This window comes from Triturus cristatus, chromosome 3_1 (assembly GCF_964204655.1).
Source record: "Triturus cristatus chromosome 3_1, aTriCri1.1, whole genome shotgun sequence".
Classification (NCBI taxonomy): domain Eukaryota; kingdom Metazoa; phylum Chordata; class Amphibia; order Caudata; family Salamandridae; genus Triturus; species Triturus cristatus.
In genome coordinates, this window is record NC_140583.1 from 973,473,773 (window position 1) to 973,545,861 (window position 72,089).

Genomic DNA, 72,089 nt, shown 5'->3' on the forward strand with positions numbered 1-72,089 from the left:
AAATGTGACAAAGGCTGGACACTTCGTAATGATGCCCAGTTGGTTTGCAAACAACGTTTGCCTTGTGAATTACCAAATTCCTACCTAATGTTTTTAAAGCCAAAGTTTTAGGAAGATAATTCAGCCTCTGAGGAACTTATTATTATAATTTAATAGGATTACCATTGAACAATTTATATAAAAAACAGTTCAAAATTACCATTTGGCCTTAAGGAAAGGTATATGTTTCACTTATGGACTTTTTCTTACACATTGACTTGGTGTATATTTTAAAGCGACAACATTTACAGTTTTTATAAATTTTACTTATAAAATTTTGTTAGCAGTATGTATTTTATATATGTTTGATTTGTAATTTCTGGTATTTTACTGATTAATAGATTCTTGGTTTTTTTTAAACAATCTTTTTGATTGGTTTTTTTTGCCCGCTGTTATGTGATTAGTACGATTGAAATCACTATTTCTAGTGAAATTCAATATATTCTGAGAACAGCAAAAAAGGTAAACAAATTACTTTGTTTAAATTATGCTGTGTTGTTAAAAATGTATTATTACATGTTATAACTATTTTTTCTTTTCTTTCACAGATCCTAATTCTAAAATAAGCAATTTACCCAAATTTACATTACAAAAAACATCTGAGAAAAATGTGTACCATTTTTTATTTCTATTACTGTGAAGGTAAGTTTAACTAAGTATTAATATGCACAATGGGCAGATCTGCAAGAAGCTACAAAGTTTGAATACGTTTTTCAAAACACGCTGTTTATATCTATGTAGTTTTGGAATGTCCCTGTCATAGGATATCATGTGACCTGCAAAAAACAGATTTGATTGGTTCATAATATTTCCCATTGTACCTATTGAAGGACCGCAATGATTTCAATCATTCTTCTTTGAGCATCTTTGCAGACAAAACTCTGTGCTTACCTCCTATCATTCCCAAGTAATTTTCCAAACAGAAATATGTCACTTTTTGTAACATAGTTATAGCGCAAGACACTCTTTCATATTTACAAAGAGAGGAAAAGGCACTCTGTGTACCTTTTCTTCTCCATGTAAATACGACCATATCATACACACCACTTTGCGTGGAAAGGGCGTTCTATAAGTGTTGCTGTGCGTGATTGCACAGAATACTCATAGAACAAGACACATCTCCAGATTTATCAAAAATCATAAATCTGGACATGTGTGTGAATGCTGCACCATTCTCCAATTGGTGTAGCAAGGCACAACAAGGAGAATTGTTTTCATTTCTCCTCATTTTTTAACCTTCAATACATGCTAAAATGCTCAGCATACATTGAAGGAGAAAAATGCCTTTACTGATTGTTTTTGTGCAGGAAGGTGTGTCTTCCTGCACAAAAACAAACTCCACATGACACAGATATCCTTGCACCATGGTGCAAGGGTGCCTGTGTCACCACATGGCTACAGTTTAAGCAGCCATGCAGAGAGAAGCATAGACTTGCAACATATTTATGTAGATATGTTGCATCTCTGTGATTCGGAAGTACCACAGCACACTACAGTTAAAGAGGTTACTGTGTGATGCTGCAGCACTTTCTCATGGTTCTGCACTTATACATTCACCATACACTACTAATGCATTTGTTCTATCAATTATGCACTACACATACATTCATCTACACTTTCACATACTAACATACAAATATAGCTCTTTTTTAAACCAGAAAAGTTAGTTCTTACAAGAACTTTTGTTTTCTTCTTTTTTCTTTTATATTATTTTTTTTGGTTTTCTGAACAATTTTTAATTTTTTTGGTTTTTCTGGAAAAAAGGAAAAAACAGAACTGGAGGAACAAAACAATGAACTTCAGGGGAAAAAAAAGAAAAAAAAAACTAACAATGTTGGTTTTCTTGCATCCTGCAAATTAAGTCAATAGATTGTTCTCCATAGCATAGGACTGCATTACACTTCAAGCAGTGGACTTTCAGTGTGGCAAACTGAGGACGGATGTCCAGATGTTGCTCAGATGGATCCGTGCGAGAAGTACTTGGATGTGATGTTTGTGTCAGGTTTATAGGATGCATAGTTTTAAAATGTTTCTTCATGTTGGCTGTACCACATGAGTACTTCTTTGCTGGATCTCCACGCGACAGCACTCTCTGACATATTTTGCATGTCACTTTGGTGGCATTTGTCTTGGTTTGTCCCTCTGGAAAAGTAAAAAATTTCCAGACAACAGATGAATATCTTTCTGGGCGTGGGGGTTCAGCCAAAAATTAATCTTCTGATGAATGTTCAGATAATGGTGATGCCTGCTGCCATGAAGCCATTGTTTCTCAATAAAAATTTTAACTAAGTGTCCACTTAGCCAGAAAAAGGTTCTTCAAAGAACAGACATGCTCCTCCAAAGAAGGTCTAAGAAGAATGATTGAAATGGGTGGGGTCTTTCAATAGTTAGAGTAGGAAGTCTAATGAGCCAATCAAATCTCAGGTCACATGGGATCCGCGCACCCTGCGCATAGGCAGCACGCACCGAGTGCGAATTCGCGAAATTGCATTTAAAGGTAATATAGGCTGTTTAAAAGTAAAAATATATTAATTTTATGAGTAGCTTAGATTATGTCTTCCCTTAATATTTATATGAAATACATATATATATATGTTTTTGACATTTAAAATATTTCGCGGGATTCGCGCACCCACCGCGTCAAACATGTATATGACGTTTCGAGGAAGTGCGCGAGCGTCGCGTTACGTATTTCGTATGTGTCGCGTATGCGCCTGGAGTCGCGTACCGGTCGCATAGCAATCGCGCACGTAAATACGTACCCAACGCATACCCTACGCGGATCCTACACAACAATCATAAAATGGCGACTATGTTCCACGCAGGAATCGAGAAAGGTACGCATTGGGTGCGCGACTCCAAAAAATAATTGAAGAAAAAAATATATTAACAATATAGTTTAAAAAATATTTAAAAAATTAATAAAAAAATAGAGTTAAAACATTTTTACAAATATTTTCAAAAAATATTTCATTAAAACCATGTAATATTTATTAATTAAAAAAAACATTAAAAAATAATGAAAAACAGTATAAAAACATAAATAAAGCAATTGATTCACTGAAAAATAAAGATTTAGAAATCCTATGAAATAAATTCAGTAAAAAAACATAGTTTAGAGATAAGTTATAGATAGCAATTAGCATTTAAAAAACCTTTGAAATTCACTGAAAAAACCATAGGTTTCAGACACGTTATAGTTAGGAATTAGCATTTAAAAAACCATAGAAATTCACTGAAAAAACCATAGGTTTCAGGGGCGTTATAGTTAGCTGGACATTTCCCTCATACAAAACCAGTGAAATTCCCCCGTTATAGTTAGTTCAGCTAACTATAACTCGCGCCCCCGCAATGCACTGCTGATGAAGTCACATACTACATCACTCATGACATGGTCAGTGACATCACTGATGACATCTTTAATGACATCACTGATGACAACACTGCTGACATCATCCAGTGTCTGTGTGTTTCTGTAAAGTTTAAATATGTGTATTATATCTTGGGAAAGGCATAATGAAGAATGAGTGGGTGTATAAGTGTGTGAATGGATGATTTTGTAGGTGCGTGACTGACTCTATAAGTGAGTGATTAAATGTATCTTACTGAATGCATGGGTTAGTGACTAAACTGTGTGAATGTCTATATCAGTCTGTCTGCTGGTGTGTAAGCGACTGCATGGGTTTGCAAATAGCTACATGATTGTCTATATGATTGTCTATATGGGATATAGATCGGTTGTCTGAGTATTCTGTATGGGTACCTGAGTGTTTGTGTGCGTGGAGTATGTGTGACTCTGTGCATAGATATGTGAGTGGGTGATTCACTGGGTGCATGGTTTCAAGAGTGCATCTGTGATGGACTGTATGCGTGGGTGAGTGTGTGTATGGTTGTGTTAGTGAGTGAATGTATATTTCAGTGGTACATGTGTGATTTGCTACACATGTGTGAAAGGCAGTATATATGTGTGTTGGAGTACATAAATGGCTATAAGTGAGAGTGGCTGATTATGAGAGTGGCTGTATGGATGAGTGTATGCTTGTATCATTGATTGTATAAGAGCATAAGAATGTGCTAGTATTTGTATGAGTAATTGAGCTAGTGTGTGTATAACTGTATAGGTGAGTAAATGGCAGTGTGATTAATTATTTGCATGACTGACTAGGTGTGTATGTACCTCTATGGATGAGTGGCGGTGTGTGAGTGTCTATATAGGTGTATGAGTGCATATGATAGTCCTGTAGTGAGTGACCATAAGTATTAGTGACTGTATGGGTGAGTGAGTGGATGGGTGTGTAGACCTAAGAATCAGTGAGTGGGTATGTACTTATTGGTGTTGGAGTGTCTATGGTTTTGAAAATGGCAGTATGTAATTTAGAGTGGGTGTATCAAAGGTTATATTAGGGTGTGAGAAGATGCATCAAATTATCACATGGAGGATGTCATCAGTGATGTCATCAGTGATCTCATTTGAGATGTCATCAGTGATGTCATCAGTGATGTCACTGACCATGTCATGAGTGATGTAATATGTGACGTCATCAGCAGTGCATTGCGGGGGCACGAGTTATAGTTAGCTGAACTAACTATAACGGGGGAATTTCACTGGTTTTGTATGAGGGAAATGTCCATCTAACTATAACGCCCCTGAAACCTATGGTTTTTTCAGTGAATTTCTATATTTATATATATATGTTTTCAAAAGTCACTGTGAGCAGCCGCTCACCCTCCTAACGACGCCGGTGCCAGCAGCGGACACAGTACCGCTAATTATATTTCCACAAGGAAGTAGCCATTCAAGAGTAACGAATAACTTCCAGAGGCACACCAAAGGACGAGTCCAATAAAGATTTATTGTCTCAAAAACCAAACAGTAGGACGCGTTTCGGCGAAGCCTTTGTCAAGTGAGTTACCTGTGCCTAATTACCCTTAGAAATAGGGGTTATGGTTTGTAGACAGTGAGAAAATACTATCGATATGTCGGCACTTTTTGAAAAACAAATGAATTGAAAACACAATGCACAAAGTTTCTTCATAATTAAGAAAAAAACAAATATATAAAAAATACAGATGTATAATGAATACAGTCTCCTATAATTACACCCAATAAATAGGGCGTTATGCAAAGAGTGTTCAATATCAATAAGGTTTTTAGCGTGAGGCAAGTGCCGTTTTTCTGAATGGTCACCTAATGACATTTCATTGTTACAAGTTGGCTAAACCTTATAACTAGGCATAGAGAAGTACAATGTGAATGTAAAAACGTGTTCTCCAATCGTGCCGTACCTATTATATATGATGGTCACTTTTATGAATACATAAAATACAATCAAATCATAAACACATGATTAGCCTGTAAATGACGGGTAATGTACCCAACTATTCCATAGTGCCAATGTATATACTAGATCATATACAAAATAATGTACAAATGGTAAGGCACCCAGCATTCATGTCCTAAAATACGGACCATCAAGGACCCTCATCGTAGTTGTCAGTTCGGGCGTAGGTGTGTTTCTGTTTGTGATACAAATGTGTAAATAAACAGTGATTCTACGGTGTGTGAATAACAAGAAAATTAATAAAAAATTATGAACAAAATTCTCAAGGGGAGAGAGAAGGTTGTGACTCGGGGTTAGGCTGAATATTATTTAATCATAATATACATGCTACCTACACTAATCCTAGTGTGGTATGCCGGGGTTCTGGGTTGAATCCTAATTATCTGTCATTTATACTACAGAATCCCTTACCCAACGATTGGACACAATAACTGAACAGCCCCTACTATAAAATGTGATAAAGTGAACTAAAACAGCAAAAGCTGAAAAGTATTCTGGAAGATAAGGAAGGCGGAAGTCTTTCAGAGTATCAAATATGGCCAATATGCGTTGCCAATTCCTCCCCATAATTCATACCATTCGGGATTTTCGTATTTAAATCTATGATATACTTAGATTCTGTAATTCGTAACAATTTTTCCCGATCTCCCCTTCTGGGGTGTGGTAGAATTCTGTCAATGCCATAGAATTTGAGTAAATCTGCGTTGCCCTGATGTTTCTCTTGGAAGTGTCTTGCGACCGGGTAATTCAGATCAGCATTGGTGACAGCCCTCATGTGTTGTAGCACCCATGTTTTTAGTTGTAATTTCGTACTACCCACATAGTTTAAGCCGCAGGGGCATTCCAGGACATAAATGCTGAAGTCACTGGTACATGTTATGAATTTGTTGATTTCTTTTTTCTTTCTTTTATCCTGCCCTATAAAATAGCTGTCTCGATTTACACTATGTTTACAGGCTTTACAGGAGTTACACTTCTTGAAGCCCCTAGCCCTTCCTAACCAAGTGGTAGTGTTGGATGTTTGCTGGTAACTGTGGACCAAATGGTCTCGAAGTGATTTAGATTTTCTATAGGTTATTGCAGGTGCTTTCCCCACATTCTGACCAATTACGGGATCCATCTCTATAAGTCCCCAATGTTTTCTCATGATGTTCCTTAACTGATTGGACCTTCCATTAAAGGTAGTAATTAGTCTGGGTGCCCTGCTGCTGTCTGTGGATCTCTTTATGGTTGAAAAGAGTGCTTCATTGCGGGAAATGGCTTTGACTTTTTTGTTGGCAGCTTCAATGGTCTTATATGTATAACCCCTTTGTCTAAATCTTTCTGTCATGGTGTGTTGTTCTTTTTCAAAATTATTGTTGGTGCTGCAATTCCTTCGAGCCCGAAGGAATTCACCATAGGGGATACTGTTTTTTAAAGGGACAGGATGGTTACTTCCGGCATGGAGTAAAGTATTTCCAGCCGTTTCTTTACGGAAAAGATTCATGGTCATTTTACCTCCCTCAATGGTGATTGCGACGTCCAGAAACTCTCAATCAGAACGGCTGATGGACTGCGTGAATTTCAGATTTAGATCATTTTTCCCAAGTTCGTGTATGAACTCCAATGCCAGATCCACGGGGCCATCCCATATCAGGAACAGGTCATCAATATACCTAATCCAGATAGGGATGTGCTCGGTGTACCTGTCATTAGCCTCCACCCAGACTACACCCTCCTCCCACCAGCCAAGGAAAAGATTCGCCAGACTGGGGGCAAAGCAGGTACCCATCGCGGTCCCTGCCTTCTGACTGTATAAGGTCTTATCAAAGAGAAAAATATTTTCATTTAAGCAGTAAAGCATCATGGTTCTTAGCATTTGTGTATGATCCCATAGGGAGATGTGTCTTTCCTTCAGGAAGTACATACATGCTTCTACTCCCTTTGTTTGTTCAATGCAAGTGTATAGTGAACATACGTCTAATGCTATCATGTGATAGTTGTCTTCCCATGTGATATCGTGAACGCGACGTAGGAAATCTGCACTATCGCGGCAATAGGATCTTAATCTGGTAACATAAGGTGACAGGAAAAAGTCCAGGAAAATTGAGGTGTTTTCTAGCAGTCCTCAATTGGAGGATACTATTGGCCTCCCTGGTGGTGTAGTGGGATGTTTATGTATTTTGGGGAGTAGATAGAAACATGGGATTCGTGGACTATCCGTTTTCAAAAATAGGTATTCCGCTTTGTCCAGCATCCCCATCTCCCACCAACCCTTCAGTAAATCGTGATATTTCTGGATAGATATCCTGTATGTGTCCCAGCTGATCTCTTCATAACAGGAAATATCACTTAGTTGCCTTAATGCTTCCTGGTTATATTGTTCCATATCCATAATGATGACAATACCACCCTTATCTGAGCGTTTTATAATTATGCTTTCATCATCCATTAAAGTCTTTAGAGCATTTCTTTGGGACATGGATAAATTGTCATATTTCGATATTGGATATTGTTCCCTCATTGTATTGATTTCCTGTATCATTACATTGTTAAAGGCTTCAATGTTATCATATGGAGCATTCGGATTAAAGGTTGATTTCGGTCTCATCCCCGTGTGATAAGTGGCATCTGGCTGAAAGCCCAAAGTCATCAATGTTCTGCTTTTTTCTCTGGGGGAAAAATCATTCATGTCCTCCTCCTTTCGGTGTAACTCTAACAGGAGATTGGCATCTTCCAGATTTAAATTTGATGCTTCTTCCGTAAGATTACATCCAAGTCTCGGCATCTTTGTTTTTATAGCAGTCTTGTATAGTTTCATCAGTTTAAGCTTGCGTACGTATAGAAATAAATCAATACGTGTGGAGACAAAATCCATATCGCTATTGGGGGAAAATGATAAACCTAGTTGTAATAACGATTTTTCGTGCTTAGTGATTTCTCTGGAAGACAAGTTAATAACTGATAGATTTGTGATACCAGTGGAAACTGCTGCGGTACTGGCAGAGAAAGTTCTACCACCTCTTCTGCTTCTCATTCATCGTTTTTTCTGAGTGTTCCTCTTCCTCTTCCTCTTCTTGCTCCTCTGCCTCTTCCCCTCTTTCCTTGTGGTTTCTCTTCTTGTTCCTTCTTCTGTTTCAGGATTTGAAATTCGTGGAGGAAAGTAAGGGGCCTTGCGCCTAAAGGGATGCTTCAGGCTTCCGTATCAGAGCTGAGTTCAGAGCTTGAGTCAGTTGACACAATCGTCTGTTCCCTTTGTCTTTGAATAACGTGTAGATTTCTTTGAGCCCAGTCAAATCTTTTAGCATATGTTAGAATGTGACCTTCAGCGTAATCTTTCTTATCCCTCAAAAATTTGCGTTGTTTTTTTGCTTTTATAGCGTCTTCATAATTTTTCAGTTTGGTTTCCAACTGTTTTTCAAAGTCCGCGACTGTTTTGTCGTTCTTGACTTTGCTCAGTTCCTGTCTTAGTTCCCCCAGTTCCTTTCTGGTATTGTCCAAATCAATTTGAGCATATTTGACCAACATTTCCAGCATGCCCCTGCATGTTTTGGCCATAAATGTAGCCCACTCCTTCAATAAATCTGGGTTTGGATTTTCGTATGTGGGAATAATCGTAATTCGAAGCCCCCGCGGTACTCTGTTAACTTCAATATAATTCGTTAGCGAAGTGATTTCCCACCATTTATTAATCTCTATTTTGGTTAGTTTCTCCAAGAGAAATAGTTTCTGTTTTAATGATGGTTCCGTCGCGGTACCCCCACTATTGGGTATCAGTTCAATTTGTTCTGTTCCCAGGTTCTCATCGAAGAGTGAGAGAGCTTCCACCTTCCTCGTTGTCTCCCACTCACTCATATTAGTATAAAACACAACGTAGTTGTTGACGTGTCCTTAGACGCCCTCGCTTAAATCATAGCATGGGCGTTGCGTCTGCTCCTCATTTCTTTATAATACATGTGTAATTTCGAATGGCAGCTGCTGCACTGGGGAGGCAAGGCTGTTGGCACTATCAAAGAAAACCCCCACCCTCCGGTGCGATCTTCCGATACGTCCCCCAGTCAGCCCCCAGTGCCCGCTTACCCTGCTTGTCACACAATGTAGATTCGGAGCGGCGGGAACAGCTTCTGGAAATGTTTTCAAAAGTCACTTATATATATATATATATTATCTACTGGCGGTCGCCAGTAGATAGTTATAGTTAGGACCTATTTTCCATAGGAAATCCGCAACATTCTATTTGGAATAACGTTGCCGCCGATTGACGAATCTTCGCAAATATTTACAAACTTTTGGCCAGCTCCGCTCCTACCCTGAAAGTTTTGTGGTGATTCGTCAAGCGGGGGCCGAGAAAAAAGGGGGGTCCCAAAACGCGTTTTCCCCATGCAATTTCTCATAGGATCTGTTGTCGCAGCTACAGCCCGAACTGCTGAACGGAATTACACCAAATTTGGCAGAGAGGTAGTCCTCAGTTCAGACTCGTGCCTTTTGCTTAAATAGTGTAAATCCGTTCAGTAGTTCCTGAGAAAACTAGAGTTAAAAGTACATAAATATCTATGGCCGGGGAGGATCCGAGGACCCTACCCGCACCGTAAGCGCACCCTCCCCGAACCAAGCGCGCACCCTCCCGATCGCGCGCTGAATGCTAATTGGCTGCTAACACTCTGAATCAGGAAGTGTTGGCAGCCATCTTGTGCCTCGGTAGAACCGAGATCAGCACTGGAGGTAGGCTGGGGGCAGTAAAGCTGAGCCTCTATTAGATTGAACAGTAATGTTGCTAGTACTGCACATATTATTTAGGAGAACACATTTTGAAGATACAACAAAAAGTGTCAAAGGCTGTTTTTTTGCTTGAATTAACTATATTTAATAGGGTTTCTTAAGAAGTTTTGAACCTTCCTATTGCCAAAGCAATTTTTTAAAACAGGGAATCAAAAATTGGAAACAACGAAGCGCGGACTCCCTGTGTGGGGGGGGCTCGAGCCCCCCCCGCATGCCCCGGGGACCGCCACCTCCCCGGGGCATTTAAAAAACCTTTGAAATTCACTGAAAAAATCAAAGGTTTCAGGGGCGTTATAGTTAGGAATTGGCATTTAAAAAACCTTAGAAATTCACTAAAAAAACCATAGGTTTCAGGGGCTTTATAGTTAGCTGGACATTTCCCTTGTACAAAACCCTAGAAATTCCCCTGTTATAGTTAGTTCAGCTAACTATAACTCGCGCCCCCGCAATGCACTGCTGATGACGTCACATATTACATCACTCATGACATGGTCAGTGACATCACTGATGACATCACTGATGACATCTCAAATTACATCACTGATGACATCACTGATGACATCATCCAGTGAGTGTGTAGTTTTCTTAAAAGTTTAAATATGTTTTATATATTTATAGTGAAAGGCCTATGGAAGAATGAGTGGGTGTATAAGTGTGTGAATGGGTGATTTTCTAGGTGCGTAACTGACTCTATAAGTGAGTCATTAAATGTATCTTACTGCAGACTAGCGACTAAACTGTGTGAATGTCTGTATGTGTCTGTGTGTTGGTGTATAAGTGGCTGCATGGTTTTGTGAATAGCTATATGAGTGTCTATATGGGTTATTGATTGGTTGTCTGAGTATCTGTATGGGTGCCTGAGTGTTTGTGTGGGTAGGGTGTGTGTGACTCTGTGCATAGATGTGTGAGTGGGTGATTCTATGGTGCATGGTTTTAAGAGTGCAACTGTGATGGACTGTATGGATGGGTGAGTGTATGTATGAGTGTGTTAGTGGTTGAATGTATATCTCAGGTGTAACTACATATGTGAAACACAGTGTATATGTGTGTAAGAGTATATAACTATCTATATGTGAGAGTTTGTGATTGAGGGAGTGCCTGTATGGATGAGTGTGTGCTTGTATTAGTATTGTATAAGAGTGTCAGAATTTGTTGGTATTTTTATGAGTAAGTGAACTTGAGTGTGTTTAACTGTATAGGTGAGTAAATTGGACTGTGTTTAATTATTTGCACAACTGACTAGGTGTGTCAGTACCTCAATGGATGATTGGCGGTGTGTTAGTGTCTATATAGGTGTATAAATGCATATGATAGACTTGTACGGAGTGACTGTGAGTATGAGTGACTGTACAGGTGAGTGAGTGGAGGTGTATGTAGACCTAAGAGTCAATGAGTGGGTATGTAGTCATTGGTATTAGAGTATCTATGGTCTTCAAAATGGCCATCTGAAATTTTGAGTCGGTGTATCAAAGGTTATATTAGGGTGTGAGAAGATGCACTAATTTATCACATGGATGACGTCATCAGTGATGTCATCAGTGATGTCATTTGAGATGTCATCAGTGATGTCATCAGTGATGTCACTGACCATGTCATGAGTGATGTAATATGTGACGTCATCAGCAGTGCATTGCGGGGGCGCGAGTTATAGTTAGCTGAACTAACTATAACAGGGGAATTTCTAGGGTTTTGTACGAGGGAAATGTCCAGCTAACTATAACGCCCCTGAAACCTATGTTTTTTTTTGTGAATTTCTAAGGTTTTTTAAATGCCAATTCCTAACTATAACGCCCCTGAAACCTTTGGTTTTTTCAGTGAATATTATCTACTGGCGGTCGCCAGTAGATAGTTATAGTTAGGATCGTGTTTCCATAGGAAATCTCAAAATTCTATTTTGAATATCTTTGGCGCCGGTTGACGAATCCTCGCGAATTTTGCAAAACTAATGGGGCGCTCCGCTCAGCTCCTACCCTGAAAGTCTCGGGGTGATTCGTCAAGGGGGGGGCGAGAAAAAAGGGGGGTCTCAAAACGCGTTTTCCCCATGCATTTTTCCATAGGACCTTTAGTCGAAGGTACAGCCCGAACGGCTGAACAGAATTACTTGAAATTTGGCAGAGAGGTAGTCCTCAGGTCAGGGAAGTGCCTTTTGCAGGTCTGGTGTCAATCTGTTCAGTATTTCCTGAGAAAATAGCATTTAAAAGCATATAAATATCTATACGCGCGCACTGTGCGCGCATGGTGCCGTGCGCAAGCGAAATTCTGATTGGTTGATAGATGTCAGTAAACATTCGAATCGGTCGAAATCAGGAAGTGTCGGCCGCCATTTTGTCTGTCGCACTGAAAAGGAAAGGTGGAAAAAAGGTGGAAAACGTGAAAAGGGTACAGGGAAGAGAGTTCCTGACCCCCTAGCCTTTGTCAGGGGGTCACAGAAGGACCCCCAAGGGTGAAAAAAACATTTTATTATTTTTGAAAAAAATCGCGGGGTGCGCGCACGGTGCTTGAAGCGCACCGTGCGCCCAAACGCGCGCGCACGGTGCGCGCACGGTGTACAACCTTGAAAAAAAAATTATTAATAAATACATAACTTAGCATTTAAAAAACCGTACAAATTCACTTAAAAAACCATAGGTTTCACATACGTTATAGTTAGGAATTAGCATTTAAAAAACCTTGCAAATTCACTTAAAAAACCATAGGTTTCACACATGTTATAGTTAGCTGGACATTTCACTCGTAAAAAACCAATGAAATTCCCCCGTTATAGTTAGTTCAGATAACTATAACTCGCGCAACCGCTACTCTATCACAAGGATGATGTCATCAGTGATGTCATGAGTGATGCCACTGACCATGTCATGAGTGATGTAATATGTGACTCATGAGCAGTGGATTTCGGGCGTACGGCGTCGGGGGATAGTTCTACAGTGGAAAGTGAATCTGAAATGGGGGCACGCAACAAAACAAGGACAAACCCCCGCAGACACTCACTTACTGATGAAGTTGATTTTTTATGTTTGGAACGCCTACAATCATTAAGACCAAGGAAGCAGCAAAACAGTGGAAATCGGGGAAAAACAAAAAACGAAGAGAGAGAAGAAAGGCCAACCGGAGAAGGAACAAACAAAAAACAATTGAGGAAACAACCGAAGAAATATTGGAAGAAATAGGATGTCCTAACTCAACTGAAACAAGCGAAACAACGGTAATCAATCTAACGGACCTAACTCTTAACAGGGCGGAAACACAACTACTGGCCCTAGGACTCTCTTTTTGCCCTGAAAGTTCCTTCAATTATGCCAAATCCCGAATTGACATTTACAAAAGCGTCAGGAAATTGAAATTAATGAAATTCCATGAACAATCTAACAAATCAGCGGTTGGGGCAAACTTGATTACTCAAACATTTATAGCAAAACCGCTAGATGGAAATGAGACGACGATGGACTCACAAGAGTTAGTAGATACTCTTTATGATTTACAACAAGAAAATGATCTAACTAGTCTAACTAGTCAAGCAGCCATAACAAACTCATCACAACAAAATACAGAACGGGCAGGTAAATGTCAAACTCCCTTCAAGCCACCGTCAAAATTTTATCCTTTAACCATCAAGGATACAATTGACAGCTTCCAAGAGCAGGTAATTGCTGATTTGAAGAATCTCAACAAATTAACCTGCAAGGCAAAGCAAACCAGGAGAAAAAATATCAAAGAACTGCAATACCACCAACTAATGAGAAAAATCAAAAACACCAAGGAAATAGTAATTCGCAATGCAGACAAAGGCGGTAACGTGGTTTTATTAAAAAGAGAAAATTACCTGAAAGAAGCCATGAACCACTTAAACGACAAATCTTGCTACGCGACAAGTAATAGAGCAACGTGGAACTCACTAAACTCAATATACCGAGTGAAACTAATGGCCTGGCGAGAGATGGGATTGTTAACAACTGAAGAATACAAATATCTGTGGACTCAAAAACCAGTTATCCCCATTCTGTACTTCATACCTAAAATACATAAAGATAAAATCAACCCGCCGGGGAGGCCAATAATATCGGCATGCAATAGTATATTTGAAAAAACATCTAAATATGTAGATTTCTTTTTACAAGACTTTGTTCAGAACCTGGCTTCATACATTAAAGACACGGGCGATTTTCTAATGAAAATAAGGGACCTTGAATGGCATGAAAACTTTCTTTTGATTGCGTTGGATGTAACCTCACTGTACACATCAATCAAACACAATGATGGACTACGAGCATTGAAATATTACTTAGCCAGAAGAGGAACCACCTATGCTGAGCATAATCAAATGCTGATCAACATGGTTGAACTATGCCTGACTAATAATATATTTATGTTCCAGGACGCGTTATATCAACAATTACGCGGGGTGGCAATGGGTACAAGCTTCTCCCCCAGCTATGCATGTTTACACATGGGCTGGTGGGAGGAGCTTGTACTCATGACCAAATATCATGATATCTTTAAAAACAATATTCAATGTTGGTTTAGGTTCATTGATGACCTGTTTGTGGTATGGAAGGGAACAGAACAAGGTGCAAGGGAATTCATTGACCAACTTAATATCAATGACCTTAACCTAGAATTTACTTCCAATATCAGTAAAACGGGGGTGATATTTCTTGATGTGGAGGTGTACATAGAACAAGGGAGGGTAGAAACAAAACTGCATAGAAAACCAACGGCAGGAAATTCAATCCTGCATGCAAGCAGCTCCCATCCCAAGCACCTCATCCAAAGCATCCCTTATGGGGAAATACTACGAATAAAACGTATCTGTAGTGAAAGTGGATCCCTAAAAATAGCACACCAGGAATGTATCAACCGCTTTAAGTTGCGAGGTTACAGCAACAAATGCCTAGAGAAAGCCCTTACCAAATGTAACCAGGTTGATAGAGATATGCTGATCTGTCCAACCCCTAAACAAAATGCCTCTGACGATGAATTAACTGACAACTTTAGATTTATCTTTCAATATAATCGTCAAGAGCGAGCAGTAAGGAAAATACTCAACAGAAATTGGTACCTTTTAAAACAGGACCCCATAATTGGTGAAAAGATCCCCAAACGACCAGCTATCACATATAGACGAGGAGTATCTATGAAAGATATGTTGGTGGAAAATGACCCATGTGGGGTGGGAGCCAAGGGATCTTGGCTGTCACAACGACGGGGATTCTTTAAATGCAAGGTTTGTAAGGCCTGCGAATACGGAGTCTCCACAACAAATTATACTACACCTTTTGGGGGCCCTAATAAGGAAATTACCAAATCATTGAATTGTAAAACTGACCATGTAATATATGTTTTGGAGTGTACATGCAAATTAAGGTACATTGGGAGTACCATTCTCCCGGGGCACAAGAGAATACTCCAACATATACGTGCAATCAAAAATCATGACCAGGCGTATCCAGTGGCGCGTCATTTCCAAGCAAAACATGAGGGTAACCCAAAAGATTTAAGTTACTTCCTCATTGACTCTGTCCCTAAAAACAAAAGAGGGGGCGACAGAGAGAGAACATTCAGAATATTAGAAATGTACTACATTTTAAATCTTGACAGTAAACACCCACATGGACTAAATAGCTCGGAGGAGCTACACGCCAGTCTATAATTGTCACACTTATGTCAAGGGATCTAACTCCACCATTTACATATTTACATTTATTTTTATATTTTACAAAAATGTGTTTTCCTTGCTGAAACCTGATTTTAATTTGGGGTTGATAATTAGACTAACCTGTACTGATTGCCTGCATTTTCTTTAAGTTCCAGCAGTATTTTACTATTTATATATCGGCCGATATTATAGTAACTACTGAGCTACTATTATTTCTAAAACTTGCTTCCCTTCTCTCTTATATATATTTTTATATATTCTACAAGCACTTGTCACTTTTTTTAGTAGTTTTAAATTTAAGCACATTTTGCACAACAATTTAAATATTAATTAAGACACAAAAAAATGAATAAATCAGTTAAAATTACAAAAATAATTTTAGTGTGATGAGCTATACCTGGGGTGATTTCACAGTGGGCAACCTGATCTGTCTTTTCTTAGTCTTTCGAGTTTATGACCATTAAATGTAGGGAACCATTGCTCTCAATAGGTCAGCTTCAACCAGTTAATGGTGGTCATGACAGACAGAACGAATTTTAGGATTGTATTTGTAATAAATAGTGCAGTAATATACAAATCATGTACTCAGAATTTTATACATTTGTGTGATTTTTATGCATTTATATATATTTATATATTTATATATTTATATATTTATACAGGATTTTATCTTGGTCATTGTGACATGGGTAATGTTTTTATAAATTTATAGACTACTCTATTTATTTATGTATTTATATATTTATTTCCATTAATGAGATATGATCTGTTTAAACATGACACGGTGAGCACAAATATAATCATTTTGATATTTAAATCTGTATAAGGTGATATTAGAATATCTATACCACTGGGAAAGAACTAATATGGAAAAGACATATGGTAAAAGTTAAACCAAACAGACTGTGAATAAAGTTTCGATGTTTTATTTTAAAAAAACTGTTGAAACACACTATGCCCTACCCCCTTTAAAAGTGCAACACAATTGGTGGTTCAGCGTCATGTGATCAAGTCCCCAAGCAGGGACGAAACGCGTAAAGGCTGCTACTTTGTGGATGTAACCCAAAGGACATTAAATACTATCGGTATCAAAGGATTGTGGTCCGTGCTCTTTTTCCGTGGCTGGTGGCAGAATCGCGGAGTGGAAGAGTGCTCGAGGATATATATATATATATATATATATTCACTTAAAAAACCATAGGTTTCACACAAGTTATAGTTAGCTGTACATTTCACTCGTAAAAAACCAATGAAATTCCACGTTATAGTTAGATCAGGTAACTATAACTTGCGCGCCCACAATAAACTGCTGATGACGTCACATATTACATCACTTATGACATGGTCAGTGACATCACTCATGACATCAATGATGACATCTGAAATGACACATTGTGCATTGCGGTCGCGCAAGTTATAGTTACCTGATCTAACTATAACGTGGAATTTCATTGGTTTTTTACGAGTGAAATGTACAGCTAACTATAACTTGTGTGAAACCTATGGTTTTTTAAGTGAATTTGCAAGGTTTTTTAAATGCTAATTCCTAACTATAACGTGTGTGAAACCTATGGTTTTTTCAGTGAATTTGTACGGTTTTTTAAATGCTAAGTTATGTATTTATTTTTAATTTTTGCGCGCACGGTGCGCTTCGCGCACCGTGCGCGCGCTGTGGGCACTCGGTGCGCTTCTGGCACCGAGCGCCCACGTTGCGCATTTCGTACCGTGCACGCCTCGCCATTTTTTACAAAAAATCAATTGTTTTTTTCTCCCTTGGGGGTCCTTAGATTTATATATTAAATGTGACTGTTAATTCTTTTTTTTTTAATTTTTTTTTACCGTACGCGTATGGTAAGCTTACCGTACGCGCACTCCGCGATTTTTTTTTAAAAATTATTAAATTTATTTTTCATACTTTTTGGTCCTTCGTGAACCCCCTGACGAACGCTAGGGGGTCTGCAACTCTCTTCGTTGCCCCCTTTTCATGTTATCAACCTTTGTTTTTCAGTGCGAGAGACAGAAAATGGCGGCAGATACTTTCTGATTTCGACCGATTGGAATGTTTACAGTCATGTAACCACCAATCAGAATTGAGCTCGCGCACGGCACCGTACGCGTACGGTAAGCTTACCGTAAGCGCACGGAGCGCGCTTACAGATATATATATTGATTTAAATGCTATTTTCTCAGGACCTACTGAACAGATTTACACCAGACCTGCAAAAGGCACATCCCTGACCTGAGGACTACCTCTCTGCCCAATTTCAAGTAATTCTGTTCAGCCGTTCGGGCTGTAGCTCGGACTAAAGGTCCTACGGGAAAATGCATGGGGAAAATGCATTTTGGGACCCCCCTTTTTTCTCAGCCCCCGCTTGACGAATCCCCCCGAGACTTTCAGGGTAGGAGCGGAGCGTAGCGCCCCATTAGTTTTGAAAAATTCGCGAGGATTCGTCAACCGGCGCCAAAGTTATTCCAAATAGAATTTTGCGGATTTCCTATGGCAACACGGTCCTAACTATAACTATCTACTGGCGACCGCCAGTAGATTATATATATATTATCTACTGGCGGTCGCCAGTAGATAGTTATAGTTAGGACCGTGTTTCCATAGGAAATCCGCAACATTCTATTTGGAATAACTTTGGCGCCGGTTGACGAATCCTCGCGAAAGTTTCAAAATAGGTGGGGCGCTCTGCTCCGCTCCTACCCTGAAAGTCTCGGGGGGATTCGTCAAGGGGGGGCTGTGAAAAAAGGGGGGTCCCAAAACACGTTTTCCCCATGCAATTTTCCATAGGGACCTTTAGTCCAAGGTACAGCCCGAACGGCTGAACAGAATTACTTGAAATTTGGCAGAGAGGTAGTCCTCAGGTCAGGGATGTGCCTTTTGCAGGTCTGGTGTCAATCTGTTCAGTAGTTCCTGAGAAAATCAAAAGTAAAATCATATATATATGTGGGAGGAGCCTAACCACACATATCATCCTGAGATCTGATTGGCTGTCAGCACTTCATCCAAGAAGTGTTGCCAGCCATCTTGGGACCAATATACATGATAACACCTCATTAAAAAGCATTGCAGTTAATAGAAGGTTTTTAAGACTTTAGTTACATTATAAATCATTTGTTGATGGTACCATACTCATTTTAGGAATTGTGGTATGTTCTAAGGTGATTTCACCATGTGAAAAAGCCTTCTGCTGGGATATCATGATTGAGAGAAAAATATGTTCTCATGCTTTTCCCACAGAGGTTTGGAAGGTGATCTATAAGCTAAACTGAGAGCTTATTTTCTGTAAATTCACATTATCTTTCTCAGTCTTGTGAGAATGAAGTCTGACATTCTCAGTAAAACATGTACATCCAACAAGGGCAGAGACGTTCAGTTGATTCCTTTGTGTTCTACTGCAGCTTCCCAGAGTGTTCCAAAGAACAACTAGAGCGCTAACAGTCCTACTTATGATAAACGTATGGCACACCTGAAGCCATCTTGCTTGGATTAAAGTGGTAACTCTTAAAACATTTAATTTAAAAAGGAACAAAATGAGGGGTTTCATTTTTCCATAAAAAGTATGATTAGTGCTGCAGAAAGAAAAATTAGGGCACATTTTGAGGGACTTCTCAAATCCTCTTCTATTTCATTAAAAAATTCTGACATGCAGACTGAAACATGCACTTTCAATACCAGCAGCAGTTTTCCCTGGTGAGCAGTAGCTTTACTACAGTGATCTAATGAGCAAAAAGAGTGCTAACATTCTGAATTTATGGCAAATGTGTGACACATCTGAATGCCTTTGGAATCAAAGTAAAAAACTGAAAGTATTTCCCACTGAGGAGACTGCAGTAAATGAGGAAATTAGGAAACTTCATAACAAATAAGTCTGCCAAGATGGCCACCAGAGACAAAAGAGCCCAAATGTAGCCCAAATATCACCCAGATGTAGCCCAAGTATAGCCCAATGACAGAATGTCCCAGAGTGTTCTTAAAAACAACTAGAGCGCTTACTGTCTTCATTATGACAAAAGTATGGCACACCTGAAGCCATCTTGATTGGAATAAACTGGTAACACTTAAAACATTTAACTTAAAAAGGAACACAATGAGGGGGTTCATTTTGCCATAGAAATTATGATTAATGCTGAAGAAAGAAAATGAGGGCACATTTTGAGTGACTTCTCAAATCCTCTTCTATTTCATAAATAAATTCTGACATGCAGACTGAAACATGCACTTTTAATACCAGGAGCAGACTTCCATGGTGAACAGTAGTTTTACTACAGTGATCTAATGAGCAACTAGAGTGCTAACATTCAGAATTTATGGCAAATGTGTGACATATCTGAATACCTTCATGATGGAATCAAAGTAAAAAACTGAAAGCATTTCCTACTGAGGAGACTGCAGTACATGAGGAAATTAGGAAACTTCATAACAAATAAATCTCCCAAGATGGCCACCGGAGACAAAAGAGCCCAAATGTACCCCAAAATCACCCAGATGTAGCCCAAATATAGCCCAATGACAGAAGTGTGCAAAACACTTATTATTTTGTGTTTTTGCAGTGTTATATAGTGCAGACTTGTCAGGTATTGGAGTGCTTTACATGAGCATTGGTTACATCACACAAGAACAAATTCATTTTGGTTGTAGACATGGGGAGACTAAGTGATTTGACCAGAATCACAGAATGTCGAGCTGAAGCAGAAACTCCAACCTGGTTCCCCAGTTGCAAAGTCTGCAGTTCTGGAAGTAACACCACATCCTCTCCCCTAAGTGTAACATTTAATCAAGTGGTCAACTGGATAAAAAAACATAAAGGTAACAAATAATTTAAAAGTGCTTTCTCGCTATTTGAAAACTCAGAAAATATGTCCTTATTTTAGTCTTTTAGAGCACTAACCATAATTTTGATGCCAATAAGACCCTCTCATATATGTAATTTCTAAAGGAAATGCTCTAGGTATTACAGTTTTGATTACATCAAGATGACGTCAGGCGTTCCACACTTTTGTAATAAATATAGAATGTTAGCAATCTAGTTGTTCATTAGGATACAGTTGAGAGGCAGAGGCCAGGGGCACGGACTCTGAAAATTGAAGGCAGGTAGGAGGGTGCAAAGGCAACAATTTAACCACACTGAGCAGTCAGGAAGGGCCGTGGCAGCACAACAGACTATGGAGGGCAGTGGGAAGGGGGGCAGGGGCAACAAACCAACAATACAGGTCTTGCAAGAGAGGCTGTGGCAATTTAATAGACCATTGTGGGCAGAAGGAAGAGGCAATGGTAGTACAACCATACATGCCAACAGACCCGATTCAGCCAGGAAACGTCCAATGTTTTTAAGCTCAAATGGGCTTTATTTTATCTGTCTCCTGTCTACAATCTCCTCTTTTTCAATGTAACTCAAAGGGGTAAATCAATACCCCAGTTTTTTTTCAAAATCTCCCTCTTACCAAGTTCAAAATGTTCGCAAGTATGGTACATTGGATCATGGAAGGAAATGGGGTAGGGACATGGACTTGGATAACAGAGGACAGGAGGGACATGGAGAGGTGCACCAAACTGACCCTGCAGGGCAGGCATCAGGGTTTGCAGCAGCACAATACACCACACAGGGCATGCGGGACGGGAGGGCAGTACAACAATCCATAGAAAGCAAGAGGGAGGGGACAGGACCATGCACATGGACAACAGAGAACAGAGGGGCAAGAGGCAGGACCATAATGGACAGACAGGAGAGAAAGCTGCAGCATAACATACCATAAAGGGCAGGAGGGATGGATCAGGGGCATTACAATGGAACAGACAAGCCAGGAGGGAGGGAGTAGGGGTCTGCACATGTAAACAGAGGGCTGGGGGCAAGGGGGAAGGGCAGGAGCAGCAAGATGGCCATGGATGTCAGGCAGGATGGGCACTAGAAGCAAGACACACCATGAAGAGCAACAGTGAGACTGTGATGGCATACACACAGACCATGGAGGGAAGGTGGGAGGGGTTCAGGGGCAGCTAACTGACCACACAGGGAAGGTGGGAAGGGCCATGGCAGCACAGAAGACCATGCATGGCAAGTGGGAGGGTTAGTGGTAGCACAATGGCTATGATGGGCAAGAAGTAGGGTGCAGGGGCATGCACAAAGGACGATGGAGGATCGAAGGGAGGGTCAGGACCTGTGCACAGACAAGAAAGTATGGGGGAAGGGGCCTCACAACAGACTGCACAGGGCAGGCAGGAGGAGCAGTTGCAGCACAACAGACCAGGGAGGGCAGAAGGGTGTGGCAGTACAATGGACCATGTAGGACAGGAGGAATAGGATAGGGGCATGGCATGTGGACAGGCAGGGTGGAGGTGGCAGGGACAGTTTACAGTCATCTGACAATGCTAGGCAGGTGGGAGGAGAGTGGCAGCTCAACAGAACACTCAGAGTAGATAGGAGTGGCAGGTCCATGGAACATGGTGGGCAAAAAGGATGGAGCAGGGGCATGCACAAAGACATCGGAGGGCAGGGGGAAGGAGAATAGGGACAGCAAGCTAAGCACAGAGTTTAAGCAGGAGGTCAATGATGGGGCATAGAATTGGGCAATGGAGGGCAGGAGGAGTGGACTGGTACATCATACTAAATTGAGGGCAGTGGCAGCACATCAGACCATGCATGGCAGGAGGTAGGAGGCTAGTCCATGGATTCACACAACAGAGGATAGGGAGGAGGGGGATGGGGCAGCAAGCTAACTGGTCAGAGAAGGCGGGTATTAGGAACTTTATTGTTTTTAAAACGTGTGTCTGTGCGAACTACTTAAAATATGAACAAGTATGCAGCATAATCTCACTTTTATTCAGGAAGAAGAGGACGTTTGTGACTGTGACTCGGGGATCACTTGGCAGAAACACCCCCTGACCCTCCACCCCCTATCGCAAAATGTAATGCCCGTGAAAAGGGTAGGTGAACACAGTGTTATATAGAACATAGTCCTGAGAGCACGATTGAGAATGAAAACTAGATATAGTGTATGGTATAAACTATGCACCAAAAAGTGTGATATAAGATGAACCGGGAGTGAAATATAATATGCAATACATTGTGCGCAATGACAGATTCATTGGAGAGCGCGAGATAGCACAGGCACTAGCGCGTGCTATGCGATATGCGCCTTGGAGTGTAATATGCACAGGGCAGTGTTGTGTAACCTAACTAGTCTCTAAAGTTGTAATATAAAATATGTGCTGGGGAGTGTAACGTTGCATATGCACTGTGACAAAGATATGGATCCCAGATTGTAATATGTATGGCATAGCACTGTGCGTTATAACATAGGCATCGAGGAAGGCACGTTAGATGGGGCAATATAACCCGTGCGAAGACAAGTGTGGCATGACATATTCACGGGGTGGTGTTACAGTGCACATGGGCTAGAGAGTGTCATAGCATATGCACTAGCTAGTGGAATACAACACAGAGGTGTGTGGCACTCAGCAGGCAATGGTGGGTGTAACACAGCATTGGGCTCTGCCAGGAGCGCGCTGTGACTCTCAAGTGATGTTCGTCCCCTTTCCAGAGAGTAAAATAAAAAGTATTACACATCCGGCAGTGGATGTGTGTTTTATTAACCGTGAGGGGGCTTTCTTGCATAGTTTTGGTTGAATTTTTGTCGAATCCCCTTTGAATGGCTTGGTGTGCATGTGTATTAAATGTGCCCGTCAATAGCTACCCATGTTTGTATAAATAAACGACAAGGGTGTCTACCGGGATTAGGCACGGTAGGGCATCAGACATGTCAGAGCTTCACTAGTGGTGTAAATACATTCCACGTGGATTCATTGTATGCATAGTCGCATTTTAATGAATATCATGCAAATCGTCATGGTGATAGGTACGTACGGTTTGTCCAGCATGTCCTAGGTGTGTCTATAAATATATATTTTTTAAAAATAATAAAAAACAGTGGCCGGCTCTGGGGATTGGGGTCAAAAAAATATAATTAGGAGACAGGCCCTGGGGGATGGGGTCATCAGGGCCAATAAATTAGAATAAGAAGGGGAACCACACAGCCCCCCTTTTTAAAAAATTAAAATAAATAAAAGACTGGCATCGTGCCGGAGGCCACGCCCCCTCCTTGCAGCACTCTGCAAACGCGCCCCCTGGTGAGTTGTAAGTTGGGGAATTAATTCCTCTTCAATACTGAGGGTCCCTGAGGGCCAACTAGCCCAACAGGCATCTCCAGTATGCACCAGGGAGCTGCGCTGCAGACAGGTGTTCTGAGGCCAAGCCCCTTTTTACATCTCTCTGCAACGCAGCTCTGTGGCGCTTACTGGAGGTACCTAGTGGTCTAGTTTGACCCTAGGGACCCTTAGGATTCAAGGGGACTTAATTTCTCAACTTAGAACAGCCACAGGGCGCGTTTCACAGTGGTGAAGGGAGGGGACGGGGCCTGAGGTGACGTGTGCAAACACGCACTATGGCACGTTTTAAATTGGGGATATAATTTTCCTTCAATACTGAGGGCTCCTGGGGGCTAACTAGCCCACCAAGTGCTTCCAGTAAGCGCCACTGAGCTGCATTGCAGAGAGGTGGTCCAGGCCGTGCCACTTTTTACACCTCTCTGCAACGCAGCTCTGTGGAACTTACTGGAGGTACCTAGTGGGCTAGTTGGACCCTAGGGACCCTCAGGATTCAAATGAACTTAATCTCCCAACTAAAAACGGACACAGGGTGTGTTTACACAGTGGTGAAGGGAGGGGACGGGGCCTGAGTTAATGTGTGCAAAAACACCCTGTGGCCTGTTTTAAGAGGTAGTTTTAATCCCCCTGCCCTATTATATACTAGGGGCTTACAGAGGAGGTCATGCTAATCACAGGGGGACCCCAACGCATAATGTTCCCTAGTGTATGTAGGTGTTTTCACTGTATTCTAAGTGTCTTTTAACATAGCACTGGCTCTAGGACTGGTTAGTCAGACTCAGTTACCCCCAGTATCTGTCTGAAAAAGTTGAGGGTACAGGATGATTTTGCAACAAGGCTTCTTTCTGCTCTTCTTTTTGTTCTTTCTGCATGTTATCCTTCTTTCTGCACTTTTCTTCATCTTTGAGGACTTCTGTTGCTTCTTTCTGCACTTCTTTTTTTTCTTTCTGTGCATTTTTTCTTCTTTCTTCACATGTCCTATCTCTGTAGGTATAGTTAGAAATTAGCATTTAAAAAACCTTTGAAATTCACAGAAAAAACCATAGGTTTCAGGCACGTTATAGTTAGGAATTAGCATTTAAAAAACCTCAGAAATTCACTGAAAAAACCATAGGTTTCAGGGGTGTTATAGTTAGCTGGACTTTTCACTTCTACAAAACCATTGAAATTCCCCCGTTATAGTTAGTTCAGCTAACTATAACTCGCGCGCCTGCAATGCACTGCTGATGACGTCGCATATTACATCACTCATGACATGGTCAGTGACATCACTCATGACATCACTGATGACATCACTGATGACATCATCCTTGTGATAGAGTGGCAGACCTCCTCTCACCCTAATATAACCTTTGATACACACATTCAAAAATAGAGACTAAACTTTTCAAAACAATGGGCATACCAATACCAGTTACAACAACCTCTTCAGTAATTCTAAGATCCACATACACATCCACTCATTCACCAACAGTCCTATACAGTCACTCATACATGTATTCACTCATCATATGTACTCATACACCTATACATCCTGTTACACAATGCCACTCATCCATAGAGTTACTCACACACATAGTCACTCATGCTAATAAAGAATCAAACATACATTTATTTGCATATACAGTTATACACACACCACCACACTTACTCCTACGGAAACTTACACATACTTAGTCTTTTAAACAATCACTTATAGAAACACATACTTATTCATACAGGAACTCTTTCAATCTCTCACTCTCACATATACTCACTTATATACACCAATAGTCACATGTACTAGTTTAAAACATATGTAGTTACTCATAAAGACACTATTGAGACAGTCATTCACTCACTAACACACCCATACACACACTCATCCACCCATACAGTCCTGCACACATGCTGTCTTCAACACATACAAAGAGTGAGTCACTCATTCATGCACCTATGCACTACGTAATACCCCCCACCGAACCATGCAGACACTCAGACTGATACTCAAAAAACCAACTAATAACCTATATAGATACCCATGTAGCTACTCACCAACCCATGCAGCCACTTATACACAAAGTGAGAGACTGATACAGATATTTACATATTTAAACATTACTCGCTAAGCCATGTATTCACTATGATACACTTAATCAGTCAGTTACACAATCAATTTTTCAAAAACAAATCATCCATTTAGACACTTATATACCCATTTATTCTTCTATCGGCCTTGAGATATACATATATAAAACATATTTAATTTTCAGAAAAACACACATTCACTGGATGATGTCATCAGTGATGTCATGAGTGATGTCATGAGTGATGTCACTGACCATGTCATGAGTGATGTAATATGTGACGTCATGTGATCAAGGCTCCACGGAGACGAAACGTTATGACGACAGCCTCATGAATTAATTAAATTAAGCACTTTACGAAAGGTCCGTGTCAGCGAGTGTTTTTGGAGTTACGGATGTCTACTACGTCTTCCATGCACCAGCGATTTCTGGATATATATATATATATATATATATATATATATATATATATATATATATATATACGTATGAGAGAGAGAGAGAGAGAAAGTGAGAGAAAGAGAGAGAATGAGAGAAAAAGAGAGAGAGCAAGAGAGAGAAAATTGGTGCACTTCCATTGAATGCTGAAAAAAGTACTACTATAAAGTAGTCCCATCATTTCAGCAGTGGAAGAATCTAAGTATTCCAATCAGAACTGATGTAAAGTAGCTATGCTCCAAGGGCGGGGCAAGAGCAAAAATAGGGAGCAGAGTAGGGAACTGAGATAGACAAAAAAATCATGAGCAAGGGGCTCACCCAAAGCCCACTGTGTAAATTGTATTTTCGTGACTAAGACTACGACAACTGGTGAGACAGAAACTTTCATGATTCATGTATAAAAAAAGCACACTTAGCATGGTGTAATGCATCACATATAACATTAGACATGAAATTGCATTAGACATGATATATCATCAATATTCACTTAATGACATCCAAATATAAATAACACCAGGAGTTCATGACTTCTTAAATAAATTTTGTAGTATTTGGTTTATATTTTGTTGCATGTTGGTTATTAAACTCATATGCCTTATTTTCTTTTTGCAGTCATCTGTATTACCTTAATCATAGCTTTGAAATGAAGGGCATATGAACCTCAATGTTGGTTTGCATATTAAAATATGCATTTTAAATCTTCTATTAATATGCATATATAATATACATTGCAAAAGCGGTTTATGAAATAAGACTGCATAGGAGGGCAGGCCCATTCGCTCTATGAACGAGTAACATCATTGATATTATCTGTTCTATCTTGCACAATTTTCCAGGTCCGTTAATTTCCAGTGTCGAGATCCGGGCTTCTGCCTCCCTAATCCTTACTTCGAACTGCTAACAGGACTTCGCAACTCTACAGATAGAGTTTTGTAGTTTACGGCATGTGCCTTGGGTCCTCAGGCTCTCTGTCCGCGTCTCCTCACTGTGAGCAATGATACTCAGATAAATGATGGAGAGCGAGATTTCTTCTGGATTTTCCTATCTCCTGGCCCTGTGGGTGCCCCACCAGCAACCACCTCACTGCTATCCAGATTATGGGAGAAAGAATAATCCCAATCTAATGACCCGGCCGGGTCTTTAGACTTATTTGCGGAGATCTTCCTGTGCTCTCTATGTTTGCGGACCGTTGATGGAGTGCCTTCAGAATTACCACCTGTGTCCCCCTCTTCCAATTGCAAGCTGCTTGCATCACTCTTATCACCGTGGCTTAAATCATCTTCTGCCCAGCCCATTCCCAGACTCTCGTCCCCAGAGGAGTTAGAGGGATCTGACATTGAATAGAACTTGTCCCCAGAATCCGGCTCCTGTATAAGTCCAGACTTGTCATGGCCTTCTCCTTGCTCTCCCAGCGGGGGGATTCGAGCTCCCTATTTTTTCTTTCCCCCTAGATCTTCCTCCATGGTTTCTGTTGATTGCTCCCTTATCTGACCCGGCGTTTTGGAGGCTTCCAGCCTCCTTAAGGGTCTTATTGACTTCATTATTTACTGCCATTGCACCCCCTCTAGCATGCGGTGCCATAGCCATATCTGAGATTTCCCCAGACTCTATAAACTCCCTACAGTCCTCCCCTGTCACCCTACTTCCAGCACTCACCTCTTTGCCATTGAAGAGAGATATTGGAAAAAAATAGCCTGGGTGAGTGTTTCCTGGGGTAACGAAGGATCCTCCATCACAGAGCCTCTGACTGTAGTCCCTCCATCAGCCTCCATCTCTGTAGCCTGTTTGGATCTCACTGCCTGTGCCTTGAAGAGTTCAGGCACTGTTTGCTTACCGTGAGCATGGGCCCTCCTTTCCCTACCTGCTCTCCTGAGTCTGGAGACACACCACCAGCCGCGCTCCGTACTCCAGCGCCGGATCCACTTCCACCACCAGCTACCTTCGCGGAATTCACGGGATGCATTGCTCGGAGGCGGTCCGTGGATCTGTGCGCCTCTCGTTGACGCCTTTGGTGGCATCGGGCGTGTTGTAGAAGCCATCCACATCCGGAGGAAGAGGGGACCAGCGTGGCAAAGTCTTGAGCGTGCCGGCGGGTCACAGCACATTAACCAGAGCTGCCAGATCATACCGAGTCCGATTTCATAAAGTGGGGGAGAGGTTCACTCAGAGGGTATCAGTCAGCCAGCTTACTCGTCCGACAACGCGCCCGCCATCTTGCCCCGCAAAATACAGCTATTTTCATCAGTGGAATATAAAAATTTCCTGAATTTCCAATAATAACGTGATTATGCCCACTGGCGAAATTAAGAATAATTTTGGGGGAAAATCCTACTGGAAGAGCACATCTAGCAAGCAAGAAAGGCTGCTGATGCTATGCTATGTTGCATTTAGCATTATTATCCTAGTGTAAAATGCAGTCTTGCATCCATTTTGGATGCAACGGGAATTTTGCGCTAAGAAAATAGCTCTAAATGCAGAATTCCTCTTCTCATGTAATTCTATGCAACCTTGTGGACTATATGGGTAATTCCGCTGTGATTATGATACATGGAATTATGCAAGTTACGCCCACCCCTAGTTCAAAGCAGGGCAGTTAAGATGTACTGTGCTGTTAATTGGTGAAATACAAAAGTATTGAATGAGTAGCCTATTCTTTGCTCTGGTGCTTTGGGCTTCCTGGCATTCCACGGCTCAGGGTATCCTACGACCCTCACTGGACATCTTTTCTCTATGGAGTTGCTCAGATGACCTGTGGTTGAGCCCCACCAATAATTTGGGCAATCAGTCTCCGATGAAGTGAAGCCACCACAAACAGTGAATCAGCAAAGCTTAAATCCTTCCAGACACACTTCCGATGACGATGAGCACCACTACCCGAATGGAGGAAAGACAAGAAGAGGTGTAATGGAGATGCACTTGGCATCACCGGACAGGGACCACAGAGGCTTTGTTGCTCTGCACAACAACTGGACACAAGGTGAATGTAATCCTGAGCAACCTGGCTATGCCATTGTTACAACCGGAGCCATATTTTCATCTTATCACGAGGAGTGAGATTGGAGTACACCATGGACTGTCAAACATCCAACTATCCAAAATATTTCTTGCAAATCATAAGCATCTCTTTTTATGTCTGTTTATTTGAATCCTGACATTAAGCTGACTTACGGGTAGATGTTTAAGCATTTTGCCCTGGGTTAGGGGCACAAAGATTGATGCTAACCAGCACAAAATGTTTTATACCAATTTACTTCCCAGCACAAAACTTGTTACATGGGCAATCCCATTGGAACCCGCCAATGCCTTTTGACGTAAAATACTATCTACAAACAATTGTAGACAGGTTTTAGTGCCAAAAGTTAACACCATCTGAAAAGAGGCGTTAAGAAGAGAATTATTTTTACTTCTCCTTTCTTTTCCTACTTTGCATGCATACTGTACTGTGCAGCACACATGCAGAGTAGAAAAAGTGTTTGAACTTGTTGAGGCATAGTACTTTGTACAGGAAGGGTACCCTTCCTGTACAAAACCTATGCTAGACTCAGGCGCGCACAGTAGCGCTATGGTACTGAAGTGTGTGCCTGGCGCACAGCAGCTGAAATCAGTGTTGGTGCTAGGGAAAGGGCTGTGCAATGGGTGTTGCAACAGGCTTTCCACCACCCCAACCATTGCTTTTTGATGCTGTTCCACAAGGATGTGTAAATCTGAGGCAGCGCCAAAAACTAACGCCATGCAAGAGCAGGCATTAGAATGTTGCAAAAATGGGAAATACCTTTATTTCTCCTCGTTATTGCCTTTTCTATGTGTGCTGAATTCTGCAGCACACATAGAAAGAGCAAAACGCCATAATAATTGTTTCTGTGCAGGAAGGTGTCCCTTACTGCACATAAACACTCATTAAATAATGATGATTTGCTACTTCTATGTGTGCTGCATTCTGCAGCACATATAGAAGTTCCAAATCACCATTTTGTATTGTATATTTGCAGGAAGGGATACCTTCCTGTAAAAACAATCATTCCCTGCAAAGCAGGCGCCCTTGCACTATGGTGCAAGGGTGCCTGCATTGGTGCTAGGCAGCTAATTTTAGCGCCAGCGCTCGGTAAAATGCAGCAAACTGTGGCAGGGAGGCCATATTTACAAGGTGGCATTTCGCCGCTCAAAGTGACTTGTCGTTGCCTTGTAAAACTGGAGCAGGGCAATGGGCTACTGGAGTGTCGGAAAAAGTAACGCTCTTGTGGCACAATACCCTTGTAAATATGCGCCAAATGTTGCTCATAGACATCGGATCAATGCCTAATAACAATATAATGTACCATGATACTGTGATTTGAGGAAAAATAGGACTTGAGGGTGACAGTACAAACCAAGTCAAATGCTAGACTATGGGGCGCTCAGGGGACCACAGCATAGGTGTAGCAGAGAGTGTGGCAGGTGCCAGGGAAGGATAGCGCTGCTACCAAAAGCCAAGGTAAAACGAGAGCCAGTTATATAGACAGGGCGGACTGGAACCAGGCACTAAAAGCAGCAGTACTGTGGAGAGGGATGGACGGAAGCCCAGTGATGGGTGATAATGGTGCTGTGGAGAACGTGGACTGAAACCAGTGAAGGACAATACATGGGTAGGCAGAACATTAAAGTAACCCCTTCTTGAAGCATGATCATGCAAATGTTGACAGTGAAACCCTTTCGCAGCTAGCACCTAACCTAATATCCCCAACATTTATTTAAAAAAAGAGGGAAAATGCCCCAAGATGTGTGCACACAATACAAGCACCCACTGTCAAGGTGCGGTCCCACTGGACCTAACAATGTTCAACATAGAGATCAATCGGTGCACCAACACATCAATAATATAACAAATATGAAGTCTATGTCCAAAGTTTGCTCTTTATGGGGCATATCGCTGAGATAGCGTGCTATTAGCAACGCTTATCTCAAAAGCGATAAAATTCCCAGCGCTAACTGCCAAATGTGAGATTATCGCTGGAAATCCAGCGATAATCTCACAAAGTTTGGTGATAGCTTGATGATAGGGCAAGGCATACTTAGCCATGATATCCACCTTACATAGGATATCATGGCTAAGTCAGTCTTGAAGCAGGTGTAAGGAAAGTAGCGATAACAGAGGTTATCGCTACTTTGCTTGTCGCTCTGCAGGTTAGCGTTCCCATTGATAATTGGAGAAATGTCGCTTAGCGACATTTCTCCAGCTATGTCAGGGCAGAAACGCCCACTTTGCATCTCATTAGAGATGCAAAGATGGGCGTTCAGTAAACAGGCGATAATGCAAGGATTCACGCGATAGCGTGACCTTGCAGATAAGGCGATCAAATTATCGCCGCTTTTTGTCTGAAAACAGATGCAAAAGCAACGATAATTTTATATCGCCTCCTTGATGATATGCCCCCAAGTTCTCTTTTTTATTGGAAACACAAGTCAAGTAACAGGTAGACCAGTCAACGCGTTCGTCTAATACAATGAACTTCTTCAGGGCGAAAGCATGTTTGTCTCAGAATAAGAGGCCGATTCTATCTTTGGTGAAAAAAGATGACTGGAAACCGGCCAGGTCAATCACTCCGGGAGTAGTATAAAATAGTTGAAAGCAGTTGTGTACTAGGATCAGATGCCAGGAATATTCAAAGCATCAAGAATAGGTGAAAATCCAGATCATATAAAATGGAGAAGGTCCCAAGTTGCTATCTCAAAACGCTCAGCACCATATATGGTGCCGAAATCAGAAACACGGGGACTAACTTTCCATCCTAAATTGGGGGGAAAGTGGAAATCTTGAGCTTTCCAAGATTAAGAGCTCACTTTAGAATATAATGATATAACCAGTGAACCGCCGTGCCCGGTGTCAGTGGAAACAATCCAGATAAGGAATCTCAATCAACTCAGCGCCATAATAAGCTCCGGAGTTGAAGCAAATAGGAATTTACTCCCCATTGTGGATTAACAGGACTGTTTCTTGACTTGTGTTTCCAATAAAAAAAGAAAACTTGAAGAGCAAATTTTGGACACAGACTTCGTATTTGTTATATTGTTGATGTGTTGGTGCACCGATTGATCTCTATGTTGAACCTTCTTGAAGCATCCTTCTAGTCACAACAAGCAGGCGGCCCTTCTCGGTAAAGTCCCTTTCACCCTTTCTATCTCCTGCCATCTACCTATCTATCATTTCACGATCTATCTATTCATTCATCTGTCTATGCGTGAACATTTTCTTTTCTTCACCCACCCACCCATGCTTCAGTCTTTCGTGTACAAATCCATTTTTTTATGTATCCACCGAACATTATCTTCATGTACTCATCAATCCATCCTTTCACCCATCCATCCTCTCACTCTGCCTCATCCATCTGTTCTTTATCCTTCGATCCTTCCATTCATTCACTCTTTCATTTATCAATCCTTGAACTCTTCCACCCATCCTCTTACCATCCCGTACATTTATCCTTTCATCTAGCAATCTTTTTATTCTTTAACCAATCCTCAGTGTCCCATGCATTCATCCTTTTATCTATCAATCCTTTCACTCTTTCACCCATCCTCTCACTGTCCCATCCATTTATCTATCAATCCTTTCACTCTTTCACCCATCCCCTCAATGTGGTCATGCGCCCGTTTATTTTATACCATTGGGCGTGCCCGCCCTCCGGGTGCTTGCAATAGCAACTATGTATAGTGCGGGCCGGGTGGCTCCATCACTACATCCCTCCTTTTCTTTAGATGTGAAGGTGCATAGTCTCTACATGGCTTATTTGGGCACACAACATACAAAGTCTTGGAGTCTCTGACTGGGAGCGGGGTTCGGCCAGAGACCATACTTCTGTCTCCGGGAGATGGTGGCATTCCCTGCCCCAGCCGCGTCTTCTGCATTAAGTGGCGGGTTGGTGACTCTCCAGCTGGGGGTACGAACCCCTCCAGATTCGCAGGGATGTCATCAGCATTCCTCACCGTGGTGCCCAGTGATGCCACTTCTTCCACGACGCTTCTCTCACTCTCCATGATGCTTCCACTTTCCACTTTCTTGAACCAGGATGCATTCCTGGCAACAGTGCGAAGCCCACATCTGCCGGAAACCATTGTTCCTTTCACCTCTGTGACTTTCCATACATCCGGCTCATAGGGAGTGTGATATTTCCAACCAGGATGTCGGTCCTTCATTATGACTCGGTCTCCCACTTGGACATCTGTCACCTTAGCTCGTCGCACCAGGCTTGCCTTTTCATTGGTTGTCTCTCTCTGGGCCCGAGTGGTTGCTGTATCCAGATCCGTGGGACGCCACAATGAGTCAGTGTGTAGAACCGGCTTTTAGAGACCACTCCCGACTGGAGGGTCAAAGCCAGCGGTGCAGGGGACACCTAGAAACTACGGGTTCACCTTGATTACTCATGCATTACCAAAGAGACCAGGACAACTTAGCTGTGGAGGAAAGTAAATTTAATTTATTAGCTCGAGCTAAGGACAGGGTCCCAGAATGGTACAAAGACAATTCTACAGAGACTGCTGCTTCACTCCGCAGCGCACACATAATTATAGCACTAGCCACACCCTTTACACATCCAACAAGTTCCTCATCAGTCTCAGGTGGCGTAATCGTGGCCAGAGAGCGTCAGTCTCTGATTGCACAATGTACACAGCCTCTTGCTTCAGCGCCCAGATGGCGTGGTCATGGAGCACAGCTGATGGTGTAAGAGGCTGAGTTACCAACAGTGGACAGGATGTGGCTAAGTCTCTGGCACAACCGGGGATGGGGGGCGAGGTACACAAGCAGCTTCTGGAATCGGCTCAACCGCAAGGAGCGAGGAGGGTTAAGCAAGTTCTAACAGGGACATAGAAAGCAATCCTTCACCAGGTTGCCGAGAGCATGGCAACACGAAATGGAGTCTCAGTGGCCATTTTAAGCATAGTTCAACAAGTGGGAATGGAATCCCGAGAAGCCCTCCGGAAAAGCAGGTGCCATGGGGCGCACTGGGTTGTGCAATGAGGTGTTTGGCGATAGGCGCTCAGGAACTGATGTAAACACTGCTCTGCGTCATCTACCTTCTCCACTCTCCGATTTGCAGGGCACGGTTCAGTGTCCGCATAGAGCATTCTACCTCACCGTTGGCCTGGGGCCACTGCGGTGTGATCTTTCAATGCTTGATGCCATTGGACGCCAAGAACTCTAGGAAATCGTGGCCCTGGAAGGGAGAGCCATTGTCTGACCAGACCTCAATCCGGAGCCCCGTCACCGCAAAGATCTTCTCCAGGGTGGTCTTTACTTGAGGAAAAGCAGTGGACCCCATTATCTCCATGCCAGGGAATTTGGAGTGAGAGTCAATGAGGACAAAAATGCTCCGTCCATCTGGAAATTACCGGAATGACCGGAAATGACTCAAGGCAGAGATACTCCGTGGTGACAGGGTGAGGACTTAGGTCACTGCTGGTGATGTTGCACGAGTGGCAGGAGCAAATGGTGTCCCATACCAGGGCATCCATGTCCAGAAACCAAACTTTGCTGCGGAGACAAGCCTTTGTTTTGGTGATCCCCTGATGCCCTGTATGTGCGAGGTGGACGACTCTCTTCTGCAAACTTCTAGGGATCACAATCGCGGATCCTCGCAGAACCACTCCATGCGATCCTTCACTCAGCTCACTTCGAACTCTCCAGAGGTGTTGGCGCGATATTCTTTCTTCCTCCCTCAAACCCCTGGATTCATCCAGGAAATGCTGCCAGCTGCGGTCGAGTAGCATCTTCTTTACTTTGGCAATATTTTCATTGTCTCGGGTCTCACTCCCGAGTTACTCCAATGTGAGCGCCACTGGGCAGGCTTCTTGAGACACCATCTTCAGAAATTCTTCTGTGTGCTCTTCTTCAGGGGCCTGGCTGTCCAGCGCAGTCCTGACAGGGTGTCGCGATAGGAAGTCAGCGGGGTTGTTAGAGCCAGGACGGAACACCACGTCAAACTGGTAGGCTTGCAGCTGTACTACCCACCTCTCGATGCGGGGAGGCACCAGCCAAGCGGTGCCGGCGAAGAGGGGTATCAGAGGCTTGTGGTCTGTCACCACGCGAAACTCCTACCCGAACAGGTACAAATGAAAGTGATGACATGCCCACTGCCGCCCCCTCGATCTGGCGTATCGCATCTCGGTGTCCGTCAGGGCTTTGCTAGCATAAGCTACCGGGATCCACTCCTTAGCTGATGTCTCCTGAAGGATGGCAGCCCCTAACCCCACCTGGCTGGCATCTACCACCACTTCAGTACATCTGTTAGGCTGAAAGTAAGCCATGGTCGTCTTATCCATAAGGGCCTCCTTGATGGCGTGGAATGCCGTGTCCTCTCTTCCGGTCCACTCCCACGGGGTACCGGCCTTTGTCAATCTTCGAAGGGGCTCGGAGAGTGATGCTAAGTCGAGGCTGAAGCGGCCACAGCATGTGGCAATCCCCAGGAAACTGCGGACCTCAGTGACGGAAGTAGGTCTCGGAGCAGAGCGTATGGCGGTAGGCTTCTTAGGGTCGGCTTGCAGGCCGTTCCTTGAAAATATGTAGCCAAAGAATTCCAATGACTCCTGATAGAAGGAACACTTGGCGCAATGAAGGGTCAGTCCATTATCCACCAATATCTGGAGCGTGTCCGTCAAATGAACGTGGCGTTCTTCCAGAGTGTTCGAGTACACCAGGATGTCGTCTCTCAGATTGATGACCCCCTGGAGCACTGAGAGTGTTTCACGGATGGCGTTTGAAACACTGCAGCGGCTGATGACAGCCGGAAACTCAGCCTCTTGTACCTCCTCAGTCCGACATGTGTAGAGAATGTCGTGATGTTCCTGCTCTCCGGGTGTAGTTCTAGTTGATAGTAACTGGCGTTAAGGTCTAATTTAGTGAACCACTTGGCCACGTTGAGGTCTGCCACTATGTCGTCCATGGTGTGCGTGAGATGTCGTTCACGCTTCACTGCCATGTTAGGGAGCCGCATATCCATGCCCAGCTGGATGGTCCCGGGCTGCTTTGGCTTTGGAGCGACGACCAGGGGTGATACCCATGGTGTGGGGCCACAAACTTTCTCGATCACCCCCAGTTTTACAAGCTTTTGCAGCTCTTTCTCGACCCGAGGGCGTAGATGGAACAGCACTCTCCGATGCCAGAGCGCAGTCGGCTTGACGGTGAGGTAGATGTGTAGTTTGAATAGTTTTCCTTTGAGGCATCCCAGTCCCCTGAATAGCATCGGGAAGTCCTTGAGAATGTCATGAGTGTGGAGATCATGAACCTGGTTGGCAAAAATCCCAACACCAAATCCTCTGCCGTGTGACAGCGGAGGAGCGTCCCTCTTTTCCCTTCGGTGACATGAAACTTCATTCGAAGGCGGTGCCCCTCGCTGGCTACCTTGACCTCGATGAGCCCTGGCAGGGGAAGCGACTCTGTAACTCCATAGGTGTATATCTTGGCTTTCAAGGGTGACAGCTGTGGCTGCGGAGATAGTCGCTTGTACTGGTCGCTGTCCATGACATTCAACGAAGCTCCCGTGTCTATGAGCGCCTGGACGGTGGACCCGACCACCACGATGGGGCACATGGGCGGAGGCCGGCGACGTGGGCCATCCCACCTCACAAAGGAGACTACGAAGACGTCATCATCGTCTTTACCTAGTCCGAATCCAGGATAGGGCAGAGTCCGTTGGTGCCTGCGCGTGCCCCAACGATAGCTGCCTTACTGCTGATGACACCCATTGCTGCCCTGGGGTGGAGGCTCTGGTTTGTCCACTGCGACACACCTTTGTGAAGTGTTTGATCTCTCCACACCGTGAACAGGTCTTTCCTCGTGCAAAACAATGTCCTGTCGACGGGTGCTCCAGGCCGCAGTTGCCCCACATGCCGCTGCTCGATGGTTTCCGCATCCCACGAGACGTTGCGGGGCGCCTCTGAATGGCATCCACTCTCTCTTCTTTAATTAGGGGTGGCCATGGTGGGCTTGCGATGTTTGGGTGACGGTTGAGTGCAGCCTCCATCTAGTCTGCTTGAGCATTCGACAGCTCGTGGGATCTTGCGAGCACCAGGATCTCGTCCAGGGTGATTCCCGGTTGCCTTAGTATGAGGCGGCACAGCATCACTGACCTGCAGACTTGGATAATATGTGCTCTGATTTCTTCCCTCTGGTCAGGAACTGTACAGGAGCTTGCCAGTTTCCGTAACTGTGCGTAGAAGACGCCGATCGATTCCGTCTCTCCTTGCCTTGCCTGGCGGAATTTAAACGTCTCGAAATCAGGGTTGATCTGAGTGTCAAAATGCCTGTTGAGAGTCGCCACCGCTGCATCATAGTTATCATCAGCCCCAGTATTCGGTAGTGTTTCGAACAGATCATATAGCTCGCCTCCCCCGTAGTACATGAGTAAGGACCTCTTGACTCTCCCATCTGTCTCTCTCATGCCAATGAAATAATGGCGGGTCAGCCAATTTGCTGAATGGTGGCAGGGGAGCTGCCGTGGTGTGGTCTGGTGGTTGAGGGGCTTGCTGCTGAGCTGGTAGTGGAGGCGCCGGGGCACGCGCCCCATCTGGGTTCTGGACACTCATCCTCTCTGTAGCATGTGCATGATTGTTTGGGCCTGAATGTCCATGGGCTAGCGGCTGTGCAAGCTAGAACTTTGGATGGTCTCAGTAGTGATGGCGCATCTGAGTGAGGGCACACACCACTGGGTCTCCCTTTGTGTCCATGTGACTCAGAGAGGAGGCTCCCTCTATTTCCGGCTCTGTATAGAGCTATTGCTGTGGCCAAGGCATGTTTGCTGGCTAAATGTTTTCCGTGCACCTCTTGAACTTGCCAATGCTTTGCTGTGAATGTTTGTGCCTCGCTCTGAGGCGTGACCTGCTATTGCTGTCGTGGCGATGGCACTCGATGACGGTACCAGGATGGTGAGAGTGCTGGCGAGTGCATGCAGGTGGGTGGGAGGAGGGGCACGGCTTCACCTCGGGCATCCTTGCGTCTCCGTCTTTCACCCTGCTGCCGTCCGATAGGCGAGCCCCGGAGCGGGTCTCTCGCTGCAGTCTTCACGACTCCCTGTTGTCCAGGAACACCGCAGGCGGCGCTCTTTCTCCCGCTGGGTTTGTAGGGTGGGCACCTGCAGCCTCGGCATCGACTCCTTGGCCGGGACACAGCACACTGCCAGGGACGCGGGGTAGGCACCCGCAGTATGGACATGTCCGCGGTGTGTTGCAGGGCCTGGACCACGGGCACGTGCGTGCACGGTGGTGTCTTTCCGCCGCACCTCGCAGCAGCGGGCAGTTTGGCCGGACCGGATGCAGTCAGGCGAGGAGTGGGTGGGACTCACCTCGTCGCCAATGTGGTGACTGGCCATGGACAAACTGACACGCAGCAGTATAAGGTAGACCTTATCAATAGCAGGAAACAAATGACACCAGCACTCACAGATATAGTATGGGCCAAGACCCCGAGCGGTCATGCGCACATTTATTTTATACCAATGGGCGCGCCTATCCTCCAGGTGCCTGCAATAGCAACTATGTATAGTGCGGGCCTCAAATGGTTGGACGACGTTACAATGCAGACATTTACCACTCATTTTGTACAATGCATGCATCTGCCTTTACCACCCAGGTAAGTCTAAGTATGGTAAGTGGAAAAAAAAAATATATATATATATTTTTTACCTATAGGCAGTCACCAGTAGGTAGTTATAGTTTCTATAGGAAGAGCATTTTTTGATTTGCCAATAACTTTAGCGACGTTTAACGAATTACCGCGATATTTTCAAAACTATTGGGGCTGGCAGTTCAGTTGCTGTCTTGAAAACTTTGGGGTAATTCGTCAAGCGGGGGCTGAGAGAAAGGAGGGTCCCAAAACGCCTTTTCTCTATGTTAATTTCCATAGGAAACTTTAGACACGGCTACAGCCTAGCCCTAACTGCTGAACGGAATTACACCAAATTTGGCTGAAAGGTAGCTCTTGGTTCAGAAAGCCCTCTTTTTGTTAAATGGTGTAAATCCATTTAGTAGTTGCTAGGAAATGTAATGAAATTCCCAGTTGTATATCTAGGGACACGAAGAATCCGCAAACCGTCCCGATTCCGTGCCTGACATCTGATTGGCTGCCAACTCTTCAAACCCAGTGTTGGCATCCATCTTGTGACTCGGTTTGGTTAAGACACAAGAAAAAGGGAGCAGGGTAGAAACGCCCTGAGCCCCTAGGCCTGTTTAGGGGGTCCCACTGGGATCCCCAGGGCCCAACAAAAGCATTAAAAAATATATATTTCGGCGGGAGTCCGCGGGGTATTAAGGGTTCCCCCTGGGTCCCAAACACTGGAAACTGGGTGCCCTGTGTGGGCTCCAGGGCACCCAGCATGAAAAGGCCTGCCCTGTGGGATGGGGCCCCAGGACCGAAAACGGCCCAGGGAGGGGGTTACATGGCCCCTTCCCTTGGAAAAATATAAAACCATGTGTCTCCCTTTTAATTACTATCAGTGTGTAAATGTCTACAATCATCTGCAAACTCCGCTCGTTTGGCCCTGCCCCTTTCCTTAAAAGTATGCCAAGGTCTTCCCACCCTTTCCCACATTTATGGACAGCTAATCAAAAGCCCCCCGAGTGCTTTTCTTGCCGATTTAGGTGACAAGTTCTTCATACAGCGGAATATGAGGCCATCTCCACAAACAAACAAGCACATACTGCATACAGTTAGGAGGAAGTACCCTTGTTTGCAGGAGATTTACCTCTTTGTAGTCTTGTCGTCTTATCTTGATGAGGATTCATGTTATCACAGATTTGTGAATGAAAACACTGCAGGAACAATCACATTTTCGAAATTACATGCACAGAAGGTCACTGGAGACATTACCTCGTGGTCATTTACGCAGCTGTAGTGAAGAACATGCACTAGAAATGTACCCAATGAGGTAGCACTTTCTAAGTAACCAGTAGAAAGTACTTAAGTTGGGTAGACATTTTTGGGAAAACTATGGACTTTTCTTGGAAAAAAATGATCTTCCATTCTGGCCCTGCTGCTCATTTCACAGAAATGAAACCTCAACGGGAACCACTTACAAATATAAACACAGCAGGTGCACCAGTTGAAGCTCCTCTTCTGTAAAGCACTAATGATCTTAACTTCTTGGGCTTTGCGAAGGCAAAGCAAGTGTGTTTCCTCTCGAAATTTCATGTTGAAAAACAATCTGAAATTCTTAATGGAGCTGAATGCATAGATCTATTGGAGCACAATCTGACCTGTAGTGACTGTGACTACATCCACTTCCAGACCCATACAACCACTCTCACACTCATTCACAGTCACACAACCACTCACACACCCTCTCACACACCCACACAACCACTCACATACCCATACACAGACCTATTCAGCCACTCACACACCCACAAAACCCCACCCACACATCTACTCTCACAGACATACAATAACTCACACACATGCATACACCCACACACACACAACACTCACAAACACCCACCCACACAAGTACTCACACATCTACTCACACACCCATACAACCACTCAAACAGCCACACACACTCAGATAACCAGTCAGAAACCCATTCACAGACCCATAAAGCTACTCACATACCCACTGACAGACCTATACAGCCACTTACACACCAACTGGCAGATCCATACAGCCACTCACACACCCACTCTCACACTGATACAGAAAGTCACAAAACCACTCAGATGACATATGTTAGAAACAGTTTCACCCAGTAGTACAGTAAGACTAGTACTTTAACTTATGTTGTAGCTTAGTATATATCTTTAAGTCTATCACATGATTATGAAATACTTACACTCACTGGGTGATGTCATCAGTGATGTAATTTGAGATGTCGTCAGTGATGTAATCAGTGATGTCACTGACCATGTCATAAGTGATGTAATTTGTGAGGTCATAAGCAGTGCATTGCGGGGGGCCTAAGTTATAGTTAGCTCAGGTAGCTATAACTGCTGAATTTTACTGGTTTTGTGTGAGTGAAATCCGAGCCCAACAATAACGTCCTGGTAACCTTTATTTTTTTCAGTCACACACATATACATACATACCTACTTACCTTAACTACACCTACCATGCTTAGTAAAGATATACGTTCTAAACGCATGCATGGTGAAGGCACTGCGTGGCTAACCACGCGTTGTAAAGGATGTTTTTCCCCTCAAATAACCTCAATTGCACCAGTGGCCATATCGCAAGGAACCCCTATCTCTAGCAGCATGCTTGCTAACTTTGCAAAAATGATGAGTATTATCTGTGTCATGCATCAAATCACTTCAGCGACACGTAGAGATAGAGAAAATGGAAACTGAAAACCAACAATTTTCTTTTGTAAAGCGGGGAAATAGTTTCCTTTCTAGATTAGAGCTCATTAGGCAGCAACGCTGCTCCGGCCAGATACCATGAGGTTAAAAGATAACTTTGTATGGAAATTTATCAGAAATGTGATGCTGCACATTTATTCACATTGCGGCTGTAGCAATCATCTTAAATAAAATGCCCCAAGGGCCACTTTAGAGGGATTTTGGCCACCTCCTAATTTTGTACATTCTGTGGAACAGTATTTGTTTTAAAGCACACATTCCAGTAATATTTTTCACCGCTGGTTAGACCCGACAGATGGACTTTATTTAGGTTCTGTGGGCGTCACCAAAGGATCGTTTTGCAAATATGCATTTTTAACACACAAAGGCCAGTATCAATGAAATAACCTTTTAAAAATGCAATTTAAAGCTATCCACAGGTTGGCTGGGATTTTGTTTTTTCTCTTAAAAGGATATTGCATCTTAAATGCTGCTGTTAAAGCACACTTAGGGGGGTCATTATCATGGCAGAAGGTCCACCACCGCCAGCAGTGCGGTGGCGATCTTTCCGCTATCAAACGTGGATTGACCACCCGCCAGATTAGGATGGCGGGCGGATCCACAACCGCCACAGGCAATCAGACCGATTTCCTGGCGGGGCAGTCTGCATGAATAAAATGGTGGCAGTGCCTAGCAGGCACCGTCCACCATATTATGATGCAGGCTGTGATCCCGCCTTTGCATGACAGCAAAACCGTCATGAAAAGGCTGGTGGAGATTTTTTTGGGGGGCCCGTTGCTGGCCCCCAACATGTGGTGCCTGCCACGTAGTGCACTGAAATGCACAACATGCTCTTTTAACATTGCAGCGGGTGATGCTGTCAGCAGCACCTGCAGCAATGTTAAAATGCAAGATGCCACCGCCATGGTGGCGGTCGCATCCTAATTTGGTGTGCGGAACCGCCGCGTGTATTGCGGATGGTCCCGGTCACCACCACAATGGCGGACGGACTCCAGTCCGTCCACCATCGTCATTTTTTTTTATCTCGATCCCCTCATGTTCAATTTTTAAATAAAGTATATTTAAAACGGAAGTTATACACACACTCAAACAAAACAGGATTGGGTTATCCCTGCATTGTGGGGGCTCCTTCCGAGTGGCTGACCTCTCAAGGGTACTAGCTGAATCTTCCAAGTGTTTTTCAACTGCTGTTTAAAGGGTCAGCATACGGGCACGCTATCAGACCCTATGCAGTGGTCACAGGGCAAACAAGGGCTATTGGGCTCCAACCAGGAGGTTTCATGTCGTTTGCCAGTGGTTTACTGAGCCCCGTCCTAGTATGACTCTTCAAAAGGGACCAAGTATCACCCTCTAGCCTCTTAGCTCTCAGGGTAGCGGGGGCAAGAAGTCACAGCTGTCGAGGGAGGCAGCGTGGGGGACAAGAGCTCAAAACTCAACAATCACACAGCTTCACAATAACTGATTCTCCAACCCAGTGCTTATCTTTATGAAACAGAAAGTACTTTCAATCCCACAGCAAACCTAACTAATACTGTACAATTCAATAGATGTGACGTACAGGGTTGCTGAATGCTAGGTTCTACAACCTCTTCCATTCCCAGCAATCTTCATCCTTACTGTGTGGAATAAGATTCCTGCTATTACTCATGGACGTCATTTAGGGGCCAACAGGAGTCGCAGCTGGGGCCCCCAACTTGCCCCTTGTGACCTCTGGCACTGCCTTTGCGAACCCTGGCCTCAGAGGTGGCAAAATCAGTGCCAGGAATACAGTGATAGCTTGTCTTTACGGACGTTGGTTTAGGCTCCGCTCGCTTTTTTTCAGTCATTTTTTATTACACCAATAGTGAATATTACATTAGTCACTATTGGTGCAATAAAACATGGAGTACAATTAGGTTAAACATGACATTCCCTAGGAGCTGAGGTGAGTAGCAAAATGCTTTAAAATGTCTATTGCGCAGGTGAGGGTGTGTTTATGTGAAGGAAAGGGTATATTAGTGAGAATGAGAGTGTGAGTGAAAGTGAAGGCCAAATCGCATGTGATTTCACTTCCACTGCCCCTGCCATCTTGGGGAATTGACCTCCATGCTATTACTGCCCTTCCCTTTCTCTGGGCTTTGGCAACATTGGGCTCAGGTGCAGTTAGGTCAAATGTTCTAAGTGTTTCCCAGTCCAGTCCAACAGTTTATCAGCCCTTTAGAATGAAAATACAATTCCTCATGGGTGTGGCAGATTGGCCCACATGCCTTCATGCCTCTTGTCCTCTGGTGCAGGCTAACTGTGGTTGCACCATCCCATATCTTCAGAGAGTCGACTCTTCAAAGCTGGACTTCAATAGCAGACATGCTAGATGGCATTGCAAAGGGAAGTCGGGGAGGTGGGGTTTCAGGGCAGTGCACACTTCACCAGCAGCAGTCCTCATAGTAGGCTGTGGGAAGCTGCTCAGCAGAGGTAGTTGAAACTGCCTCTGCTGAGCACCTGCCCACAACCCAGCAAAAGGGCTGCAGCTGGTGATGTTGAATCTTCTTAAGGTGATATAGCCAAGCAGTAGCTCTCCACTTGGTAGTGCTGTTGTCGTTCACTCCTTGGGATGGTGGCAGCATAAGGTGAACAAACCTGTGGCCATTTTTCGAGTGAAACGTTTCTGACACAACTTAATAACATTTTTATGTGCTTGAGATGTCAGCAGTACTGCTGTCAACTCACTATTTGTTTAATTAGTTCAGATAAGCTACATCTGTTTCTATATCCCTTTGTTATGACAATAGGTGCCCACAGGACTGCAGTTACAACTTTGTTTTTCATGTGTGCTTCACTCAGTACTACTGCTGCTGTGCTTCCTCTGCACTTCATGCAGGTGGTAACTGCTCCATCCTGAGGGGTGAAGGGAACACATAACCCTTCCACCCTCGCCTAAGGATACACATACACTCAGCATTCGGTAAAATGGACACGTTACCCCTGCAGCTTGCAGCCCAAGCTGGTCTATCTCTCTACAGCCATACCTCCCCAGCATTTATTTCACAGCCGTGCTCTCCTTTCACTAGCACCTCCCTGCCTCTCTCGCTGCATTACCTCAGTGTCCCATTTAATATTCATGTTTGATTACAAAAGTATTCAGTGCTGAAAGTCCCTAGATGCCAAATGCCTTTGTAATCAGGATATATCAGTGTTAACTGCTGGAGATAAGAGTAAACTTGTGGGTGTGCAAGTGTTCACTTAATTATGCGTGTGATACCTGCAACCTCAAGGTGAGTTGACAACTCTACCTTAGTATTTAAGTCTTCTATTTCCTGTATCTGAGACCATCATTGATCATTCAGTCCACCATCAGTTCTTGTTTTCTTTTTTGTTTTTTTGTAATGTCAATTCATACATAACCCTCCTGGCTCATGCTAATAGCTATACCATAACACTAAGGGCCCGATTACGACTCTGGTGGTCCGAGGGCTGCCAGACTCGTGGTGGCACAGTGGTGGCAGTCTTGTGACCACCACATTACGTCCCGAGTGGTGGTGCCTGCCTGGGACCGTCGAATCCACCATTCCCTGGCAGTTGCGCGGTGGTCAAGAGGCTGGGAAACATCCATTACAATGCGGGCATTGCATCGTAATGCCTTTACATCGCGGTCATTACAATGCAAGTTGTTACAACGACTTGCGCTGGATGGCGCTCTAACCTAAGGAATAATATGATTTACCATTCCAACACCTTCCCTACTGTACGTAGACTGGAGTTGGAATAGTAAATAATACTGGGCCCGATTCACAAAACTAACTTAAGACAAAATCCTAAACTTACTACCATTTTGGTATTCACAGAAGGCACTTACTCATTTCGGTATTCACAGAAATTAGGAGTCCTAACTTTAGGACTCCTAAATGCCTTCTGTGAATGCCGAAAGTCTTAAAGTTAGGATTTTTCTCAGTTTAGGAGTAGTAAAGTTAGGACTCCTAACTTTAGGACTCCTAAATGCCTTCTGTGAATACCGAAAGTCTTAAAGTTAGGATTTTTCTCAGTTTAGGAGTAGTAAAGTTAGGACTCCTAACTTTAGGACTCCTAAATGCCTTCTGTGAATACTGAAAATCTTAAAGTTAGGATTTTTCTCAGTTTAGGAGTAGTAAAGTTTGGAGTCCTAACTTTAGAACTCCTAAATGCCTTATGTGAATACCGAAAGTCTTAAAGTTAGGATTGTTCTCAGTTTAGGAGTAGTAAAGTTAGGAGTCCTAACTTTACTACTCCTAAACTGAGCAAAATACTAACTTTAAGACTTTCGGTATTCACAGAAGGCATTTAGGAGTCCTAAAGTTAGGACTCCTATTTCTGTGAATACCGAAATGAGTAAGTGCCTTCTGTGAACACCAAAATGAGTAAGTGCCTTCTGTGAATACCAAAATGGTAGTAAGTTTAGGATTTTGTCTTAAGTTAGTTCTGTGAATCGGGCCCATAATTCCTAAGTCCAGCGCCATGCAACGCAAGTCGTTGTAACGCCTTGCGTTGTAACGAACGCGATGTAAAATACCGAGTTGTAAATGTATGCGTAGTAACGTCACACATTCCTATATGCTTGGAGGGACTGCCGCAGTCCTGTCAAGCATATTATGACTTTCATCTCTACCACTGATTTCATAGAGGCCTTTACTCCATGAAAATTTTTATAGGCACCACTGTGGGAACGGCAAAGGAAATGCCCGCCAATGACAAAAAAAGTCATTATAGGGCAGGCAGTCCTCACGCGGGTTTGGTGGTCCCACCTCCGCACCGTCAAACTCCTAATTGGGCCTTTAGTGGTTTGGCAGCTGATTGTAGTTCACATGAGCTTCATGATAATCCCCTGATAATGCTTCAACTCTTACACTCACATAAAGAAAAAACTCATATGGTTCATGTCCATCACCCAGTAATGTACCAGTCCAGAGCATTAAACCACCAACCTCCAAATGAACAGCCATGGAATAACTGAGGGGATCTGCCGCATGCTGCTGGCCAATGGAGAATTTAATTCAGTCAAACAATGCAGGCTCTCAACAAGCTACACACAATGACCACGTCTTTGCATTTTATAATGACAATTAGATAAGGAAAGATAGGAAGAAATACCATCCCAGCAGATTTGTCCTCCACTTCACTCTCCGACTTATGCCTCCAGAGGACCACACACTTTAAATACAATACCTCAGAATGGACAATCTAGTGCAGGAATGAAGTAATTGGACTATGATCATAAGATCCCTTATGAAGGGATCTGGAGAGCTGCTCAAAACTGCCAGCTTGCAGAAATCAATTAAATGCCTGCCTGTCTAAACACGTCTTCATCCATCGCACTGCTGAGTGCTGACTCACGCGAGGGATGGAAACACTTCCCACACAAAGACAACATCCTTCTAGCCAACAAATCCTACATGGTGTAAAATGCTGCCTATTTAGAAAAGCACAGCAGCGTCCCACACAGGGTAGTAACCACTGTATGACTGTTGCAATGCAAGTGTTCAGCATTATGCTAGTGCCAGTGTGCCACGTGGCCTCTATACTCTTCAACGGTCCACCTTGACTCGAGTTGTTATTACTCACAATCAATGAAACATTGGGACTGATTAAATGTGCCACTGTGTTTATTACAGCTGAGTAATCGACATTCCATATTCCGCAGTCCGAAGGCCAGAGAAATGTGATGACCTCTATAACAACATTTGGTTGTTTGCTGTTAAAGACGTCAGTGTGACTGAGTGCAGCTGCCTCTCATGCAGTTTGTTTACATCTATGGAATATTTGAATACATTTCAGATCGACATATTAATTGTGGGTAGAAACATAACAGAGAAAGACCACAAGTTGAGGAAAGTGTTTTTTTATTTTATTTTTTATAAGCAGCCTGTCCGTAGATACAGTGAATGTAGACTAATGTTAAGCATTACTTATTTAGGGGATAAGTACAGAAGTTGGGCTGTGAAATCCATAGCAAAGATGATGAAGCCACCCCAGAATCCGTAGGGAAGAGGTGTGGCGCAGCGGCCAGGGCGACTGACTCTGGAGTCCGGGGATCACGGTTCGATCTCCCCGGCGAAGGTGGCAGATTAGCCCAGCACCATGTGACTCTAGGCAATAGCTTGCTTAATCTTCCTGACGGCCCCCAGCGCCTAGAGACCCTTAGGAGTGATTGTTCGCGCTTTACAAATGTGGATTATTATCTTTAAAGATGATTTAGGATAATTTTTTAGGAATGATTTAGATTTACTCAAAAAGTGTTGTCTCCCACAAAAATGCCTTTTCTGTGACATGGATAACTAGTGAAAGTTGTTTTAGAGCGTGCAATGTCAGAAGACAGTTCAGGAAATTAAGGGTGCCATAGCGAGATTACACCTCTTGTGCGTTTTGATCCATGCAGGGGATTATTGAGCCAACTGATGACAGTGGTAACTGTTAAATATAGCTGTCTTACTGCAACCGAGTGGTAATTGTGAAAGAGTTATCACGGTTGCGCCACTAACATTGAGTGCAGACGACAAGTATTGTAGAGTAGAGTGCAGAGTGTGTAAGGGGTTTAAATATTTTGCCCAGTTTCTGTGGGAATTCATTTAAAAGGGATAGATTGCAGAGGCCATGACACCTCTGAGAACGGCCAAAACATCCATGAACAGCCCATGACTGTTATATAAAGCAGGGGTGGCTCCTCCATTACGGCGGAGGAGCATCAATCACCCCACTGAAAAATAAATGAAAATAAAACCACTTTATTATCATTTTATTTTTCATTACTCCTAGCTGAGGTTAGGGCGGGGTGTCATAGTCAGAGAGGAGTGTTTGGGCACTTGTAAGTGCGCATGTCTGTTTGGCCGGCCAAACAGACATGCACACTCATGTTTATCCAACCAACCTGTGTTGTACAGCTGGGGTGGGCCTGAGCGAGTGTCAAGTCAGTCCGCTCAGGCCAATCACAGCGTTGCTCTCATGCTGGTGATTGCCGCCTGGCAAACTGTGAAGCATTACCAGCGTCACCAACGTTGGAAAAGGAACACCAAGGCGGCAGCTGCAAGAGCAGGTAAGTTTAAAAAAACATTTATTTTCCCCTTACCCCCATATCCCGTACCCCCCACTCCCCCCACTGCATTGCCCAAATTGGAGCAGCCGCTACTGAGTGTAGATGAAATTCATTGGATGTTACTTCAGAACATGTTAAGAAGGGCGATTCAAGGCGAGAGATTAGATGTGTTGTAGAGTTGGAGTTGTAAATGTACTCAGAGATTAATATTTCACAAAGGAGTGTTGATTTGCAGGTGAAAAGGGTTTGCTAGACTCACTGTTCTACTGCAAGGATGTCTGGATGTCTAGATGTTCTGTCTAGCCTACCTTGTACTTCAAGGATTCTAAAAACCCACTCCGAAGAACACAGGAGGAAAGGGGAATTTGTTAAAAGCCTATGCCACTGCACAGTACTTTCTCTTGGACCTGGCATGGGCTCATCTCATGCTTTGATCTCTCAATTGACTAAATAAATAACTTTACTTTATAATCTCTTGAATTGAACTGTCTAAAATACTGTGTATGATGCACCGTTTAGAACTAGGAAACACTCTGCAGTTATGTGTGCTTGTGAATACAAATGGTTTGCCTGCAACTTTGGGGCAGATTTATGTTAACTGGCGCATCCCTGCATATCAGCAGGGATGCGCCAATTACTATGCGCCACTGCTGCGCCACCATGGATGCGCCGCATTTATAATGCGGCGCACCATGGGGCAAAAACGGCACAGATGCGTGACGCATCTGTGCCGTAAAAGTGGCGCATTGCTGGAGTTGCGTCGCAAGCGCGACGCAGCTCCAGCAATGTTCTGGGGGGCCCTATCTGTACAATGCTGCGTCAATCCTTACGCCTGCTTCAAGCAGGCGCAGGGTTTTGACGCAGCATGGGCCTAAAAGTGACTGAGTGAAATCTTGTAGATTTCACTCAGCCACTTTTAGGAGGGGTTCCTGCGCCGGAACGCCCCCACCTGCCCTGGAACGCCTACATGTGGCGCAGGGCTTTACAACGTGACGCATCTCCCAGATGCGTCACGTTGTAAATACCCCGCACCATGGCGCAGGATTTGCGCCGCTGCTGCGTCACAAAAGTGACGCAACGGCGGCGCAAAAGTGGCGCAAGTGCAACATAAATCTGCCCCATAGTGTGAACATTTAGCTGAAAGTCCTAACTCCTCTATGGTATAAGGATATATGCATGCAGAAACTAAACTTTCAACTACCATGAATAGTATTGAAAGAGTTTTCAATGCTTTAAAAAACCAAATCAATTACATAGTCCAAAGCCTTCAGAAGGAATTGGAGATTGTCATTCCACAGATGAAAACCAAACTTTAGTTCAATAGAGTCAGTAATTAAACAATAATTCCTTTGACAAAAATGTCCAAGTCCACACAAGCACTCCAACAACAATCAATTTTACTGAAGAATTATGGTGGGTAAAATAAATGGATTTCCGACGATGAGCATAGGGCAATTCAGTCAACTGAGTGAGACATGAGCACACAAAATATGGCTTTTGGGAAGTAAGGTTATTCAGGGTAAGCCCATCATAAACTAGACTTTAACCTCTTAGCCTTGTATGTAAAAAGGTAGGACGTGTATTTGTGTGTTTTACATGTCTTGATAGTGAAATACTGCCTATTTTGTTTTTCATTATTGTAAGGACTATCTCTCCCCTAGGTTGTCATTGGAGCTGCCTTGTAACCTCTTACGAGTGTAACTTTCAATCGGGAAGAGATAGAGATTTGGACTTTAGAGTCCCTGAAGTAACATCTTAAAAATACATCTTTTAGTGAAGTTGTTTTTTAAATTGGTTGTTTAAAAATGCCACTTTTAGAAAGTGGGCATTTTCTTGCTTTATCATTCTGAGCCTCTGCCTCCCTGTGGAATCCATTTTCGAATCGACCCGCCATTTTGTGCTCCTGCCGCCATTTTGTGTTGCCATCACTCAGGCAGCACGGCGAACAAAGTCTATTCTGCTTTTTCTGCAGCCTGGTGTCGAAGTACGCCTTCTGCCTCTGTTTGCAAAGCTGATGTTAGGACTGGCTGAGTACACTAATCCCTGTCTTTTTTTCCTAATCTCCGTCTCAACTATCTGTTGGTTCACACTATTCTTTTCTGACGTTATCTTATCGTCTGGCCTTCACTGTCTTCTGCTAGCATTCTCTTGTTTCACAACTGTCCTCCAACACACACAAACGTATATCGCCACCTGCAAGTTAGTTACGAATCTGTTAATGAATTAGTTTGAGGGAGGGGTGACAAACATAGTTGGAGGAGAGGTTTCTTCGAGTCATCTGACACTTTGTTTTCAAATCTCTCCTATTGGTTCTGTCCTGTTTTCCAACTTTCCTTATTGGCTCTTTCTTGTATGTTCTGGGTGTATACTTGTTTAATGTATATGTTACCTATATAGTATATAAGATTGTGCGCCACAGAGTGAAGTGGCAGTCTCCTGAGAACCTACCTTGTGTACTTCTGGGACAACTGTACTAGCTGCAGCTAATAAAACTGATCTTCTAACGCCTAACAGAGTGTCCCGTGTCTCTGTGTAGCTGAGCAGGAGAACCCAGGAGATTAAGGCGTACCCTGCGCCGCCAGGCCCAAAAGGTTCTGGTTCTTCAATGTCTCGTTTAGACTGAGAGTTGGGCTGTTAGTGCATTCACTCTAGACAGTCATACAGAAGGAGCTGAGGTGTGCCCTCCATATCCTGATGGCCCATCACCAGGCTGATGGGTCTTTCTGAGCTAGAGTGGTAGGAGGAGTTGACACGGACACCTGAATAAGGCTGCGCCTGTCCTCACACAAAGCTTTCTCCTTTCCCACTGTAGTCAGGTCAGGGAAAGGCAGGGTCTTGTACACTACAAAGTCTTCCTTAAAAGTTTGTTTACTTCAAAGGCAAAAACTGGTATAAGTACTGGAGCTGTGACACCATAACTTCAGAACACTTCAGGACTAGGAGGAGATTCCACTGAGAGGAAGTGCTGGAGAAACTGTAGGAGGGGAACTGCCACTCTGCTTGTTGCTGTGTTGGGCTGGCCTGGCCTGCTGCTGGCTGCTTCTGTCTTGGACAGTAAAAGGACTGGACTTTGCTTTCTTCATACTGCTTGCCAAGGTTCTCCAAGGGTTTGTGTGTGCCTGCCTCCTGTTAAGAAGTCTCAGGGCTATCAAAGACATCACCTGCAGCCCCTGAACTCCTCTGCTGGAAGTTCTAACCTTCCATGGTGCTCAGGACTCGGGCTGCGGCAATCTTTTCAGCTGCACGGCAGGCTCTGCATCGATTCATCAGCCGCACCACAGCAATGCGTTGGTTTTTCAACCACACAGCAAGACTGTGGTGGGAAAACAGGTGCTGAAGGTTGATGCATGGATTTTCGGGCTTCTTTGAAGCAAAACCACCTCCAAGGACCACGTCCTGCACATACACAATCATTTAAAAAAATGACGTTTCGTGATTTATATGTGTGCTGCAATCAGCACAAGTTATCTTCCCCTGCAACGCAGACACCATTGCACTGTGGTGCAAGGGTACCTGTTTTTGCGACAGGCAGCTAAATTTAGTGCCCGTGCAGGGGGAAATGCAGAGCTGCACCATATCCAGCCCTGCATTTCTAAAGTGCCAGAGAGTGTTATTCGCCTTCTTGGCTTAACGACATGCTTCACAGCTTTACTAGTAAATATACCCCTATCTGTTTTATGCTGCAACAGAAGAAAAATCAACCCGACGCCATCACTGATGCCGCTGTCCCGAAGGCACTGCAGAGGGCACTACTGCATTTTGCACCGCAACCCTGGCCTCTCCACCGATGCCGCCCGACGCAGCCACTGTGCGGCTGCTTACACCACAACCTGTGGGCACCACACTTCTCACCACCTCGCTTCACCCCGCCGCACTGGTATCCTCGATGACGCCACTTCACGCCGACATCGTCGCCGCTGCTTGCCCTATGGTTTAAGGGCACCGCTCATAAGTTACACGACTCACCGCTGTCATCCCGCACCGTAGCCTTGGTCTACTGACACCGGCGCAATCGACTCCAGTTCGTCCGCTGATGACAGCACTTCAGCAACGCTGCCACCGTTGCCTGCACCATGACCTGCCAGCGCCGTGACGACCACCGCATCACTTCATACCGCAGCCCTGGTCTCACCGATGCCGCTGGATGACCAGCACCAGGCGCTGCCTGTACTGTGACCTGAGGGCACCGCACGCCGCACCGCTGTACTTCACACCACAGCCCGACGCCTGCCGGCACTTCCGACTTCAACTGCGAGGAGTTTGATCTGCAACGTGTGTGACTTCAAGGGCCCAACGACTCCTGTAGCAACCTCTGGAACTGACGCCTGCTGACGCTGGCTCATCGGAGCACAACAAGAGGTCGCCAGTGCCCTGAATTTGTAAAGGTACTGTTTTGCGGGTCTTTCCGACACCATAGCTAGCCCGCGACATCTTGGTCAGCCAGAACTGTTTGGGTTTGTTGTTCACGGCGTTCTGATAGCCACGGACAGAGCTATCAACTTCAAGAAACTGCATCTTAAGACTATTTTTGATTATTGAGATTTCTAAGAACTGTATGGTGGATTCTCATTGTTTTTGGTCTTGTTTAAACAGATAAAATATTGGATATTTTTCTAAAACTGGTGTGGTGTCCTTTTGTATTGGTTTCACTGTATTACTGTTGGTTATGTGCAAATACTGTACACACTGCCTCTGAGATAAGCCTGGCTGCTCGTGCCAAGCTACCAAGGGGGTGAGCAGGGGTTATTTCAGTAGTGTATCCCCCTTATCCTGACTAGGAAGAAGAGTCCCTACTTGGACAGGGTAACACCATGCCAACGAGAGACCCCCATTTCTAACACCATGTCTCTGTGTGGGGTTGGTTTGGCTTTTCCACTGTCGGGCTATTTGCAATCATCTCATCAAAATGGAGAGGAATGCAAACATGCCTCTTGAAATCCGATTTAGACCTATCATTATCAACAAAATGTCAGATGTGGTGTGGTGAGCCCTTGCAGCACTAAATTGATTTAAGACTTCCTCCCAGAATGGTCTTAACACTGGGAAGGCGACAACCATATAAACTCTTTGGACTTCCTGTGCTCTTCATCTCAGTCACCTGCTCTGTTTATGCCCAGCCTGTTTGGTAACATTAGGCGTGGTTATATATAACAGAGCCTTTTAATGTTGATTTCTATATTTTTGCAGCTCCCATTGCTAAAGTACTATTCTTGTCGATTGGGTCAAAACCTCTAGAGTCATTTCCTCACCCAACCATTCTGACCAATTCTCCGTCCACTTAGGTATTTTATCTTTTCTTGCATTAATAAAAATGTAATGCTTCCCTAAAATCCGACAAGCATTTTTACCAATGTCACACAAATCTGTGGTAAGCTCTTATTTTTCTTGTTTAGACTCCTGGATTTGTAGATACCTATTACACTCATTCTGGAGCATATTAAACATAGTCCTGGTCTTCTGGAAGGTTTTAAATGATCCACCAGCATATAGCTGATGTAGTAATACAAATATTAAAAATCCTTGGATTTATATACTGTGGCTAATGACCTGTGAGGGTCTAAAGGGATGTCCATGGGTACGGGACAGTAAGTGATTTGCCCAGAATCACAGGATATTGAGCCGATGCCGAGACCCCAGCTCCGAAGCCAGGGTAGGAATTGAAATCTTGCTTCTAAATCCCTTGTCATTGAATCTTTAGATATTATTTTACATAATCTTTGCACACCAGCTTTTACCATTTTTTAGGTTATTAGTGAAATGTTTGCAATGAAGTATAAAAGGAGCGCATATTCATTCAAATCTATCCTTGACACAGTACTGATAACAATATTTTTACCCATCTATACATTGGATCACACAACTTGCGCTGTCCCCTCTCACCATGTTCACCCCCCACTTGATTTTTTTTAACTGTTGTCTCTCCACATGAACTGCACACTTTGTTGGTCATGGACTTGTGAAATCATCAGGTGTGTGTGTGTATGTGTGCATGTGTGTGGGGGTAGACAGGGGACAGGGGATGGTGTAGGGGCCTAGCTTTGTCAGTGAGTGAGATTCGGGGGGTGAATCTCAAATTCCCCAAATAAAAAACAGGTGGCAACAGGGTGAATGTGTGAGGTAACCAATGTTCGGGATGGACTGTCCCATGAGAAGGTGAGTCTACTGATTTGCACTAGGTGGGGCTCTGAGGCTGACTGAAAGCTTGGCAGGCAGGTACTCTCTTGCCAGAGTACTATGTTCACCAAACTCAAGGTCCACCTGCTTGATTTGAGTCAGACAGTCCTCAAGGTTTAAGCAAACAGAATACAATTTCGTCTGTCAGTGTAAAACTTCCTTAGATGACCCGATGGAGTAAATGGCATCAGAGGTAAGCTGACTGTCTGCTTTATTTTGAGTGAACCATCAGATGGCTTTTTTTACTGACTGTCACTCTCAGATATATCCTGGTGGTGAGGGACAGTAATAAAAAAATAAAAAAAAAACTGACCACCACACCATGGGAGAAAACTGATGTGGGGGGCTCATTATTTTTTTGAATTTTTCAGAAATACTCATGACAGCAGTTCTTGACAATGTATAGAGATGTCAACCGAGCTGGCAGACATCTCTAAATGTTGTGGGCGGATTAAAGGCAGTAAAGTCTTTTGCACCCTGTCTGCCTTTACACTGTCTGCTAAATAAGGCCCTCTATCTAGAGTGGCACAGAGGGCAAAAAACAATGATTTGGAATGCTACCCCAAGGGATTGCCAGTGGTTAGACTATTTGCAAGCATTCATCCCATCACCTTATGGATGTTTGATTGGCAGTAGCATGCCTGGACACCTGATACTAGTGTAGCTTTCTAAGCCCACTGCTGGCAAGTTTTGAGAATTTTAAAAAGTAGGTAATTTGCATTGATTCAAGCAGTACTTTTTTGGGTGCAGATTTGCAAGTTTTTGGTAAACCAGTTGCTACGGGTTATATTTATAATGAAGTGGTGCAACACAGCGCAACATACAAAGTTGCTGTGCTGCATTGCATTAACTGAAGGGAGCAGAACTGCACCATCTCTTCAAAGAAATTGAACAGTTCTGCTGTCTCCATGAGCTGGCGCACTTTGGGCTGCCTAGCGTCAAAGCATGAACACTTGTACCAGAGTGCAAGGGTGTCTGCATTATGCTCAGGGTAGTTTTTGTGTCCGGGAAAGCCTACATTTCAGCACAAAAACTATCTTTGGAGGCTTTTTCCTCATTGTATTTGTGCTGCAGGATGCTGCACACATGCAAAGAGGAAGTAACAAGGAGAAATAAAGAATTTTTTACTCGTTACTCCAGCTTCAAGCAGGCACACCATTTTGGTGCAACCCATCTCTACAATTCTTTGTAAACATGAGAATGCATCAAAACCCATGGGTGGATGTTCGGGAACGTCCATGAACCACTCATGGAATGCCTCCCTGATGGAAAGTAATGCAAGACAGTGCAATACGCTGCATTTCGTTACTTCTTACAAAGCAACGCAAATCTACATTTGCGTGGCTTTTTAAATACTAAAAAAGATTTTGAGTCTGCACTGTGTCAAAAAAGTGACACAATCCAGATGCAAAATCTCTGTAAATCCATGCCTGATCCAAAGAATGAACAAGTTAAAATCTCTTAGTGAAATCAGGATGACAAGAGAAACCTACACAGACATCGGAGACTAGATAACATGAACCGAGAACCATCTACTAAGCCAATAATGTATTTATTTGGGAGCCAAAACACTCCCCCTGATGCTACGCTCCCTGGGGTGGTGCTACACACATTTGCCAGTACCATACCACCCAGCACTCTCTTATGAGAAGAGATATCACCTGGGGTTAATTTCTGTGATCTGCATGAAAGGATTTAAATACACAAGTAATATTTGCCTTCAATAAAACTAATAACGAATAACTAATTTTGTTTATTGTAAACAGGTTTTATTGGTATAGACATATAATATCAAGAATGGTGCATGTATAATACAAATATATAAGAATGCAACACAAACCATCCCCATTATAGGACTTGACAGCAACGTCCCAGTCAGTTGAGATATGTAATAATGTACAGATCAACATGTCATGGTAGCAACCCAAAATATTGTTTACAGTACAGCCAATTCGATGCGAGGTCCAATAATAGGGAGCACAAATTGCTCTGTCTAAAGATGTCAAACAGCAAACAAGAAGAACAACTTTCCACCTCCCTCCCTAACTCACAGTGTCCACCCACCAGCAGGAATCCTGAGAACTTTTTATTTCCAATGGAGCCCCCTCTTAGTGCCTCGTGGTCTGTTCTCATCCTCGGTGGTCATTACGAGCATCAGTGGAGCAGGCATACAATCTCAATATCCAAGTATCACCACATCAGGGACTCGCAAAACCTGCAAATGGCCAGATAGACCATCTGTGGGACCCCTAGTCGTAATCATCCCCTGCATTCTCGCTCCTGTATTCATGGAAGTCAGCCACTATAGGTTCCCATTCTCGTGCAAACTACGTGGGTCTCCTACCTTAGTGCGCCTTGTGAAGCAAAGCCATCCCTTTCCATGTCACCCAATGCAATATGTCCGTTCTCCAGACCTCTAATTTGGGAGCCTCAGCATGCATTCAATGCATTGTAATTCTATGCATGGCAAGCACTAAAGCTAGGTCAATGACCCGAGTGATAACTCTGTGCTTAGCCTTGGTAACAAAACCAGGATGTGGGAGTCAGGGCACAAGCCGTAGCCTCCGCTAAAAAATGCACCACTTGAGCCCACTGAAAGGTCAACCGAGGACACCCCCAGAGCATGTGGAGGCTATCTCCAGTAGCAACAAGGCAGCGCAGGCAATCGGGGCGGGGGCTTCAAGGGCGTGAGGTATACCCAGTGGAAGACATAAACATTTATAAGTTTGAAACAGGCATTCGAGGAGGTCTTAGGTGCCATCTCCCACATTTTAGTCCAGTCTCTGTCTGTCAAGGGGGCTCCCAGGTCTGTCTCCCAGTGGTCTCACAGTACTGCAAGGAGGAACGCACACACTCGCACATTAAGTTGTACTATCCCAAGATCAGTCGGTGGATGTTAGAGGTGCCACATAAGAAGCAGCAACCATGGAGCAGTCGGGCTCTACTCTGCACCCACCCCGGGCCTTGTGCACTGCCACAGTCAGGGTACCATACAGCAGGAACTGACCCACCGGAATATCAAACTCCGCGCATAAGTCAGCAAATGGCCGCATTACACCATCGACGTATAATGCACCCATAGTATCTCGACCCACCACTTTTCAGCCTAGCAGGCATCCCTCCTTCACGGCAGGTAATTGTGTAACTAGTGCCCGCAGTAGGATATCTGGGGAATATGGGGACCTTATCTGTGCATGACTAAGAATCGTCATCCAACAGGTCCTGAGTACTATCAGGTCATGCCAACCCTTAAGGGTCGCTTAGCTCAGATTGAGTATAAAGGTCAAAAGCTCCTGCGAACTGGGGGGTTCTGGCAATCTCATTATCCCCGGGCCCTCCCTTCCTGGAAACCGGCCCATACACCACTGCAATTGCACTGCTAAATAATAGGAATAAAAATCAGGGGCATTCATCCCACCGTCAGTTGTTGCCTGCTGTACCTTATTCCATATGAGATCAATGAGAATGGAATTGCGGGAGTACCACAAAAATACAAAAGGCGAGGCAGATCTACCATGTTAGCTTCAACAATTCGGCCTGCCACCGAGAGAGGCAAGGTCTTCCAAACCCCTACACTTGTGTGCATAGCTGTCACTGCTGTTCTATATTGGCCTCTAAGAGGTCAGGGAGAGTTTCCGGACCCCAAGATACTGCACCATGGTAGGCTCCCACTGCATCTCACTCACGTCCGGGAGGTCTTCACTGTCCCCAATGATCGGGAATAGGCTGGTGTTGGACATGGCCCTGTTTGCAGGGTCATCCCTAAACTTTTTGCATGTCTCCTAGCCTTTTTTCTGACATGGTGTTGGTGGTTTTAGGACTGTGGGCACTTTAGCACTGCTATCCAGTGTAAAGTGCATGTGCTCTCTGTGTTAAAACATGGTAAGATTGGTCTACACCTATTTGGCATATTTGATTTACCTGTCAGTCCCTTGTAAAGTGGTATCTCAGATACGCAAGGCTGGTAAATTAAATGCTACTGGTGGGCTTGCAGCGCTGATTGCGCCACTCACCAAAGTAGCCTTTCAAACCTATCTCAGGCCTCTGCCATTGCAGGGCCTGTGCGCACAGTGTTACTGCCGCTCTGACGTGGCACCTAAAGTGTGTACCCCCATGAGCTGAGGGAAGCCCCGCGTGCACCTAAGAAAGGTGAGAGAGCCCCCGAGGAGTGGGGGCTCTTCAGACGCTGCCGAGCATGCCACCGAGAGTGGCAAAGAGCCTGCAAAGTCCCAGTGAGTGGGGCCGATCGGGAGGCTGCATTTGTTAAAGAGCCCAGTGGGGCTCCCACTGGCATTGTTGGTGCCGTTCGGGGCACAGTAGGTGCTCGTTTCTACCACAGCTGCCCTGCCTGACAGTGGGCAGCTGCATATTGGGTCACACTTGTTCAAAGAGTCCCCGTGGGGCTCGAAAGCAGCACGGTGGTGCCAGGGCTTGAGGTATTATCCCGAGCTGCGCTGCACCAGAGCGGGCATCTGCAATGACTGGCATATTTGTTTAGTTAGTCCCAGTGGGACAGGAGAGGCACAGTGGTGCCCATTCTGATGTATTGACCTCAGTTGCGCCGCCGTAGCGGGCAACTGCAACGTAGGGGCACATTTTTTGAGAGAGCCCCATTGGGGGCCCAGAGGGCACAGTGAGTTCCAGGACCTACAGTGATTTTCACAGCTGCACAGCAATTAGTGGCAGCTGCAACATTTAGGCCAGCGCAATTGCACACTTTTGGAGTCTGCTGCATTGGCAGCACGTCCTGACATTATGGACATAGGGCACTTGAGCCCTCTGAGACGGCCAGTTGGCCTGGGGGACAGTGTTAGGTTGATAGGGCGCCAGGCCCTAATGTGATTTATGTGGTGCCTAGGAAATGTGATTTATGCGCCCTGATTTATGCCTCTGATGTTTATGTTTAGGAGGTTATTCCTTAATCTGAGGTTTAGGCGTATGAGGTTATTGCCTAATGTGATGTCTGCTAATGAGGTCATTGCAGAATGTGATTTATGCTTATGAGGTTATGGCATACTGTGTTTATGCCTGTGAGGTTATTGCATAATGTGTTTATGCTGGTGAGGATATTATTATCTAATGTGTTTAGGCTTGTGAGGTTGGCGCATAATGTATTTTACGCCTGATGTGATACTGATTGCATAATATGATTTATGTTGCAGGACATAATGCTGAGTACAGTATTTTGACAGTAATTACTGGTTGTGTTCTACATTTACTATTTGTGCTTGTTATGATTCTGACAGTGACCCAATTGACCCTGTCATGTGTATATAATCCCCAGTAAATATTGCCTAGTGCCTGTTGGCACAGTGTATATTGTGTGATTACTATTCTAATGTGTTTATGATAATACAAAGGCTATTTTTAGGTCGAGGGACCGTCCGGTCTGCCGAAGGCAGAACCGTAAGTCCGGAGATTTAATGATTCTTAGAGTGGCTATTTAGCCCGCCTATCTTTTTGCTTCTCCTCCATTGGCTGGCTTCCTAAACGGAGGCCAGCCATTGGAGGAGAGAGCCGTCCCTCCAAATAGGCTCCGTCTTTTTCAGATTCGGGGGCGTGTTCCCTGCTCTTCTTTCCACTTTTTAGCCGCGCCCCTGAATCTGAAAACCGCCGCTGCGTTTCTCCGAGGCATTTCTGCTTCGCCTCAGAGAAAGGCAGTGGTGTGCTTGTTTGAGCTCCTGCTGAGACTTTCCCTTTTCTTCAGAGCGCGTGGTATGTGGGGGCGTCATACACTTTATCCTTTGTGAGCACACTAAGGAACTCACTGCTGGGGCGGTCACCACTGATCACTGACTTCGGGGGCTGTCCTGTTTTCTTCTGCGAACTCACTGCAAGGACATCAATTTTTGTGCCAACTCGCTGCAAGAGAGGTCACTTTTCCACCACTGGCCAGAGTGCCTTACTCACTTCTATTACCCTGGTGTGGGACTGTCTGTCACTCTCAAATATGAGTGATGCCATGAGTGGATGACTACCACGTAGAGGAAAGGGTGATGCATGCTGTATTTATCATCCGGCATAGTCATGAGATGCTGAGTGTGAACGGCCAGAGGTGCCAGGGACTCGGAGAGTGCACGGAGTTCACCCAGGACCGCCTTCTCTCCGATGCTCAAGTATGTGCCTATCTCAGCTGTTTGAAGACAACTGGCGGCCATTCACTGCCCCCACACACCCACCTGCTACCACAGTTCCATGCATTGCAGGCGAGGAATAGTCTGCCTTCTGCCGGGGTTGTCTGACTTGGCGGGATGTGTATGTGCCTAGTGTCTTTGGGGACGCCTGCACTACCCCACCTGCAGGCCCTAGATCTACTCAGCTGCCTCTTTGTGCGTTTGTTAGACTATAGTGCCTCGGTTCTGTTTCTGTCCTACTGTCCTTTACATTGGGCCCATCTCTGCCTCTCGTTTCCAGGTGTGATTTCTCGCGACCATAGGTCTCCCTCTCCTTCTCGAAGGTTCTTTAACCATCTGTCGCCCCTCTCAACAATCTATTTTATTTACAGAGCGCTTGATTACCGGAAGTCTTCGTGGTGTTCTTCTTCTTAGGCACGCCTGTTCTCCTTAGCAATATGACTCAGGTATGTTTTTCTCTTTCACTTTTCTTCAGAGCGCACCTCACGCAGCTGTATATGGTAGGCGGCCCGTGGTGTGTCAGTACACCCTCTAGTCTCCCTCCATCAGCAGCGCCTGGACGGGTGCCTCAAGCAGCTATCTTTAGAAGGCGACCCATGGCGTCAGTACAGTGTCTCTCCACTAGCAGCGCCTAGACGCGCGGCTCCAGCAGCTGTGCTTGAAAGGCGACCCATGGCCTTCGTACTCGGCCGCATGCCTTGTCTATGGAAAAAAACATCATACCACCCAGGACCACTGTTTTCTTAATGGGGGCAAAGGGCGGGTACGCAGTCTGCTGTACATTGAGTAGCGCAATTCAGGGAGATCGTGTTTATGTGTGTGACGTCATAGCGGAGACGCTCTACCCACCGCAGCACACAAATGCATTTTACTGACTTTCACTTCGTTATCAATAAGTGCAAGAGACGGGAGAGAGGGATGCAGCCAGCAGCAGACATATAGGATAGCCCAGGCAAAGGGGAGGAGGAGCTGAAGAACACAAGAGATGAGCTCGAATGATCTCTGAGATCTCCACTCCAATAACCAGATGGGCGAGCACAATGTTTTGTCTCAATTTTCCTGTCTTTAAAATGTCAAGGCAAAATCACTTTCCGATAGCCGCTGCTTAGACTCAGCTGCCTGACGGCCGACAGGCTTCTTTGCCACATAAGTGAGAGAAATCCTGTCACCGGGTAGCAAATATCAGCAAACTCACCCGAGGTCTGCGAGAATGGATCAATCCACATGTGTGTCTGTGTATGTTCCTAGTACTCGTGAGTTGATAATGAAACAAAATTCCCACGCTAACCAATGACAGCCGCTGGCCTTGGTTCAGTAACACAATGCAACACTTAGGCGCAGAATAAAACATGCACGGTCTTATGTAGAAGCCCGACTTTCTGTCATTTGTGTGTGTGTGTGTGGGGGGTGCGTTAAACAAAGCCTGAGGATCAGATAAAGTGTTTAATATAGTGATTTTAATGTGCTGTGCCATTTGCACAAATGGGGCATGCGTGCACGATATGCAAACAACAGTTATGTGTTTCTAAGATTGTTCCTTTCGCTGAATTTCACACTATTTCACAAGCGACAACCTTTGCTTTATTTATTTAGGTCTCGGCTAGCGAAGGCTGCGCTTGCGCAGTCTCGCTCGCGAGATTTAACGTTTTTTAGTACGGGGCTTGAACCCGCCCCTCCTCTCCATTGGCTGCCTTCCTAAACGGAGGCCAGCCATTGGAGGAGAGGGGCGTCTGTCCGTTTAAGCTCCGTCTTTTTCGGATTCGGGGGCGTGTTTTTTACTTTCTTTCTCTCCTCTGGAATGTAAACATTCCAGCCAATAGCAAGAGGAGAGAAAGAAAAACACGCCCCCGAATCTGAAAATGCAGCTGCTGTCTCCGAGGCATTTCTGCTTGACCTCGGAGAAAGGCGGTGGTGTTCATGGCTCTCGCTGCCCAGGTGCGATCCAGACCATTCGCCTGCAATACCACAGGGACTTTTTCTGCGGCCCACAAAGAACCCACACAAATGAACCGTGATTGGAAATGAAAATATCAAATGTCAGGCCCCGAAAAACACTGCCTGCCACGCACTTCATTGCTGAACTACAGCACCCATCTCTCACGGAGACTTCAGACTGTCAGTGTGTGTGAAGAGCTGTGTGCTCTCTGCAAATACTCGGAGGCTCAAACGGGATCACGGGACCGGACTACCTTACTTGTGAAGTGCCGGACATGCGAAGGAAAAGAACGAGATCTACAGTCCGAAGGACGAGACCAAAGCCGTCTTCAGTGTCGGCAGCGACTTTCTATGTAGTGGCAAGCACTGTGAGTAATGCCCTTCAGAAAGTGTCCTTTTCTGCCGCATTCTCTGGAGTTGCAGTCAATCCCCACACTCAGCTTATCCCTGCACAGAAAAATGCCATATTTTGACTTTTGGCACCCCTACACCCTTCCGTACCCTCGCCAGCTCCCTTGCCTGCCCTCACCAGCTCCCCAGCCGAATTGGTTTAAGGATTAGCGAGCAGTCACGTGAGCATTTAAAAAGATCTGGATAATCCCTGTTTCACCTTCACTCTCGATAGCCTAATACTTGTCGGGTCAGAGTCGCAGTTCGCACCCCGCTCTGTGTCAGGCCGGCAGCTGGGGGACGAGGGATGGTATGGAATCAACAACCTTTCTGATGGTGCAACTCCTTTCCAGGATTCCAAATCTGACTTTGGGATTTTTCATTTGATTTGCTGCTTTCCCTTTATAAATGTGAGTTTGGTCCCAGAGGATTGAGGGGACGAAGACACAGAAGGTGCAGCAGAAGGAAGCGTTCTCCGGCAGCTGCTCACCTTAGCCGCTTTCAGGATGAGCGCTTTGACTGAAGAGGCGGTGGAGAAGTTCCTTGATGCCAACCTGGCCTTTACTAGGCAATACTACGACCGTAAATTACGGCCTGAGGTCATTGCCAAACTTCTGAGCAACCACAAGGCCGATGTAGACTTCGACACATTAAATTCACTGACCAGCGTGGAGGAAAGTGAGATTGTCTTTGACCTCATACGGGACTTCCAGGACAACGTGCAGATGGAGCGTTGCTGCTTCAACATCCTGAAGCGTACGTGCTTCATAATCCAGGCTGACCGCATGACCCTCTTCATGTACCGTATGCGCAACGGCACAGGCGAGCTCGCCACCCGGCTTTTCAACATACATAAAGACGCCACCCTGGATGAGTGCCTGGTAATGACTGATTCGGAGATTGTCTACCCATTGGATACTGGTGTCCTGGGGTATGTGGCACAGTCCAAAAAAGTCGTCAACGTCTCTGATGTGGACTAGGTAGTGGGGGGGTGGCTCTGTGTGTGTGGGTGACTTTGTGTGTGTGGCTCTGTGTGTGGGTGCAAATGCAATAAGTCTCGCATTTGAGAGTGATTAAGTTATTGACATTGTAAATAACAATGCCGTTTCTTTAAATGTTTTAAAAACAAAAACATAAACAAAAATAATGTCATGAGCAATGCCAATAGCTCTAACTTTAACAATGCCGAGACCATTGCCTTGTAAATGCTTGTTATATATAGCCTTGTGTGGAGTTTCTTTTGTGGTGTGCCTAGTGTGTTGCTGCTGTGTGTGTGTTGCGCACATCCTTTACACATTGCCTCTGGGATAAGCCTGACTGCTCCTGCCAAGCTACCAAGGGGGTGAGCAGGGGTTATCTCCAGCGTGTAACTCCCATGCCCTGACTATAGTGGTGGTTTCAGCCTGGCTTAGGCACAAGCCCTAGCCAACCAGAAATCCTATTTCTAACAGCTGGTCTTTAGCAAGTTCACTCAAAGGCCAGGCTCCTCCCTGTTTGAACTGGCACCTTGGCGTGAGTCTCCCTTCCACTTTTTGTCGCTGTGCCTCATGTGTTTTGCTGGTGTTAGCTGCTCAGAGCACTGTGCCACTGCCAACCAGTGCCACAGTGCAAGTGCTCCCTATTTAAAATGTATATGTTGGTTGGATTCCATGATTGGCTTATTTGGTTTACTGTGAGACCCCAGTAAAGTGCACCAGGAGTGCCCATGGCTTGTAAATACAAATGCTGCTGGTGGGCTTGCAGCACTGGTTGTGCCACCCACAGAAGCGGCCTAGTAAAATGTGTCTAAGGTCTGGCATTGCAGAACCTGCGTGCAGTCTGGTACTGTCATGCTGACTGGGCAAGTGCACCCACTTCCCAGTCCCTAAACCTTCCCTTAACTTCATATTAGTCACCCCTATGGTAGGCCCAAGGGCAGGGTGCATTGTAAGAGTAAGGTAGGACAAGCCCTGATGTGTGTGGCATGTCCTAAAAGTGAATTACAGGCATTTTCGTTTTTCACTATTGCAAGGCTACCTGCTCCCATAGGCCAGAATGGGCTGTTATAATTGTTACATTCTATGATCCTAACAGACCCAGGGAACATGGTAGAAATTCGAGTTTAGTATGCCTGAACTCAGAATAATAAAATACATCTTTTAGTAAAGTTTATTTTAATATTCTGTGTTTGCAAATACCACTTTTAGAAAGTTGGTATTTGCTTGCCTAACCATTTCAGCCCACCTCTGCTATGATGTGTATCTGCCTGTCTGGTTTGTGTGAGTGACAGAGCTGGGGAAACCCAGAGGGGCAGGGCTAGGTAGCCTGGTGTTGAATAGAGAGATTGACATCCAGATGGGTGGGAGGAGTGCACCTGGACTCTGAATAGGGCGGTGCTCTGCCACCACAATGCTGGCTCCACCTCCTGTGGAGCGGCTGATGTCTCTGCCCTGCACCCTGAATAGAAAGTCAGAGTCATGTCAACAAAGTGCTCGAGAACTGGTTTGGACTGGGCAAAGGCCCCTCTACCCCAGAGAAACAAAGGAATTAGGGGTATAAGTATTGGGACCCTGCTCCCAAGAAGAAGAACCTCTGCCTGAGGAGAAGGAACTGGGAAAGCTGTAAGGAGGAGTACTGTCCCTGAGCTGGGGGATTGGCCTGCAGTGGTTGCCTTGCTGCTGAAGGAGAGGAGAAAGACTACAAAGACTTTATTTCAACTTGTGCTTAAAAAGATCTCCAAGGGCTTGGAATAGAGCTTGCCTCCTGCTGAAGTCTCAGGAACAACAGACTTCACCCCCCAGCTCCCCAAAGTTCTTTGGAAGTGCCTGCTGCTGTTGTTGGGCCTTCTGAGGGACTGCGTGTCGCAAGGAGCTGGAAGTGCGACTCAAGAAGGAGAAGCGTGCCGCCTTCGGAGCTGTTGTCGTCGCATCTCGTAAAGTGTGTCGCCGCTGCAGCATCTCATCGAGCGGAAGCGTCTCGCATTGTCCAAAAAGTGTCTCGCAACGCCGAAGAAGCATGTCGCCATCGCAGCCATCGTAGCTGATGCATCGCACCGCATCAAGAGAAGTCTCTCACATCGAGGAAGAAGCGTGTCGGCATCGCAGCCATCGTAGCTGTCGCATTGCACCGCATCAAGAAAAGCGCCTCGCATCCACGGAGAAGCGTGCCGCCGTCGGAGCTGCTGTCGTCGCATCGCGTAAAGGGGTGTCGCCGCTGCAACATCGCATCGAGCGGAAGCGTCTCGCAAACGTCGGAGAAGAGTGCCGCTGCCAAGGCCACTGTCGTCGCATCGCGTAAAGGGTGATGCCGCTGTAGCTGACGCATCGAGTCGAGCCTTCTCGCAACATCGGAGAAGCGTAATGCATCTGGAAGATCTTCACGTCTTTATTTCTTTGCACCAAAAACTTCATCGCATCAACATCGTTGCAACACTTTAGTTGCCCTGCGTGTCTCATCTAAAAGGTACACTGACTTAAAGTGTCGCATTTAAGAACTTAAGAGAACTAAGCAAACTTCTACCATCTAAAGTAACAGTATTGTGTATTTTTGTCGTTTAATGGTCTTGTGGTAATTCTATGTAAAGAATCCTTATTTTTAATATACAACCTGTGTGGTGTCCATTTGTAGTGTTGTCACTTGGTTACTGTATTTGTTCACAAATGCTTAAACTATAACGCTCTGAGATAAGCCTTGTCTGCTCGCGCCAAGCTACCTAGAGGGTGAGCAGGGGTTGTTTTAGGAGTGTAACCCCTTACCCTGACTAGAAGAAAGGTTCCCTGCTTGTCACAAGTACCTACCTGTGTCAACCAGAGAACCCGGATTCTAACACTCGCCAAATGCTGTGAGAAAAATGCCGCCTTCTCAGTCTCCGTACACAAATCGCACTGGTAGAGAACCATATGATCCACATACATGGAGATAAAATGAAACACCCCCCAGGAACAAATTCTGGCAAAGGGCAGGCCGCAGCGCGCTCTGTATGTAAGTGGCTCCACCTCAGGAGCATAAAGAAAAGGGGACAGCAGGTAGCTCTGACAGATTGTGCGACCAGTACTGATCCTGGCAGCAGGGTCTGAGTACAATGAAAAGGTCCACAAGAAACAACGGTGCCCCAATCCCATTGGAAGTATGACAACGGGGTGGAAGCTCCAATCCAGGCTGTTGAATATCTTATCTATGACCATAAACATGTATTCAGCCCATTTCAGTAACCGTGGACCGTCACCCAAAACCGTTAATAGCAGCCTAACATTAACAGCTGTACATCGGCCCATTATAAACCTGGACTGGTCAGTATGAATTAACCTCAACATATGGGGAAGTAAATGTGGTGCCAGCACCCTGCTAAGAATCTTATTGTCAACGTTCAAAATTGACAAAGCACTTGGCCCATCACTTCATCCATCCAGGCTTTCAGATATTTTGTCATGGCGACCATTTCCTGCATGGTAAGTTTAGTAGCTGCAATGCGTTCCCCCAACTTCTGGTGGTCAGCCTTCAAGATGCTGAGATCCACCACAACCGTATCTATTTTGTTTTCAAGGGCTTCCTTTGAATCTTTAATAGCCAGAAGGATAGAGTACAACTTGTTCTGTGGGACCACCATCGACTCCATGAGCAAGCCGATCTCCCCACTAGCTACAGGAGATTTTCCAGAGCCCGACCCTTGAGTCTCTTTCCTGAAACCAGGAGGTGGGCGAAAAAGAGGGGAGGAAAGAAAACCAGAGCTGGCTGACAGCTGTGAATTGCATCCAATGTAGTTACGTATCCGCACTGTGCCTTCACTTTCAATCATCACCCCATACAGAATCGTCAGGCAGCAAAAGCCGGTAGGTTATGTCCACACAAGAGGACTCGCTAGAGTAGTCAACAGTGGGCCGAGGGCCAGCTGTAGGGTAGTGTGACTGGTGCGGCCGCACTGGGCGCTGACCTGTAGAGGGGGCGCTGTGTCTAGTAGTAACTTATGATTGGAGAGATGAGGGGCACTTTTGCCTGGTGGTAGTGAGAGAATCCGAGGAGGCGGTCATTGAGTGTATGGGCGCCAAACAGGATTGTCTCATCGGGCACAACTAGCGCTAGAGTGGGCCCCCATCAGCAACTAATACAGGGAACAGCAGGCAGTGCCCATCATACCTCTGAAAAAGGTACGCTTCTGTTAGAAATGGGATTTCTGGTTGGCTAGGGCTTGCGCCAAAGCCAGGCAGAAACCACCACTCTAAGTCAGGGCTGGGGAGTTACACACCAAAGATAACCCCTGCTCACCCCCTTGGTAGCTTGGCACGAGCAGTCAGGCTTATCCCAAAGGCAATGTGTAAAGCGTTTGCGCGCGCACACAGCAACAACACCCTAGGCCCACCATAAAAAAAACTCCACACAAGGTTATATATAAAAAATAGCCTTTGTATTATAATAAACACATTAGATGATAATCAAATAATTTACACTGTGCCAACAGGCACTGGGCAGAATTTTACAGGGGACTATTTACACAAGACAGGGCCACATGGACCACTGTCAGAATTAGCACAAATCACCAATTGTAAATGTAGAGCATATACCAACTGTAACACAAATTATAACTGTAGAGCACAACCAGTAACTACTGGCGCAATAATGACCTCAGCATTATCACAATAGAATCAGGTATAAAATCTATCCTGTATACATCACAGGGCATAAACACATTTTGCAATTTTTCACAAGTCTAACGCATTAGACCTTACCACCTAAGTATAATTACACTAGGGGCGTATATCACACAGGGAAGTATAATCTCCCTAACACCATAAGCATTAACACAGGGTGCGCAAAACATACTACACACAGTACATTTCCTAACACCATAAGCATTAAACCACAATAGTACTTCAATCACATTAGGGTCAAGGTTGCGCCAGAACCTAAACGTAGCAGCTGGATCTAAGTGCTGCGCAGCTGTGAAAGGATGGGGCAAAGGAGTGCATCTCACTCCTAACTACTAACATGCCCCTGAAGAAAAGAAGGACCTAAACGTTGCAGCTGCCCACTACTTGCTGGGCAGCTGGGAAAGATACTTTTGAGGCATGGGCTCTCGAATCAAACATGCCCCCCTGGAGCGCACTGGCTCCTGAAATCATTGTGCCCACAGAAAGAGAACTTGCCCCCAAGGTTGGAGCCACACTCGGCTCTAGAAATAAATCAGGTGCACTTTCGAGCCCTCTAGGCTCTGGAAAATAAACATGTCCCCTTCGTTGGAGCGGCCCGCTCTCCTGGCGGGACCGCTCAGACTCCCACCACGGGGAAAAGCATGGGCCCCCAAGCAAATGTACTGATCACGTGGGAGCGGCCCGCTGCCAGGCGGGGCCGCTCAAGATGCAGGTGTGTCCCTGTGCCTCCCTCGGCACCCTCAACATGGGAGATAGCCCCTACTCACCGGGGCTGTGGGATCGGACTCCTTCGGTCTCTTTTCCCTCTCCCTCTCAGCATGCGGCGATCTCTGGCTTCGCCCGGTCCCTCTTCTGGGACCGGGACTTCAAGGTGGAGCCTATGGGGCTCCGTACACCTCCTGGCCACACTTCGGTTTACCCGGGCCCCATCCTAGGACCCGGGACCTTCCTTTCCGGCGGCCGCCACCTCGGGGCTCTCCCTCGCTCATGGGAGCCCCGCATCCCATGAGGCGCCGGAAAACTTTCTCGCGGGGCTTCCCTTCCGTCTTGGAAGCCCCGCCCACGAAGTCACAGCCCTGCCTGTCTTCCGGGTCGCGCTGGGCAGCGACCCGGAAGAGACTCGATGTGCGGCTCGGGCCACGGCGGTGATCTCTTGCCAGCAATGCACCCGCAAAGCTCCTCAAAGAAGGCGGGGTGGGCACCCGCCTTTAAAATAAAGAAACAAGCGGGGTGGGCACCCGCAAGAAAAATAAAGGCACCAGTATGCGGAGTGGGTACCCGCAAGACTGGCATCACGGGGGAACCCCTACCAAGGGGGTTACCTCCGACAGGGGCTGCAGCTCTGCGCTGCATAACCCGCACTCTTACCTTCTGGAGACGGACAGATCACAGCGCTCCTTCCTCCTGGAAGCCAAAAACAAAGCGCTCCTGGAGGACTGAAAAACAAAGCGCTCACAAGGCGCCATGGAGCCACAGCTCCAGTAACAAGCACAGGTCCTTCAGCAAAAAGGCATCAGTCCCTAGGTGAAGAAAATGAAACCAAAAAGGTCCTGTAGAGAGTAAGGGCAATGCAGGGCCCAGGGAGGTGAGCCCCCATGGTAGCCCCCCCTGGGCCCCAGCAGCAGCACGCCCTGGCAGGAACAGCAACCAAGAACTGAACATTTTCATGGGGTCACAGCCTCTCTTTTATACACAGAATCCTTTGTCTCCAGAGGTGCAGGGAAGGGGCGAACCAGATGCAACTGGTTCCTGAGCACTTTGTTTTGCTCAGCCCCTCTCCCTATTCACAGGACAGGCCAGGGACATCAGACGCACCACAGGGATGCGGAGCCAGCATTGTGTAGGGAAAGCCCAGCCCTATTCAGGTTCCAGGTGTACTCCTCCCTGCCATCAACATGCAGAACTCTCCACTCACCACCGGGGCAGACCCATCCTGACTCCTGGAGACAGACACACCAGCCAATCGCAAGCCAGACAGTCACTGCACATTTATTACACAGACAGCTTCTAGAAGTGGCACTTCTACACGAGACACCGTAACGCCGCACACATCATTGCGCAGCATTCGCTCTCACGAGTTCGCACATACCAAACTCGACCCTGCACTCCTCTCACATCAGGACTTAACACGGTCACTCAGATCCCCCATGCATTCCTATGGGAGGGCAGGTCAGTCTCACTAAAACATACACAGAGCGCACGCACTATCCACTGGGACACAGTGTGAAAGCACCTAGAGGCCTAAAACCACTAGTACAACATAGGAAAAAGGCTAAGATAATGCAAAAAGTTCTAGGGGTGAACTTGCCAGAAGGGCCAAGTCCAACAGCTTTGATTACTGCTGTGGCACAGTCGCTGCCTTACGGGATACCGGCAGGGCACAGATACAGCGTTCCATGGTGAAGGGCAGCACATAAAACTCACACTCCCAGCAGGGCAAAGAATTCTTAAAGTGCCCTCCGATTTAAGGTAATGGACACACGTGCCAGTTTATGTGAAGTCTCAAGTGCATCTCCTTGTCAGTAAAACAATGGCCTAACAGGTGGGTGCACATGAGCCCTCAATGCTGCCAGCGGAAGCTATCTCCTTTCAGGGGTACAAGGTGGGGAAACCACAAAGATGGGGGGGGGGCACAGTCTCAGATATCGCAGATTCTTCGGGGCCACCCAGCCCACCTCACAGTAATGTACGCCGTTGCAGGGGGCCCACCTCGTGCCCTCCGTTTAATCACCTCTGCCCCTAAGGGACAGTCACAGGGAACCCCCAGGGTAGAGCAAGAGGCCCCAGAGAATAGCAGTGAAGGCCAGTAAATGGAGGTAGTCACTATTCCAGGGCCCACGCTGCAGCGCTGGGGCTGCGATTGTCACCCCTACCTCACTGGGCCTTCAGAGAACAGGCAGCTTTACAGTAGCGCAGGCGAGCCCTCCCGAGCACTGTTAGGCCGGCTGGGAAGCCTGGAAGGCCGGAATCACAGGCCGCCGGCAGTCTATCCTTCTGGCCTGCACAGTGCA